General features: G+C 40.0%; 2 protein-coding genes across 2 annotated transcripts in view; both read left to right on the forward strand.

The window, feature by feature from the left end:
• Positions 1–908: 908 nt before the first annotated feature.
• On the forward strand, positions 909–32,046 carry CR2 (complement C3d receptor 2). The gene is made up of 26 exons (XM_021682517.1): positions 909–966; positions 8,183–8,362; positions 9,708–9,807; positions 10,215–10,300; positions 10,874–11,272; positions 12,226–12,402; positions 12,485–12,587; positions 13,242–13,327; positions 14,501–14,890; positions 16,225–16,413; positions 16,724–16,823; positions 17,073–17,155; positions 17,646–18,053; positions 18,802–18,978; positions 19,058–19,148; positions 19,445–19,521; positions 20,470–20,877; positions 21,503–21,679; positions 21,754–21,838; positions 22,201–22,283; positions 22,782–23,174; positions 24,229–24,414; positions 25,524–25,712; positions 26,363–26,386; positions 27,084–27,159; positions 31,953–32,046. Exons 1-26 carry the CDS (start codon positions 909–911, stop codon positions 32,044–32,046), a joined length of 4,419 nt encoding a protein of 1,472 aa, XP_021538192.1.
• Positions 32,047–39,396: 7,350 nt separating this feature from the next.
• The window catches only part of LOC110574180 (complement receptor type 1), a 42,150-nt gene continuing 9,457 nt past the window's right edge, over positions 39,397–72,089 (forward strand). Inside the window, exons 1-9 of the mRNA XM_044916089.1 lie at positions 39,397–39,514; positions 45,922–46,101; positions 46,719–46,818; positions 53,811–53,896; positions 59,512–59,910; positions 60,650–60,826; positions 60,919–61,021; positions 69,335–69,420; positions 71,581–71,799. Coding sequence (XP_044772024.1) covers positions 39,397–39,514; positions 45,922–46,101; positions 46,719–46,818; positions 53,811–53,896; positions 59,512–59,910; positions 60,650–60,826; positions 60,919–61,021; positions 69,335–69,420; positions 71,581–71,799 — 1,468 coding nt within the window. The remainder of the gene's footprint in view (positions 39,515–45,921; positions 46,102–46,718; positions 46,819–53,810; positions 53,897–59,511; positions 59,911–60,649; positions 60,827–60,918; positions 61,022–69,334; positions 69,421–71,580; positions 71,800–72,089) is intronic.

Here is a 72,089-nt window from a genome sequence, read left to right on the forward strand (position 1 = left end):
TTTATTTTATCTCAGTTCCAAAGTAACAATTATATAATTATAATTATATAATATATGTGTATATGTGTATATATCTAGATCTCTCTCTATATATGTAATTACACCTACAGCTATCTAGCTCTATCTATGTCTATGTAAAGAGAGAGAGAATGATAAAGAAAATATAGTGAAGTGTTAACATTGGGTATCTGGATGATGGATATATGGGAATTCTTTGCACCATTCTCGAAACTTTCTGTAGAAGTTGCTTCAAAATAAAAAGGGCATAAGAGGAGAGGTGGCTGCTATTTATAAATTTCCTTTCTAAGTAAACTGTTTCTTTAAACTGAGGATTTGAAACATTAATAGCTTTTGAAATGAATTTATTGTATCCAAACCAGAATTTTAGGATGGAACAGAATTAATAGAATAGAATAGAATAGAATAGAATAGAATAGAATAGAATAGAATAGAATAGAATAGAATAGAATAGAATAGAATAGAATAGAATAGAATAGGAGAGGGCATTATAGATTAGTAAGGGTGAGTACTATTTTGTGAAACTTGTTTCTCCAGGGAGACAAAAGTGGATGCACTACGTTGCGCGGTAGAAAAAGTTGGAAAGCCACAGCGCTGAGGGCTAGAGCCAGAGCCAAAGACCGGGTCACAGTTGCTCCGCCCCGCCCCTGGCCCCCTCGCCCCCTCGGGACCGGCGCCTCAGAGCCTGGGCCGATCTAACAGGCGCTGGCGTCCGGCCCGGGGCAGCCGGCAGGTGTGCGCGCAAAGCTAGCACGTGGTGCCAGACGCTATTTAAGGGCCCCCTGTGCCCTGGCTTTCAGCTGCGTCCTGCTTCAGCCCTTCCTGTCCCGGAGCTGCCGGAGGCTCGAGTGTCTCGCAACGCATCCCGCCGCTGGGGCTGCCGCCGGGGCATGGGCTCTGCGGGCCTGCTCTGCGTTTTCTTGGCTGTCATCGCGCCAGGGGTTCTCGGTGAGCTGGGAGGGGGAGCACCGAGGTAGGGACACGTCTGGGGCAGTGACGGCTTCTGTGAGGCGGTGCAAAGCAGAGAGAATAAGCGAGAAGTTTGGGTCAGTGCCGGACGCTTGACAGCCTCCCGCTGGCTTTGGGGGACCCCCACGATCTCCTGGTCCTGAATGTGCTCACTCGCTCCTCCTGGGGCTGAGACCACTCGCTCTGCGCTGTCTGGGCTCTCGGCTCCCGGGACTCAGCAGATGCTCATCCCTCTCTGCCCGAGGTCTGCCAGTGCTAACGCTAGCCAAGTAACCAAAACCTACCCGTGATGTGTGCAAAGACCTCCCACTGCCTTCCCCGAATAAGAATAATGTCTGGTCCGAGGCGTGGTTCTCATGGTTTTTGAACTTTGATGTGATGCCGGTAAAGAGATTCTAAATGGGAAACACCTGGAGCCATTGAGAAAAAAAGTTGGTATGTGAATTAAAACTACAGTCGTCTTCGCGTTACTTACCTCCTTTAATGGTAAAGGCTCCAGAAGGTCTCATTCAACGTTTATTAACACCGCCCCCCGCACCGCCCCCATTGGCTTAATTTTAGAGAAGTATAGCAGTTTGTTAAGACTAGAGTCTCTTGGCCACAACATAGATCTAACTTTATAATTATCTCCAGGGTACAGTGAATTCCTATTTAAGAAGTTTACTATCTGCAGACCTCAATAACTGGGTGACTTTTGGCAAGTCTTGTAGCTCCCTGACCCTTGGTTTCTTTGTCTGTAAAATGAAGCTAGTGGTAAGCTGCACTACCACCTTACTGAGCTGCCTTGAATATGAGATGAAATTAGGCAAATGAAAGTTGGGGTGTTACTTGTGACTACTAAATATCAGTCATAAGACTACTATATAGACCCATTTTTGTGGAGCCAGCATTTAAGTATAATGATCCCAGCTTGTTAATTTTATTTATTTTTTATTTTTTTTAAAGATTTTATTTATTTATTTGACAGAGAGAGACACAGCGAGAGAGGGAACACAAGCAGGGGGAGTGGGAGAGGGAGAAGCAGGCTTCCCGCCGAGCAGGGAGCCCAATGCGGGGCTCGATCCCAGGACCCTGAGATCATGACCTCAGCAGAAGGCAGACGCTTAATGACTGAGCCACCCAGGTGCCCCCCTGCTTGTAAATTTTAGAGATACATTGGTTCTATTCCAGCTTACTTTGTCTGCTTCCTGGCATCCCAATTTCTCCTGACCCTCAGCTGAACATTTCCCCAGACTAGTATCTTTATCTCTCTCTCCTACGTATTAACTTCCTTTGGAAAAGTGCATGTTCACAACTTTCCCGTCGGCATGGCACAGTTGGAGACCTGACTTCGCATCAGCATTCCATTCCTATTTCTAAGTTTTAGAGCTGATATTATCAATTGAAAGCGAAGTTCTTCATCAGCCCTGCCAATTCTTCATCCCCTCTCAGTACCAGCGTGCAGCCACCCTGTGGTCACTTCACTCCCGACACATGAACCGTAAGGTCTACCTGTCAATTGCTCTGTAACGTGCTTCTGTCGTTTATCTTAGCATTCTTACACCAATATTCTAATTGTAAGCATTATGATTACCTGTGTCACAACCTCCTCTCTTAAAGGTCACTCTTGATACTAGCCTTTAACTTGCCAATGGTGAAAACCAAAATTTTAAAATACACTTTTCATTACTCCACTCCTTTGCTTCCTACTGCCTGTGGGATTTAAAAAAAAAAAAAATCTAATGTCTTTGGCCTTTCAAGTTTTTGTAGTTGGATCCCATCTAAACATGCACCGTCCCTGATTCCCCACTATTTCCAATCATGAATGCACTGTTCATCTTCTTGCCTGACTATCCCCCATAGTCCTTTGCTCATGCTTTGCCCCCACACTCCTCCTGACTTTTGCTTCTACTATATACCCTCTCTAGACCATCCCTTGACTTGGCTAGTTCCTGACTTGGAGGATGCTTAACAAACTCTTGAAATACCTTTTACCAAATGTATTTAGTTTTTCCAGTTTTATTGAGAAACAATTGACATATATTGCTGTATAAGTTTAAGGTGTATACCCATGATGGTTTCATTTATATATAATGTGAAATGATTACCACAATAGGTTTAGTTAACGTGCAGCATCTCATTTAGATGCAATAAAAAGAAAAGAAAAAATTCTCCTTGTGATAAGAATACTTTGGATCTAGTCTCTTAACTTTCCTGCATATCATACGGGAGTATTTGCCATAGTCACCATGGTGAACCTTCTATCCTAGTACTTATTTATCTTATAACTAGAACTTTTTACCTTTTGATCACCTTCCTACAATTTGCCTCCCACCATCGACCTCTGGTAGTCACAAACCGATCTCTTTCTTTATGAATTTGGTGTGGTTTTCTGGGTTTGGTTTGTTTGCTTGTTGTTTGTTTTTAGATCCCGCATATAAGTGAGATCGTACAGTATTTGTCTTTCTCTGTGTAACTTATTTCACTTATCATAGTGCCTTCAAGGTCCGTACATGTTGTCACAAATGGTGGGACTTTGTCATTTGTAATGGCTGAATAATATTCTATTGTATGTATACATACCACAACTTCTCCATCCATTCATCCGTTGATGGACATTTAGGTTTCCATGTCTTGTGAATAATGCTGCAATGAACATGGGGTACAAATCTCTTTTTGAGTTAGTGTTTTCATTTCCTTTCAATATATTCCCAGAGGTGGAATTGCTGGATTATATGGTGGTTCTATTTTTAACTTTTTGAGGAATTGAGGTGCCTTTTAAAATGCAGGTTCCTGGGTTCCATCTCATTCTTCAGAGATTCACTGCCTTGGGGTGTGGCCCAGGAAGCTGAGTTTAACAAGTACTCTGGAAGATTCTGAAGCAAGTGTCCATAGGGTACACTGCTATGAGCAAAGTCATAGGAAAGCAAATTCTCAGAGTGCTTTCCCACTTTTCTCCTTTTGTTTATTTGCATAAACTGATTCTAATTTCCTACACTCTTACATTTCACTCTTGCCTAGACTGATAGCATCACTTCATCCTACACTAAGAAAACAAAATCATTAAATAGGAATTCCCTTATTTACCAGTCATCTACCTTCATCTGAGATCAGATCTTTTCTCTCCCCTGCTTAAAACCTGCCAACGGCTTCCCATCACATTGGAACAAAATCCATGCTCTTTAACCTTGACTACAGGTCTTTGTCTCTCTCTGAAATTCTCTGTTCTCCTCCCTCACTCCCTCTGCTCCAGCCACACTGGCCTTCTTTCTGTTCCTTGAACACAGTCACGTTTGTTTAGACTTGGGGTTCCATCTGTTGAAGTGCCCTTCCTACATATCGTCTCTTGCCTGTCTCCTCAACATTCAGGTCTCACCTCCTCTGGCCACCCTTCTCTGACTCATTGGAAGTAGTCTGAACCCCGGTCACACTCTATCACACAACTGTGGTCTATTTTCCACAGAGCTCCTATCATCATATGACACCTTCTTGTTTATTGTTTTACTTTGTTGTTTGTTCTCTTATTGGAATACAAGTTCACGAGAGCAAGGTCTTTATCTGTCTTATTGCCTGATGAATCCCTCACACTAGCACATAGTGAGGAGTTCAGTAAGAACTCCTGTAACAAGGAGAAAAATATCCTTTCTCCCAACAAAAGTCAACTCCTCCTTCTGAATTATGGTCTCATTCCATCCTGTCTTGCCTGGGCAAAGACTTTACTTCTGCAGATATCCCGTCTTATATCACCCATTTGTATCTCTCTGTTGGATCATCCCTACCAGCAGTTAAATATGCTCTAGAGCATCTTTTATTAGGGGTAGTCAGGGGATTTCTCATGACCCTCTTCTCTTCCTTCTCATCCCTCTTCTCAAACTTCTCATTCACTACTTGCTCACATTTCTTTATCTCCTTAACCCACCCCAGACAGGCTTCTCTCCCCCACATTCTCCTAAAGCTACTCTCAGCAAGGTTACTACTGACTTTCATGCTGGCAAATCCAATGGTCATTTTTCTCTCCTTATCTTCTCAGTCTTTCAGCAAAAGCTGACTACTACTTTTCTCTTGAAACCATTTTCATTCTCATCTTCCAAAACAGGGTTTCCTGTTTCCTGACTTCCACACTTACCTGGGTTTTTTTTTTTTTTCTGTATTTCTTTAATTACTCTTGGTCTCTTTTGCCCTATCTCTTAATATTATTAGGTCTTCGGGCTCAGCCCTGGCCCTCCTCTGGTTTTCTCTATACCTTCTTCCTAAGAGATCTCATCCAATCTCATGGTTTTAAATACTGTTTATATGTTGATGACTCATTTATTATCTGTAGTCTTGAACTCCCTCCTGAGTGGAAAGTTTGTACATCCCACCGCCCTCCTGCATCTCCATGTGGGGGCCCAATAAGTGTATTAAATATACCAACTCTAACATGGAACCAATTCTGCATATGCCCTGACACACACAAACACACACACAAACACACACACACACACACACACACACACACACTGGTGCTTTCCCATCTTTAGGACATGGTATTACCATCAATCAAGTAGCTCAAGTCACTATAAGTAGCCTAGAAGACATTACTAAATCCTGCCTTTTCCTTACCCCCACAAACAATACAACAAAAAGTTTTTGTTTTAAATTCTACTTCTGAAATATATTCCAAACTCATCCACTTCTCACTGTCTTCCTTTGGTCCAAGCTTCATTTTTTTTTTTGTCTGAACTACTATAATAGCCTCCAGACTTGTACTTCCTGCTTCTAAAAACAAAATCCAGCCCATTCTTCACTCACTTGCCAGACTATTCCCTTTAAAAGGTAAATCAGGCCATGTGACTCTCCCACTTTAACACTCTGGTGACTTCCACTAGGCTTCTTACTGTGGCCTAAGAAGTCTAATATGATCCCTCCTTGTACCTTTCTAACTTGATCTCCTACCACTAGATTGGTATGATCACTACATTCCAGCCACACTTGCCTTCTGTCTATCCCTAAAGCATAGCAAACCCACCCCTGCTGTTAGGCTTCTGCCTAAAATGCTTTTACTCAGTGTTTCACCTGACTGGCTGTTCTCCAGTCACAACTCAATTGTCTCCTCTTCATAGGCCTTCCTCAACCATCATAGCTGAAGTCGTATGCCTCTCTGTCCCTTCCTCCTCCTGGTGCATTACATTTTCACACATCATTCTGTTTATTTCCTTTACCTACCATTTATTTATTGGTATTTATCTCTCTGTCTGTCTCCCTCTATAGGAATATAAATTCCGTGAGGGTGGGAAACTTATTTTTAATGTTCACAGTATATCTCCTCTGTTTGGGACAGTACCTTGGTTAATATGCATAACTGTCATTCAAAAATTATCAAATAGCCAGGAAACCCAGTGTTAAGGCATTTGATTATAATAATTCTCATTTTCAATAATAATTTTTCCTCATATCTGCTTTCTGACCTAACTTTCAGTTTTATTTTTATTATCTTATATATTCTTCATTCATTTCAAATGGATTTCTAAGCCATTCCAGGTAAAGCCTCTTGGACCCCAAATAGAGTTAAATGTATCCCAGTTCTCCAGAAACTGCTTTGCCTCATCAGTTTTTAACGTGGTTTGAAGAATGCATATTTTAGTGTCTTACCACTGTCTTCTATTTTAGACCCAGTCATAATCTACTCTGATTTTTCCTTTTGATTGTAGAATGATGTGAAGAGGGTGCAGTGACCCTTAAGAAAAGTTTTATTTCTTAATGGCTCATGGACTAACCTACTTTTCTCTGATATGGAAGACAACACAACTGATGGAAATTCTTCTTGTGACCTGGATTTTTGGCAATTCATTACAAATAAGAACTATTGTCCTCCAAAAGAGAGAGTCTCGAGTCTTATTGGGGATCAGATTTTCCCATTATTTCTCATCCAGAAAATATGATTCTTATCTCCTTTCACCTCAGAAGATAACATTATAAAGTACCCTTCTGCTCTGGCTGCTTTTAGATCTCAGTTCCATCTTAGTCCATGTCATTGCTACTCATCATTACAAATTTAACTTGGTCTTCCTGCTTGTGGAGAATTATTTGGTATTGTCCTCATTCACATTATGCAATTATAGATTAAATCACTTGACTAGGCTGAACTGGCACAAGTAATGCCAGGATCGTGAAGTTGGTCTTCTTTGAGGTCAAACCTTTACTTTCCCTATAGTCCTGCTATTTCGTACAGGGATGCACTTGGAGATGTTTGTGGGGTTAATGAAGAAAACCAAAGGAGTTGAGGAGAGAAATAGAAGAACACCTTCAGTGACATCTGGGTCCTAACAGTGATGGCTATTCTTAGGTCCTGTCTATGACTTCTCCAACAGAAGTGTCAGGCTACAGGAAGGCTGAGTCTGGCTGCAACCTTGGGAGCTCTGTTTGCAGTTGTTCATTTAGTTCATGTTTATTCTTTGACTTTTACCTGTACCTGTCTCAGACTTGTTTGAAAAAGAAAGAGATTTATAAATTTGATATTCAAAGCTCCCTTTCCCCAGAAAAAATGACTTTTCCAGGTACATCCTCAAGTATATGGGTGTTACAGTTTTTTACTCATCTCCAAGGATAATATTTGTTTCATTAATAGTGATAATAATATTATTAATCACAAGGAACTGTCTCAAAATGACTAGTTCCTTTTATCTAGTACCCATCAGAAGTATTTACTATGCTCTCTTAGGGGGCAGATGATTCTACTAGATTAATGGAATAAAATAATGAAGAATAATGAACATATTTTCATCTTGCTCTTACCAAAAGGTTTAATGATTAACAGAGTAATGTGAATTCATTAAAATAATTTTAGAGGATCATACATGTGCTGCGCTTAGGGGTCTCTAGTGTACCTTAGTTCCCTGTGCTATCCCAGGAAGGTTTTTATTTATAGGGTTTTAGTTTTTTGTAATGAGCCTGTAAGAAGATGGAACAACTCCAGGGTCTTTATGGAATTTTATAAAAAATCACTTTCTCCAGCTCTTCCTCTAAGTCTATCCTGAAAAGTCTTTGAACTTCTGAACTTCTATCTCTGTATATGCACCCATACTGCAAGATCTGTTCTTTGTCCTGGAAAACATTGCCTCATTTTAGGTTTACTTTCTAAAGATCAAAGTTGTCAGGGTAATTGGTGACAAAACAGAAGCAGAGTAGAAGTTTTAGCCTCTCCTAGTTTTGATATTCCTGTGGTCTTTATCTCTAGGTCAGTGTAAGTTCCTGCCAAGGTATCCTTTTGCTAAGCCTAAAATTAAGAGTGATCAGTCTGAGTTTGCTGTTGGGACATCTTGGGAATATGAATGCCTTCCTGGGTACATCAAGAGGTCATTCTCTATCACCTGCCTAAAGACCTCCAAGTGGTCAGATGCTCAGCAATTCTGTAAACGTGAGTAATCTGTAAAAGAGGCATCTTTGGGTCTATCAGGGTATCTCTATGAGCTAACCTATTATTTTCAAAATAAAAGACCAGCAAATTAGTAAATCATCTTAAATTAAGGGGGCTCCTGGGTTCTCCATGTTTCTTTTGTTCCTAAGAACATTGGGTGTGGGGGTTAAGTCATCACAGCTGGCCAGCCCTGTTTATCCTGTAAGCTCCTAACTTTGTTCTATGGTCTCTACACTGTGTTAGAGTGAGATTAAAAGTTAGTATACAAAGTATACACTGGTGTCACTTCATTCTTATCCCATTCAATTCAAGAAATATTTTTCAGTAACCACTAGGTGTGAAACATTAGGCTAGATGATAGGGATGGGGATTCACATAAAAATTAGCTAGTCTCTGCCTTTAAGGAGCTCCTATACTAGCTGTGAAGACTGGATTTTAAATAAATGCTGTAATCTGCTGTAATTTCTTTTATTTATAGAGATAAAGTTCTATGAGACCATAGGGAAGTAAGTAACAAATGCTGTCTTGGAGAATTAGGGAAATCTGAGCATTATGGGCAGAGAAGAGAGCATATTCAAAAGCATAGAGGTACAAAAAAACAAGAAGTCTTAAATAATTATTTAAAAAAAATAATTCAATGTGGCTGGAGGATAAGGTACATGGTGGGGAATAGCAGTTGATTAAATGGCCTGAAGCTTAATTGTGGTGGGCCATGCATTTTTTTTTCCCAATAAACAATGGCAAGTCACTGTAAGTTTTTAAATTCAGGACGGGGCATGGCCACATTTGTGCTTCTGAAAGATAATGTGTGCGGTGGTATAGAAGATGTACTAGACCAATTGAGACCAAAGTTAGAAAGGTAAATTTTGTTATTCAATGATCCAATCAGAGATTACAGCAATGACTAAATAGTTGGTCTGGAGAGAGATTTCTGGAATCTAGTCACTAAAATTTGGTTACCAGTTGAATGAAGAGCAGTGGGTAGAAGATGAGTTACAGAAAGGAAGTGATGACTATGAGGTTTTTTTAAGCCACAGACTTGGTAAATGATGCCATCAACTGACAGAATATAAAAGGGGGAAATAGAGATTATAAATTATGATTGACCACTGATAATGTTTGCATCTATGCTCAAAAATATAGAGTGTATGCTTTAAACAAATAGTGTTCTGAAGTTGATTGATCCTTTGGAAGATAGAAGAAGTTTTGTAAATGTCAAAAATGTCTTTGAGTAAGTGTAAGTAGGCTAGTTGGCAAGTCCAGTCAGGTTGGTATTTAATATAAAATACAGAACATCCCCCAAATCCCAGTCCCAAATTCTGTTTTGTTTTGTTCTCCATTATAGGTAAATCATGTATGAGTCCTGGAGAACTCCTCCATGGCTCTGTCCTCATACCCATGGGTGTCGTGCTTGGGTCAACAATTACATATTCTTGTGATCAAGGGTGAGTTGGCAGGAGACATCTCCAGAATACATGGGTATTAGAACAGTGGTTTCAACCAGAAACCATTAGTTCTTCAAAAGATATCCAAGTAATTGCCACCTACCCTTAAAAATAGATAAGCAAAAAGAGAATTACCACCCTGATTTGATCCAGAGAAAACTCTTCAAGATTATCCACTAGAAGAGAAAGAAATTTGGGCTATTCTTCTTCTGATTTTAAATCTCCAACATTCCTGACCAGAAATTTGGTTTCAGATTGTTGAATTTTTTGTATGAGTCCTTAGCTGATCACCATTACTTGCCATACATGATATTCTATCCTTTGCCATTCTTTCAGTAGAAAAAAAACTAAGCTTTCCTAAAATGTCCATCTAGCTGGGAGATGATCACTCATCTCTTTGTCTTTAGATATCGACTAATTGGTGAATCATCTGCTACATGTATTATCTCAGACAATATTGTAACCTGGGATAAGGACATGCCTTTTTGTGAATGTGAGTAAAATGATTCCTTCATTGCACCTTATGTAATTCCTCTTGTCCCCTTCTAGAGGGAAACTGGGCATTTACACATCAAAATGAACACCCAGGAGCATTACACTTGGTTTGGGTAGTTCTGGGCACAGAGCTGTAGTTTCTCTTCTACTGTATCTCCCAATCCCACCACACTTTCCTTTGATTACTGTTCTTTGATGATAAGTTATTTCATAGTGAATAAGTGCTTAAATCTAAAATATGCTATGAGATTACACACTGCCATCTTTATTCTATGCAAAATGTTGGCCATCCTAGGTGTTTCCCATAACAGTTTATCTATACTTTGGTGTGGAGGGTGGGAGGAATGTTGACCAGATCATAGTTTCTTGACCTTTCATCAGGCCAGTTCCATGAATCGTTCTACCTTGATACTTCCTGTTTAGAATCATCCTTGAGATGAGGATACAGAATTTCAACAAACCGGGTTAATTATTGGCTGAGTTGAAGTTTGGTTTGCAAGAGTGAAGACAAAATTCCCAGAAGGTATAACCTTTAAATGCCTTCTCTTTTTTCCCACCTACCTCTCAAAAGCTATTCCTTGTGAGCCACCGCCAGCCATCTCCAATGGGGACTTTTACAGCAGCAGTAGAGAGGACTTTTTCTATGGAATGGTGGTAACTTATAAGTGCCACGTTGGATCAAATGGAAAAAAGCTGTTTGACCTCCTGGGTGAGAAGTCAATATATTGCACCAGCAAAGACAATCGAGTTGGCATCTGGAGTGGCCCTCCCCCTCAGTGTATTCCTCCAGTCAAATGCCCAATTCCAGAAGTTGAAAATGGAATTATGGAATCTGGATTTGGACATTCATTTTCTTTAAATGATACTGTGATGTTTAGGTGTAAACCTGGCTTTACCATGAAAGGCAGCAACATAGTATGGTGCCAACTAAACAGCAAATGGAATCCTCCACTGCCAAAGTGCTTTAAGGGTGAGTTGTGTTGAAACTTTGGTGATCTAGAAACAAAATGAAACTTTTAGAGAAATAGATATATGGTACTTATGAGAAGAGGAAGGGAAAGATAGCATAGGTAGTTGGGTATGCTGGTTAAAGAATTTTAAAGTAAACTTTGAAAGTAATATCTAAATTTTTAAGAAGTAGGAAATTTACTATATTCTAGGTCAATACAAGATCTGCATTAATGTAGGGCAAATTAGAAGACACTTCAAAAAAAGAAGAAAGAAAGAAAGAGCCAATGATGAGAGAATTTTCTCCAAAACATATATATGATTCAATTTTATTTAAATGAGGATAAAATAAACTCTCAATCCTATTGGCAATGCCAATGGAGGAAATTGGCTGATATCAGAATTTGATTAAAAATACTGTAGACATTATACATTCTCTTACTGAAAAATGTGGCCTTTATGGAATAAGGCTAGAATTAAGACTGGGTCACTTCCCCATTCTCCCTTTCTCCCCTACTCTTATTAAGAAATGTCTAACTTACTAAAAACCTAGCAACACTGGGAGGCCCACAAGGCTCAGGAATGTTATCAACCTGGTTTGGGGATAGCAGGAAGAAAGAGGTACATTTTGATGGTAAAAATCTATTACAATAGATAGGTTCCCTTGGCTACAATATTAGAGAATATCCAAGACTTTTTAGTTAAATGAAATGGAAAATGATGAGCGGGTGTAACGTTTCCCAGCATAGATCAAGATAGGGAAAGCACATAGTTTCATGGTTCATCATATCTAAAAAGTAATGCCTGTTAGTCCCACTCCACCTCCACCCCAGCCAAAGGAGTCTCTGCCTTACACTTAGGAGTGTTGACATACCACCTTCATCCCACCCCTGCCAACCCCAAGTTGGCTTCAGTTGCAAAAGAGAAAGTTCTTATTTCAGAAATAAAAGGCCTTTGGTCCTGTTCTTTTCTCAGGGTGTCTACCACCTCTACATATCAACCATGGTAGTTATAACATCTTGGATAAGCAATTCTTTCCAATTGGACAGGAAGTGTCCTACAGCTGTGACCCTGGCTACACCCTCATTGGAACTAACCCTATACAGTGTACATCCTTGGGAACCTGGAGTCATGCAGCCCCTGAATGTGAAGGTGCCTAAAGCTTTATTCCATCTTAAGGAAACTCAACTGTTTCCTGACTCTTCATGTGCCAGCCTTGTCTCTTTTTTCCTAGCAAAATCATGCAATGCCATTCCAAACCAACTTCTCAATGGCCGTGTGGTGGCTCCTCCTAATCTCCAGCTTGGGGCAGTGGTTTCATTTTTTTGTGATAAGGGGTGAGTGTGAGGGGAGAGGGCCTGAATTAAGACCTATGACCCATAGCTAAGCAGTGCAAAAAATGATTTCTAAATATAGAAAAAATTTTTTCTCTTTATGATTTTTTTCTCTTATTTTCTTTACCTTGTATGACTAATAATTCTAATATTAAGCAAACCCTATGATTCTTCTCCAACTCTATGTATTGTGCATGGCCAGAGAGAGCTAGGAATTGTCTTCTCATCATGTGAAAAAGCAAAATTTGGGGTCAGAAATTAAGGCTCCTATTATGAAGAACAATGGGGTTTCAGTAAGAGGGGTTCTTTGGGGTGATCTTAGGTAACAAGGTCTTTGATGTTTTCTTCAGTAGGAACTAGGGTTTTTTTCTTTCTAAATGGTCAAGAGAATTTTGACATTTGGATGCCAAAGAGGAAAGGGTGAATTCAAAAAAGAGAATATGATCATTAGGATTTTTTTTTCTCTGTCTTTTCACCTGGTCTGAAGTCATCACATAGCTGAGCTGATTCACAATCTTGGACTTTTTCCTTAAGCCAGAAATGATTTAAAAAAACAATAGAGGCCATTAATACCACATACTTGAGAGAAGTGATTAATTCCATGCAGCTGAAAATTGACTTGTTCTGGTGATGATTTGCTCCCCCTTATTATTTAAGGTACCGATTAAATGGCCAATCTTCTAGTCAGTGTGTCTCAGAAGGAATGAGAGTACTCTGGAATAATACGTTTCCTGTCTGTGAACGTGAGTAGAAAACAAAAATAATCAAATATAGATCTTCTGCCCTAATATTTGGTGTATTCCCATGCATAACATCTTATTCATATGTGTGCTTTGAATATATGTATGCCAGTCTTCTGTATGATCTAGGATGCAGACCAAAACTCAATTCATTGAATTGACTACATATTGTATCAAGTATTCTATATATATAAAAATAAATGCTCTCAACGTTCTCCCTACTGAAACTGAGTAGCACTGATGTGCTGAAATGGTTTGGCTGTGTCTTCTTACACAAGTTCCTCTATGATGAGCAACTCTTGGAGCTCAGTGGAAATCAACCAGAAGTTCTGGATGTTGGCAGTTGTCCCTTATTCTGAGACTCATTCAGGAAAGATGTGCATATATCAATACAGCTATAACAATATCCTTCATGTGTATTAGGCCAAGTAAATAAAGGCTATGAGGTCATTATTCGAAACCTCTGATCACTTCCTGTGGGCTTTTTCAAAGATGTCCAGCATCAAAGGATAACAAAGGATCTGTAGTGAGGCTGCAGTATCTTCAGTAGTAAGACAAAATGTGTTCTCACCACTTGTAGCCCCAGCTGTATGTTTGAAACAGGCATCGGATAGTTAGTATGTTCCAGGTATCCTACTTGTCATTTTCAGGTACTTTTATCTCACTGGATTCTTCTTGTAACCTTATGAAGTAGCTTGAATTATACTGTAGACAAAGAAATTGAGGCTTAGAGAGGGTAAGACTTGCCAGTCACACAGCTATTGAATAACAGCGGGGATTTGAAACCAAGTCTATGGAGCCCAAATTTCATTAGTGCGTGGTGCCTCCCCACATGCGATTAATGAATTATTAAGATTCTTCTTATGTGCTCTTTGCCTTGTGTTTCACTATGAAAATTGATGAGACTCTAAACTATTCAATAAATTCTGTTTCATTGTTACTGTTTGGTCAGGATGGTGTTTATAGACCAGTTGATTTGTTTGCTGCAGATTGAGAGAAAGGTAAGAACTTAGGAGGTTGGGGATAAGCACGGACTATGAGTAAGAATTAAATTATACAAATTTCTAAGTCTGTTTCTGAAAAAGTGACATGACTATTTTTGGACCTTTCATCTAAATTTAAATCTTTTCATTGTCAGGATTAGTATGACCCCATATTTCCTTGTTTACTTTTCAGGGATTTCTTGTGACCCTCCTCCTCCTATCAAAAATGGTTGGAATAGTTATTCTTCTGGTCCCATACCTCTTAACACTGTGGTAAGGTACACTTGTTCTGGTGCCTTCCGCCTCATTGGAGAAAGAATCCTTTTTTGTATAAGTAAAGACCAAGTGAAAGGAATCTGGGATAAAGCTGTTCCTGTATGTGAATATTATAATAGAAATTCTCTTTGCCCTGAGCCCATAGTAGCAGGAGGATACAGAGATAAAAGATCTAGACCACCATACAGACACGGTGATTCTGTGACATTTACCTGTAATACCCACTTTACCATGAGAGGAAACAAATCTGTTTGGTGCCAAGCAAATAAAACCTGGGGGCCAACACCACTACCAACCTGTGAGAGTGGTGAGTAAAAACAAACACAAAGCTAAGTGGGGAGGCTGGAAACTTGTATTTCTGTGCAGATCAAGTTTTTATTCTGAAGGAAGAACAGTGTGGATGTGTGAATGGTGGGAGTGGAGGGGAGGGAAAAGGGTGAAAATTATGGTTTCTTGTTTTTCCTTAGTCCTGGAGGGAGATAAATATTCATTCAACAGACATCAATAGAGCAAAAAATAATGGGAAAATGTAACTGAACATACCTGAATGGAATAAGTCTCACAAGGATGGGGGTCAGAGTTGTTTGGGATGTGGAAATTAGATGGTTTTAAACTATATATCTGGGTTACTGTTACATTGAGAAGAAATGTGGGATCTAATAGCAAAATACACCCAATGGATTTAAAACTCATCTTTGAATAGCCATTGGGCTATTGTGGCAGAAATGATGCCCTGTGATCTGCAGCCTCAATGAATATTTTTTGAAGTGGTCCACTATTGTCCAAGCCACCTAGGAAGCCATAGCATTTCAGATCACATGACTTTGAAGATAGGGGCCACTCTAAGTTCTTCATTTTCTTATCATTTGGTTTGGTTTATGTTACTGCTGAAACCTAAAGCTGAATCTCAATTATACAATTACAGGGATTGGCAATACTTGACAAAAATTATACCATCAAAATTAGCTGTTTTCTTAATAAAGAACAGTATTGATCAGTTCTAAATCAACTGAGTTGAAAAGGCTGTCAAATCATTAGAAAAATATGGATCTATCTATAAATACATATATAATCTTGGAGGTAAAGAAGATCTTAAGATAGTCACAAAATGGGGTGACCATGGAAAACAAACCTTTAGAAAGATTTAGATAGATCTGTATGTATTGACATGGAAAAATATAGACAGATTATTCAGCAAAGAAAAGGCATAGAATAATATGTATTAAGAACACGTACATACACGTACTATGTGTGTATATATGTATCACGTATAGGATCCCCAAAAGGTGTATTACTAATGTCTGGCAGGATGGCGCCCTAAATAATAACATGCTCCTTTTGGTGCAGAGAATAGGCTCTGGGTAGGAGGAGAGTATGGGTGAAAATGAACTTTTTTTGGTAATTGAAATTTTTCACAGTGTAAATGTAATTCATGTAGCTAAAAATAAAAATGTACCATTTGTGGTATAAAATGTATACAGTTAAGCCACACCTGTCTGATCTTTGAAAAGCTGAGTTAAAAATTAATGATGACTGGTTACCATAGATCACATGTCATATATTTGGATCTATGTAAGTCAAAATCTAGATTGTGAAGGATGTATCATCTGATGGCCTTTTTCCTACTGTGTGTGTATAAAGATTTCCCACAGGAGTGTCCATCACTTCCCACCATCCCCAATGGATCTCACACAGGGGAGAGGGTTGGCCCCTTTGCCCCAGGATTATCTGTGACTTACAGCTGTGAACCTGGTTACTTGCTTGTTGGAGAAAAGACCATTAGATGTTTGTCTTCGGGAAAGTGGAGTGCTGTTATTCCCACATGTAAAGGTACCTACATTTACAACCGATTTTAAGAATTTGGGCTATTCTGGGGCACCCAGTTGGTTCAGTCAGGTTAGACTCTTGATTTCAGCTCTGGTCGTGATCTCTCAGGGTCGTGAGATCGAGCCCTGAGTTGGGCTTCATGCTGAGTGTGGTGCCTGCTTGAGATTCTCTCTCTCTCCCCCCCCATGACGCCTCCCCCCAACTCATACTCTCTCTCTCAAATTAATTAATTAACTAATTAATTAATTAAAAAAAGAATTTGGGCTATTCTGTTATTTGCCACACTTTGCTCATCTTTGGCTTATTTCCTTAGAAGCACAGTGTGAACCTCCAGGACCGTTTCTCAATGGACAGATTAAGGGCCCTCCAAGTCTTCGGGTTGGTGCGACTGTGAACTTTGACTGTAACGAAGGGTGAGTGTCAGGAGGGCCTTGGAGATTTCATTCATTTCGTTTTATGTGTGCATGGTGTGACCAGTGACACCTGCCGAGGGTTCCTCTGTGAGAATCCAGGGAGAGCCTACAGTGAGGCTGGGAGAGAGAATGCTTATGAAAGGGGTTGGTACACGTCAAGTAAGTGAATTTGTCTTGGATTTTAAGTGGAGGCTGTTGCTCTCAACACCCACTGCTCAATAGTCCCGAACGACCCCCCTCTGTCTCTAGGTATCGGTTACAAGGCCAACCTTCCAGTCAATGTGTAATTGCTGGACAGCGGGCTTCTTGGACCAGGATGCCAGTATGCAAAGGTAGGTTAGAAAACTGTGGTTTGCAGCTACTTCCCTGGTCCTTGAACAGAACGCTCCATTCTTGGCTTAACTAAAAGCTTTTGGTTCAGTCATTACTATACAGAGATCTCACATAGACATCTGGAAGGGGTATGTTCTTCACTGAAGCATCCTTCAGCCGCCTCCTTCCTCTCTGCTTACTCAAGTGAAACAGGGTTCCTAGGCTCTTCTTTCTCTGAAAGCTCTATAAGCTTGCCATCCAGGCCGGGCACAGAAAGGGGATTGTATATTCAGCAGAAGAAATCAAAGGGTCAGCCCAGTAGATATACTCAGGAATAAAGTCCTAAATCATACTTAAAATTATATTGCTATAGCTGCCTTGATTGGTATGTTACAGATTCAAATGTCACTGTCCCTGAACCTAGGAGGGGACAGTGGTACAAGGAACATCCGAGGCATTCTTTGTTTGCAGTACAACAGCAATCTTGTCATTTCTCTCTAATTTCTCTAGAAATTGTTTGCCTGCCACCTCCTTCTATTCTCAATGGAAGACACACAGGCAGCTCTTCGGGGAACTCTCCATACGGAAGCACAGTTACTTATACCTGTGACCCAGACCCAGAGAAAGGAGTGAGATACATCCTTACTGGGGAGAAGACTATCCGTTGTATCACCAATAGTCAGAAGACTGGGATCTGGAGTCACCCTGCCCCAAGCTGTGAACTTTCTAGTTCTGCCATTCAGTGTCCACTTCCCCAGATCCTAAGAGGCCAAATATCATCTGGGCAGAAAGAGCAATATTCCTATAATGACACCGTGGTGTTTGCTTGCTCATATGGCTTCACCCTGAAGGGCAGCAAGGCAATCCGATGTAATGCCCAAGGCATGTGGGAGCCATCGGCACCAGTCTGTGAAAAGGGTGGGTGTTCCAATATGTTACTGATTCATTTTTTTGAAGTGTTAGAGGATGGGGTTATGGATTTAAGCAGGGCCTTTTCCAGTTTCTAGTCCCCTCAATTCTACTACATATAGTGAATATAAATTATATAGGTTTTCTTAACATCTCTCCCCCGCTGTTATTTCATTTTGTGGAAGTATCCTTGGGGGAAAAGCATTAGGGATCACTAAGTTGCCTCATCCATTCATCGCATAGGCAGTGGAAAAAATGTTGTTTGTTTCAATACTAATTTTTTTTAAGGGAAGTAAGCAAAGCCCCCGCCCTAGGGATATATCCCGTTAAACACATAGGAGAGCATTCCTTAAAAAAAGAAGAGACAGGGGCGCCTGGGTGGCTCAGTCGTTAAGCGTCTGCCTTCGGCTCAGGTCATGATCCCAGGGTCCTGGGATCGAGTCCCACATCGGGCTCCCTGCTCGGCAGGAAGCCAGCTTCTCCCTCTCCCACTCCCACTGCTTGTGTTCCTGTACTCGCTATCTCTCTCTCTCTGTCAAATAAATAAAAAAATAAAATCTAAAAAAAAAAGAAGAGACAGGAGAAGAGTTAGAGCCCCGAGTAGGAACTGAACAAAGTCTGCAGCAGCCGAAGTGCAGAAACAAAAAAAGATGAACCACTGATCTAAAAGTACCCAAAACTGAGCTACACATTAATGATAAGTTCTTTGCTTGTTTCTTTCTGTTGTTTATATAAGAAAACTTTTCTTTTCCTTTAGGGTGCCAAGCCCCTCCTACAATTCTCAATGGGCAAAAGGAAGATGGACACATGGTCCGCTTTGACCCAGGAACATCTATAAAGTACAGCTGTGACCCTGGCTATGTGCTCGTGGGGAAAGAATCCATACGTTGTACCTCTGAGGGGGTATGGACCCCCACTGCCCCCGAATGCAAAGGTGCCAGGCTCTGAATGTAGATGTTTTATGGTTTTGAGGTTACCTTGAGCTGATTTCTCATCCAGGTCTCTTTTCTTAGTGGCGGAGTGTGAACCTATAGAAGAGCAAGTCTTTAAGAAACCCCAGGATCAATTTGTTAGACCAGATGTTAACTCTTCTTGCGACGAAGGGTGAGTGAGGGCTGTCTCAGCCTGACCCAGGTCTGGTTTATCAGGGCACGCTACAAGCCCTGTCGTCTGTGTTTATCTCAAAGAGCCTTCCTTGTCACCTGTTCGCAGAAGGGTTGATTGCGCTATTGTTGCGTGCGTGGAAACACTGTCTATGCGATGAATGGATGGTGCCGATGCTGTCTACATATTTGTCCCTATTATTTCTTGTCCTAAAAGTGGTGAGTCTGCTTTGTGCCAACAGCTTTGCTTAGCTTAGTGGTCACAAGATGAAAAATGACATGGCTCTTTGTCCCTAGGTATCGGTTAGGGGGGAGTGTTTATCAGAAGTGCCAAGGTGCGATTCCTTGGTTTATGGAGATTCGTCTTTGTGAAGGTGAGTAGCGAAAATGATGGAGGACCTGAAACGGTGTGAGATGTACCCATTTCCTGGGAGATTTCTGTTTGAGGCCATGTTATGGGAATCCTAATATTAGATTCTGTTCGATTAACTTTGTCAATAGTTCTAGTTGCACAGTTTTGCTGTCTTTCTGCTGTCACCTCTTTCTACTTCATAGCATGCCAATCAATTTAAATGTATTCACTTTCTGATTCTCTTTTGTGATTTAGCAGTTTAAGGATAATGAGGACAGTGAGTATATGAGCAACCATCCTTAATTTGGGGAACGCTATAGTTTAGTGGAGAGAGGGGATTGGTGTGGGATCTGTTTCTATTGCTTCATTTGAGCTGGGGCAACTTTACGTAACTCCTTGGAAATTCCAGCCTCTTATCTGGAAACTTAAACTGAGACTCCAGACTTCAAAGTTATTAAAATTAAATGGTACTATCCCTACTTTGTAGATGAGAAAATCACCTGTCAAAAGTAGATGCTCTATTGACAGCGATTCTTGGCTAACCTGTCCTATCACCTCAGCACAAAGATGATACTCAAAAAAGCTTAATTCTACCCACCCCCATGCCTTTTATTCACTTATTGGTTCCTTTAAAAAACAATGATTTTAACTACCAATTTACTACTAGACTTCACTGCCTCACAATATGATACTGATGAACATGTTCACTTTTAACAAAGATTTCCATTAGAAAAATCTTTGCTAGGATATCTGTTTAAATCGAGTTTTACATACATAAGGAGCTTTGATGTTAACTCTTATCATCAAAATTCATCCATATCTTCCAGGAAACCTGATAACAACAGGTTCATAACCAGCTTCATTTCTCTTCTTTGGTGTCTTCATTTCTCTTCTTTGGTGTCGCTTCATCTTCTCTTCTTTGGTGTCTAATACTGGAGCAAAATTCTACAGTAAATTCTCATCTCTCCAGAAATCATCTGCCCACCACCTCCTGCCATCTACAACGGGAAACACACAGGGAGTTCCTCAGGAGATATTCTATATGGAACCATGGTCACTTACACATGCAACCCTGGGCCAGAGAGCGGAGTGGAATTCAACCTCATTGGGGAGAGCACCATCCGTTGTATAAGCAATGACCAAGAGAGGGGCACCTGGAGTGGGCCTGCCCCTGTCTGTAAACTTTTCCTCCCTGCTGTTCAGTGCCCACCTGCCCAGGTTGCAAATGGATACAAGATATCTGGCAAGGATGCCCCATATTTCTACAATGACAGTGTGACATTCAAGTGTAATCATGGATTTATTTTGAAGGGCAGCCATCAGATTCGTTGCAAAGCCGATAGCACCTGGGATCCTGAAATACCAGTTTGTGAAAAAGGTAAAGACCCAATGGGGGAAAATGAGGTATTTACTTATTTATTCTTGTTTATTAGCTCCAACCCAAAACTAGAGTTGTAGAAAAAGGCAAAGGTGCACAGATTACTATCCCATTTCTTCATTCTGTGATGGAATGTCCTATGTGTTTTTATGTGTTCTTCATGTAAATGCCCCCCCTGATCTGGGATATATTCAGGGTAGATAATGAGAGGAACTTTTTATTTTTTTTCAAGTTTTTATTTAAATTCCACTTAGTTAACATACAGTGTAATATTAGTTTTAGGTGTAGAATTTAGTGATTCAACATTTCCATACAACACCCAATGCTCATCACAAGTGCCCTTCTTAAACCCCATCACGGATTTCACCCATCCCCCACCCACCTCTCCTCTGGCAACCATCAGTTTGTTCTCTATAGTTAAAAGTCTGTTTCTTGGTTTTCGAGAGGACCTTTTTAAAGGTGCCTGGTTCCTGCAAAAGAGCAGAAAACATTTGGTAATTACAGCTTCATAATTTTTGGCTTAAAAGTTTCAGATTGTCTGCTGTCAAATGTTGTATACTTAATGTTCTTGAGTGTATATTTCTTTTTTTCTTGTTGGTATTTATGTGGGGAGTTTTCTCTTCAGGCTGCCAGCCACCTTTTGGGCTCCATCATGGTCAGCATACAGGTGGAAATAGGGTCCTCTTTGTCTCTGGGATGACTGTAGACTACACCTGTGACCCTGGCTACTTGCTTGTGGGAAACAAATCCATTCACTGTATGCCTTCAGGAAATTGGAGTCCTTCTCCCCCTCGGTGTGAAGGTACTTTCAGTTGCAGAGTTGTTTTTCTCTGTGATATCAGGCATGCATAAATAATTCAAACTTTGCTCTTCTAGAAGCACCATGTCAACCTGTGAGAGATTTTCAAGAGCCTCCCATTCATTCACATGTGATACCAGTCAATACATCCTGTCAAGATGGGTGAGTATGAGATGGTCCATTCTGAAAAGGGGTCTCCACCTCATTTTGTGCATTAATTCTGTCCTCAGCTTGTCTTAGTGACTCCTTCTAGAGGTCTCTCATTGTCACACTCACAGGGAATGTGAGGTTCCAAAGGTCTAACTAACATCTCTCTGACTTTTCAGTCCTTACTTGACATGGAAATGACTTCGCTGTGGAAAACTCTATGTCTGAAGTAGTTTTCTTACTTGGAGGGCCAAGAGTTTTAGCTCCTTGTCTGCCAAAGCTCTTATTTAGAAGTGCCCCTGTATCTGTGGTTTGAGGAAGCTAGGTTGCAGAGATGTGATACTGGGAAGAAGAAATGCATTACAATCTCTCTCTAGGTACCGGTTGACAGGACATACTTATCAGAAGTGTCAAGATGCTGAGAATAGGGTTTGGTTCCAAAAGATTCCACTTTGTCAAGGTAAGTTAGAAAAAAAAACTGTCATTGGGGTAGTAAGGGGTTAGAGAGGGAAGGCCACTGAAGAACTAGCTTTATAACTACCTCAATAGTCTATGTGTTCTGTCTCATTGTACATAAGACAAATCTTTCCGTGTTTGGTCAGCGCTGGCATTGGGGAAAAAAGTGGTCAAGTAGGAACTGAGTATTTGCTATATATCTGCTCAAGATTTAAGAAAAAACCATATATATGGCCTTTATTTCTAGTTTATGGGAACATAGCTATATTTACTCCTCTCATAATACTTTGTTTTCTGAATTTTTTTGGAACGAGTATGTATTACTCACATAGAGAATTTAATAATGCTGTTTTAAAGGAAGCATCACCTGGGTTCTAAAAATCTAAATTCTTGTACGGTTACGTGCAGTACGAGCAGTTGCCTAGTTTCCTTTGTGCCTGACTGAAGACTGGTCCACCTTGGTGTGCTAGCTGAAGCAGAATTTCCTAAATCTCTTCTGCAGTAATTCACTGTCAGCCTCCACCCATGATTGACCATGGAAGGCCCAGGGGCGTGATGGCAGGACCCTTCCGATATGGAAATGAAGTCTCTTATGAATGTGACCAAGGATTCTCTCTTCTGGGAGAGAAAAATATACGATGCATAAGTGATTCTGAAGGACATGGATCTTGGACTGGACCTTCCCCAAAGTGCTTAAAATCTCCGCCTGTGATTCACTGCCCTAGCCCAGAAGTCAAACATGGGTACAAGCTCAACAAAACTCGTTCCTCATATTCCCACAATGACACAGTGTATGTCGCCTGCAATCCTGGCTTCATCATGAACGGCAGTCACGTGATTAGGTGTCATACCAATAACACATGGGTGCCAGGTGTACCGACTTGTATCAAAAAGGGTAAGATATTTTAAGGAATAAGGGATGGGGTGTTGCCCAGAATGGAGAAAAAGGGCTTTGAAATTGCACTGACCATTCAAACTACAGAAAAGCATGTGAAAGTGACGGCAATCACATTGTTTTACAAGATACCTGCCTTGTCTTCTCATCTGATTTTTTTTATCCCTTCCCTTTCTAGGTGTGCTGAGCAAAAGTACATGAGAAGATAATGGTTAACTTCCAAACTGATGGAGTCTCTAAAATTTATTCTTTTTACTAATTTATAATTTAAAAAAAACACACATACTTTTTGGGAGGGCAAGTGTTTGGCAATAATATTGCTTGATAATTTGATATTTAAGGCTGTGAAACCAGCCAGAAAGAGAACTTTGGGTTTGTGGAGATGAATGTTGCCCTTCAAACCCATCAAATTGTCTTTCTTGTCATTATAGTTATCATTCAGCAGTTTTATTCCTGTCAGTAACTATCTACAACAGAGGCTGCCAGTCGGTGCCCCAAGAACTGAATTCAGCTCACCAGAATGGTTTTCTTTGGCTAGCACAGTAGTCTCATCCTAAGTGAAACCCATCTGCACAGCCCAAGATAAACAGTGAATGTGTAATACAGTGAGGACCCCCTTTGCTTTCCTGAAAGACACCTGTATCTTGAACCAGGTGATGGCTGCCATTTTTAGGACAGATGCTCTCTGATTTGTCATATCTGGTGGCTTCACTTCCTGGTTCCAGAAGGCATTGGAGTGTAAGACCCTTAAACTATAGCCCCTTCGCTATTTAAAGGGAAAAGAAAATACTATTACCTGATAGATTACAACCGTGGGCCACGACCATTGATGTTTCATTATGCTACTTTTGACATTTCTTCAGATCTCATATGATATATGTAGGCAATGCAAATTTCTGTCCAGTGCTACTTGGTTTAGGTGGAATGAGTATTTCTTGATACCAATTAGTTGGCTTGTTCCCTACCTTCTTTCAGTATTGCTGTCACCCACAGATAGTGTTGGCTATATGTTCCTTTGTGTTAAATTAAAGATCCTTTTTTATTGGTGTCTAAGCTTCTTTAGGATGTCAACTTCCACTTAAGATACCCAACGGGAATCATACCGGTGGAGATATAGTTCGATTTTCTCCCGGAATGTCAATCCTGTACAGCTGTGACCAAGGCTACCTGCTTGTGGGAGAAGCACTCCTTCTTTGCACACATGAGGGAACCTGGAGCCAATCTGCCCCTTATTGTCAAGGTGTGGTGTCTATTATTCTCCTGTTTTTTTATTCAAATGTCTCTGAAATAGATATTCAGTTAGGTATTTCAACTTAAAATAACCAAATAAATGCATTAATTGGCTCATTTAATTAAATGCATTTCATTGGATTGATTCAATTGGATGAATACATTAATTAGTCTAAATACCATAAAATTTAAAAAAAATGACTTAGGGTGTAGCTTATCTGAGGAGTGATCACTTATGTAGCCCTTTAAATATAGAAAATTGAAGTACTTATACCAATTAAACAACTAAAGTGCAGGTTGAATTAACCTGTGGTTGTAGTTATGATAAGTGTGCATTTGACAAAATACTGATAAAAAGCACAATGATCTTGTCAGTATATTTCCTCTAAGTGGTGGTGGAATTATGGGTATATTTTTTTATAAAAGCTTCAGAATTTCATTTTCATTAACATAAACAATGCATATGAAATAGGAAGAGTGAGTTAATATCTAATATTTATCAAGCACTTTTTACTAAATGCCAGAAACTGCACACAACATCTTACATGCGTTATCTCATTAATCTTCCTGAGAACCAGATGAAGTTGGTGCCATTATTATTCCTATATGACAGATGAGGTCTCGGTAGAGTGGAGAGATCTGTAACTGACCCAAAGTCACACAGCTGGGGAGTCCTAGAGTCATGATTCAAATCCCAAACCTCCTGCTATTGCCCCCTATGGTGTGAGATGAAAGGAGAAATGAGGAAGTATGTTCTGTATGGACAATTATAGAGTAACAGTGGAACAGATGAAACAGTCATTAAGAATTCTTAATATCACCCATTCAGCCTTTACCATTTCTCAAAGAGGCCATTAAAATTATCCAACACTATTAGTTTAGAAACTAAAGCTCAAAGAAGGAAAATAATCTGGCTTAAATTACCTAGAGGTAATTGAGATGGATGGTTGACACAGAAAGACTCTGCCTAAGATGTTCTTTTGTGTTCTCACAGTGAGGCTTTCCTTACTGAGAATGAACCGAGTTGGTTTCATAAACCTTTCCATTCAGGGCAGTATCTACTTCCTTGAGAAAAGGCTAAAGTATGACCCAGCCTCAATGAGCTTTCTTTCATTTCAGAGGTAAACTGTAGCTCCCCAGAGTATATGAATGGAATCCAGAAGGGGCTGGAGCCTGGGAAAATGTATCAGTATGGTGCCATCGTCACTTTGGAGTGTGAAGAGGGGTATACCCTGGAAGGCAGTCCCCAGAGCCAGTGTCAGGATGATCAGGGATGGAACCCGCCCCTGGCTGTCTGCAAATCACCAGGTAACAGCAAAAGGCTACCGTGCTCATACTTGTCTCACTGGAGAGAAGAAGAGTGAGGAGTATCCATCAATGTTAGGGACTTCTAGGTTTTAAATTGATGTGGGTCTGTGACCAGTGCTACAGTAACAGATGAATTTGAAGTTAGTGGTCTATTCTAGAAAAAGCAGAACTTTCTGAGGATGAGGGAAGTAAAGAAGAAAATAAAGGGAGAGGAGTACCAGCCTACAAGATGCAGAACTAACAACCTTACATTTTGAAAGGAGTTGTTACTGAGATTTCTCTTGCTGAATCTTGATTTATAAGTACTTAACCAATTTGACAGGGACCTCCAAAAAATATGTTGAACAACATGTTGTAACAGTTACTACTTGCATTCTAACCTGAGAAATCTGATTACGAAGTTGAGTATATTGGCTTTTTTCATTCGTGAACTACCCCAACTTACTGTGTTATTTTTTTAAACATCCAGTGAATTGTTACATAAAAAATGAAGGAAGAGTGCATACAATGCAGGGTCCCAATACATCTTTTTAAGTAGATTTTGAGAGAAAGGAGCTGAGTGTTATCTTTGGGGATATTACCACGGGACTTTGGGCTGCACTGAAGTATGCAACTAGACTAATATTTTTGTGATTTTGTACTCTCCTTAGCTTCACTTGCTCCTCTTCTTAGTGGTAAGTTTTCTTAAATATTTGAATTAAATTTCTAATGATGTTTTATAAAATATATATATATATATATCGAATTTGAGGCCCTATATCCTGCCTGTTATTTTTGTTTTTCACTTTAACTCCTAGGAAATTATCCTTTTTGGTGTCTTAAAGCTCTTTTAATACGTACTTCATATTACAAACTGACACTTTTGGATAGAGTTGAATAAATAATTTAAAAAGCCAACTATTCCCAGTTTTTCAATTGAAAGTTGAGTTTATATTAACTTTTGATCTTTTGCATGATTTGGTACTATCAAACAGGCTGACTTATTCTGCAACAGCAAAATATATTTTCCAACTGAGAATTAAATGTTGTTATGCCAAGTCGTGGGATCCTTGTGTCCTGAGCTCCTAATATCACCCCAGTAACAAGAATATTATTAATAAAATTGAAAGAAACAGAAAAGCTCAACAGAAACTTGACTGGAGCCCTGTGGTCAAATGCTTGGTGCTTTAGATTAAAGGTGGACTGGATTGAATCAGAAAAAAAATTAAGCCCAAGTATGATTATTTAGGAATGTAACATTTTATGGCTAACAAAGGATAAGTATAAAGTCCCATAACAATTTCCCCACCGCTAGGAATAGCCCCACAATTACTTCAAAACAATATAGGTCACAATTGTCTGGCATTTGATACTTGCTGTTTTGTTTTCTAGGTCTTTCTGCAGGTTCAGTACTTCTTGTATTCTTGATTGGTGTCACCTTATGCACAATATTAAAACACAGAGAACGGTAAGTTCAATGCATCCTTGACCAAAGGGTACAAAAGGTTTTGGCTTCTTGCCTGAAACTAAACTCAGAAGCACAAGTCATATGACATGAACATTGTAGTGTGGAGTAAGAGATCTTGTGCCATATAGAAGGAAGCCCTCTCTGTGAGAACTTAAAAAATATCAAGCACAGGGGCGCCTGGGTGGCTCAGTCGTTAAGCATCTGCCTTCAGCTCAGGTCATGATCCCAGGGTCCTGGGATCGAGTCCCACATCGGGCTCCCTGCTCAGCGGGAAGCCTGCTTCTCCCTCTCCCACTCCCCCTGCCTGTGTTCCTGCTCTCGCTGTCTCTCTCTCTGTCAAATGAATAAAATCTTTAAAAAAAAAAAATCAAGCACTTATTTTATTTGAATGATGTTTATTCAGATGATATATATTTAAAAATCTAGAAAATTAAAATTTTAAAAATCCCAGTGGTAACAACTGCAGATATTTTGGTATATTCTTATCTGATCTTATATTCTTTCTCTTTTTCTCTTTTTAACTGAAATTTTGACATGATAGTCCCCTGCTTTAATTTTTTTAATTTGGCTTTTGTCTCTTGTGTCTTTATATTATGTTTTCTTTTTAATTATGTAATAGTATATTGTTCTATGTATTTCTGTATTGTGGAAATTTTAGGTTGCTTCCACATTTATTTTGATAATAAATAAAGATACAAGAGACATCTTCAAATAAACCTTTTTCCACATTTACTTATTTCTGTAGCATAAATGTCTAGAATTACTAAGGGTAAGAGTACGAACATTTAAGATGCCTAATCAATATTGCCAAATGACTTTCCAGAAAGTGTGTTCTAACTTGACCATATGTCAGATAATTAATATATTTTGGTAATGTTGTGTTTCAGGACTTCTTTTCCTGCTGTATTGATTTGTCCGCCCATCACAAATTACTCTGTGTTTAATTAATATAGCTTTCTACTATTATATGGTAGGTCAAGAATTCCTTTGCTATAATTTTTTAGGATTTTCCTTTCTATTCTCTTCTGTTTGTTCTTACCAGGTGATTTTTAGATCATTTGGCATCTCCAAAAAACATATGTTGAGACTGCATTTAAGTCTATAGATTAGTCTGTGAGAAACTGACATCTTTTCTGTAATGTGTTCCCATTCAGAAACATCCAAGGCCTTTCTATTTGTTGAAGTAATCTTTTCTCTCGCTTGGTTGTTGTTTTCATGACTACTTAGGTTTCTATGTTTTGTTATGTTTTATTCAGAAATAAGATATACTTTTCTTTTTTTAACATTAATTTTTTAAATTTATTTATTTATTTATTTGACAGAGAGAGAGAGAGAGAGCATAAGCAGGGGGAAGGGCAGAGGGAGAGGGAGAAGCAAGCTCCTCGCTGAGCAGGGAGCCTGACACATGGCTCGATCCCAGGATCCCGGGATTATGACCCAAGCTGAAGGCAGACACTTAATGACTGAGCCACCCAGGAGCCCCTAACATTAATTTTCTAAGTATTTTAATCTATAGGGGTGCCTGGGTGGCTCAGTCGTTAAGCATCTGCCTTCGGCTCAGGTCATGATCCCAGGGTCCTGGGATCGAGTCCCACATTGGGCTCCCTGCCCTGCGGGAAGCCTGCTTCTCCCTCTCCCACTCCCCCTACTTGTGTTCCCTCTCTCGCTATGTCTCTCTCTGTCAAATAAATAAAATCTTTAAAAAAACCCCACAACATTTTAATCTATAAACTAATTTTGCCATAGTAGGTTATGTGATATTTGGTGCGTACACAAAGCAAGTGGTCAAGTAATGGGGAATTTTGATCAGAAAAAAAATTTCATAGTGAAGGAAATCTTTCAAGCAAGCCTCAAGAGTTTGTAGACAAGGAGAAAAAGGCATTCCAAGTGGAAGGAGCAGTTTGAGGCTCGTCTTTCCGTCAGGTATTACAGGAACTACGTAAGCAATTTGACATAACTGTGTGTGATGGTGACTGAAGGAGAGGGTAACATAGATTTAGGTGTAGGGATGGCCTAAAAGACCCCTCTGACCCATAAATCCTGTGTCAGAATATTCTGATAAGTGCAAAGGATACCATTTTAGCAAATGAGACCATCAGGAAACAGCCTGGGAATGTTTTGTGTGCACAGGTTCTTGAATCTCTGCACGTGCTCGTGTTAGAGAAGATGATCAGGTGAAGCCTTACCAAGTCTCAGGTAACTTCCAGGGGGAGATGACCAAGTCATGTCACCCTAGACAAGTCACCCATAAATGCCAGCAAAATTACTTTTTTTTTTTTCACCAGCAAAATTACTTTAACATGCCAAGTCACCTGGCTCGTGCCATCAGTGCCATCTGGTACATTGTTCATAGTTGTAAAACGCCTGGTGTAGACACTGGACACGAAGGGTTTATATTGAAACTATGTTGTGATGGCACCTGTGAACCTGAGGCATTTGTTCTAAGCCCGCCAGACCTGGGCACCTCGGTTCACAGGTGCAATCACAGTTGTGTCAAATTGCTTATGTAGTTCTTATAATACAAGAGTCTTAGAAGGGTCTACAGTTGTGATATACTTTACACTGTAGTGTGGACCAGATGATGTACCACATAACCCTCGTTGTGTGAATGACTTCAGGAAAAAAGGGTGTTCTATGACCAAATAACATTGGGAAGTACTACATGCTGTATTTTTCTCATGAAGAGTCACAGAGACCAAGAACATATTTAAAGTCCTACAATAAAGAAGCCTGTTTAATTTTATTTTTAAACCAGAGTTCCCCAAACTAATTGGACCACAGAACTCTTTTGCTCCTATAATGCTTTCACATCCCCTGGAACTAATTTTTCATTTAACAGTCACTGGGGAGTCTAGAAAGATGGGCAGGGGCTAGATCATCAAAATCTTTGCATGCCATGACAAGGAGTTGGGGTTTATCCTGTAGGATCTTGAGCAAGGTAATATGTTCAGATAGGCATTTTCATCAGGACGGGCAAGACTGGGTTTTCAACCAAAGCAGCAGTGGTGGAGATTGAGAGGTATCTTCACTATTAAGAAGAGAGGATCTTCAGGATTTAGTGACTTGTCAAATGCTGGGAGAAGGGGCGAAAAGAATGACTTCTGTGGAGGGGATCCAGTGGTTCACCAAAAGAGGAGAGGGGCAGTTTTGTGGAGAAATATAAATTCAGTCCTGCCCTATTACTTTGGGGTACCCACAATGTAGGACTCAAGAGAGAGGCCTGGACTCAGGCAACATTTAACTCACATTTGAAGCCTTGGGACCAAGAAGAACAAAAACGGTAAGAACAGGGGTGAGAACAGGTCTCAGAAGGACAGTAACGCTTAAAAGGGAGGAGAGGAAGAAATAATCGGAAGTAGGAGGAGAACTAGGAAAGAGGAGTTTCGGAGAATTCAAGGGAGAAGAGGGTCTTAAGGAAAAGAAAATAGGGATATCATTTACATGGCTTTCCTCACAGGAAGTCAGAAGATAATTTTAGCTGAGTTACTAGAAATTTAGAAAATGTGGTCTCTATCTCTTTCCTTCATGCTACTGAGTTTGTTCTCAGAGGATTACACATGTAGGAAAATTGGCAAACTTTAGGAATGCCTATGAACTCAAATAATTTGATGTTCCTGGCAGATTATTAAGTTTATGAATATGATTATATCAAATACTATATTTAAGCCTCCATTGATATAAACCAAACATGTATGTTAAGCTACATTCTAAGCTTTACTCACTTATTTTATTTCCAACTTGTAACTGACTTCAATTTATTTTCTGATGGTTGATATAGACATTTGAGCTGCCTTAAATATTTCTGTAAATGGATGAGTAATCAATCACTTAGAAATTTTGTCTAAGTAACAAAATATTTTTAAAAGCCACCCAAACATTTGAGAGACACCACTCTTAATGTACACCACTTACAACATACCTATAAGCTGACCTCTTAAATATGGTATGAGTGACATGCTCTAAGTACCTTTAGCAGAAATCTTTCTTATTCAGTAATTTTGTAATATCTTATTTCAGAGTTCTACGTGACAGTGTAATCTCCTTTTATTGTTTTTTGCTAATTTTGGCTAAGTGGTTTTAGAAGCACAGTATAACATATGGGCTTTCTTTTTTTAAAAAATGATTGTATTTATTTGACAGAGAGAGACACAGTGAGAGAGGGAATACAAGCAGGGAGAGTGGGAGAGGGAGAAGCATGCTTCCCGCTGAGCAGAGAGCCCGATGTGGGGCTCCATCCCAGGACCCTGGAATCATGACCTGAGCCAAAGGCAGATACTCAATGACTGAGCCACCCAGGCACCCCAAGCATATGGGCTTTCAAGGAATAAAAGTAAAATTGTCCTCTTAAAAATTATTTCAAGCTTTTAGTGCTATAAGACTATGTAAGGATTCTGAATTTAACATCAAATATAAAAACTTCCCTTTATGTTAGATCGGAAGACTGTCCCAAAAAAAGGCAAATTTATGGTCATATCCTAAAATAAAAGCTTCTTTTTATTTTTCAAACTGAGGTTCATGGTTATAAGTCATTGAAGGTCTCAGATCTGAGGTAAAGCTACCTACTATCAACTTCTGACTTGGACACTTGGCATCCTAGTAAATTATTTTTATGGGCCTTTCCAAATAATAGGGGTTATAGTGATTATCTCATGTGATACTTAGGACAACAAAATGAATCCTTCATGAAAAGTATTTATCATGTAATGGGAATTATGGAAAACAAACTACTGTGACATGTTTGTAGTAGTCATGGGCAATGAGTAAAGAGTTTACTTTTTTCTTCTTCCATTTAGCAATTATTATACAAATCAAATCCCTAAAGAAGGAGATCTTCATTTAGAAACACAGGAAGTATATTCTATTGATCCATACAACCCAGCAAGCTAATCAGAAGACAAACTGGTATCTAATGAAATTGAAATATTTTTATTCATTTCTATGTCAAAATGTCTTCAATTTATATTTATCAATTTCATAGTGCTAAATATGTATGGTTCTATTGCACACATCTTTAGTAATCATGTACAGAAATTGCTAACTTATCTACTTCATATTGCCAATTAATGCCCCTGGTTTTTTTTAATTCATTCATCCATTCAACAAATACTAAATACAAATCATAATAATTAAGAATAAAATAAAAAAGAAGATGAGAAAAATATTTTGGAGAGAAATAAAGTAGAAAAAGGAGCTAGAGCATGGTAGTTGGAAGAGAAGTTCTCACTAAGAAAATGGCATTTGAGCAAAGACTAGAATGAAGGAAGGAGCTAGCCTTATTGGTGGTGGAAGAACATTCCAGAAAGAAAAGCAGGTGCAGAGATCATAAGGTGGTGTGTGCCTGCTGTGTTGGAGACACAGCAAGGAGACCAGTGTGGCTTAGTATGGACTGACCAAGGGAGAAAGAGGTAGGGATGAAGTCAGAGAGGTAAGGGGAGGGCAGGGGGAGGTTCATCATATAGAGTATGCTAGGTCATTGTAATGAGCTTGGTGTGTATTCTGAGATGGAAACCAAATGGAGGGTTTTAGGCAGAGAAGAGAATGATCACCTTAACTGCTGTGTGAAGAATTGAGTGTATGAAGCCAAAGGTGGAAACTAGGGAGCCAATGAGGACTTTATCACAATAATCTAGGTAAGAAGTTGTGAGTGGCTACCAGCAGGCTGGTGAGAAGAGGTCAGCTTCTGCGTGTATTTTTAAGATAGTGACAGGAGGGTTTGCTGACAGTTTGTAAGGCAGAAAGCAGTGATGATGGCAGGGTTTTTTGGCCTGCTGACCAGAAGGATGGAATTGTCATTAATTAGGATGACTGACAATGTGAAAAGGCAGGATTAGGGAGAAAAACCAGGAGTTTCACTTTGGAGATGTTAGAAATGAGATATCTAATAGGCATCCAAAGAGAAATATCAAGAAGGCAGCTGGGTGTACAAGTCTATGTCAGAGAATAGGTCCAGGCTCAAGACATAGATATGGGCCGTGTCAGCATATGGATGTATGTAATAATGAGATCAAATAAGATGAGCAAGGGGATGAGAAGGGCTAGGGAAAAGTCCATATGCCAGGCCTTGGGTCCTTCCACATCAGGAGTCATGGAGTATGAGAGGGAACCAACCAAGGGTTGAAGAAGCAACCTCTGATACAGGGGGAAAACCCGAGAGCATGGTGTGGTAGAAATCCTGTGAAGGAAGAAGTTTAAGGAGGAGGGAGTGATCAACTCTGTCAAATGCTGCTGATGGCTCAAGAGCAGTAGTGAATACTGACCACTGTGTTTAGCAGCACAGAATTTGTTGGTGAACTTGACAAGAACCATTTTGGTGAAGAGGAAGGAGGCAAACTCCTGACTGAAGTCAGCTTAAGAGAGAATGAAAGGAGATAAATTGGAGATCTCAACTATAGACACCTCTTTTAAGGAGGTTTTCTACAAAGAGGCACAGATAGAGGGAACAGATGACAAGACTAAGAAGTAAGGTCAAAAGAACTATTCATTAAGAATGGAGACAGCCCCAAGGCTGACATTTCCATATGCTGATGAGAATGATCTAGCAGGAAGGGGGAAATGATGACAGGAATGAAAAGGAAGAATTGCTGGAGCAACATGTGGGTAAGCAAGAAGGGAGCGGATCAAATGCTCCAGTTGTGGGGGCAGAGCTTAGATTGGAATGTGGCCTCCTTAGCAAGAGAGAAGGCAGAAGGTGCAGGTGTGGACAAAGGCAGGTGGGGAACCGTGATGGCAAATGCATGTGTGGAAGGTCCCTTCTGACAGTTCTGTTTTCTCAGTGGCTAGAAAGCAAAACAATCACCTGAGAGGAAGATTGGGAGATGAGATGGTAGGGATTTAAGGAGAAAGGAGAAGGCACTAAAGTCACCATGGGGGTTGAAGACTGAATGATGAGGAGTATAGAAAACCTGACAGGCACCATGAAGGGTCCCCTGAGGTCCCCAGAAGGAGTGGGGGTGAGCATTTGGAGGTCTGCCATGCCCAGCGTTCTGCTGAACGTCTCTCCTGTCTTATCTCAATTAGCCTTCACTACCGCAGTGAGAGGTATTAGCCTGAGGTGAGCACATAACATCCAAGATGAGAAAAGCAAAGCTAACATATCGGCCATAGTCTCAGGATCAGTAATAGGCAAAGGTTTGAATTCAAGCTCAAATCTGCCTTCAAACTGCTTTCTCCTACATAGTCTATAAAGATACCACCTCTGCCCTCCTGGAAATCATTTTAGTACAAAAAAAAAAAATAGACATATACATGTCATAGTGTAAGAATAAGTACCACAAACAAGACCCGTCTGCCCTCCTGGAAATCATTTTAGTACAAAAAAAAAAATAGACCTATACATGTCATAGTGTAAGAATAAGTACCACAAACAAGATACAGAAAAACTGCTGTGGTCGCTGAGGAAGAAAAGATCACCTGGTGCTGGGGAGTCATGGAAAAGTGAAAGCGAACAGGGGAGACCCGGCCAGAGTGATGTCTAAACCCAAACCACTGGGGGGTCCAAAGTAACGCTAGTACATAAATATTTGTTGAATGAATGCATGAATAAGAATGCGACTCTTGCTTCAATTTCTCCCTCATTTATTATTCTTCGTATTTATCAATATAAACTTTATTATTTGCTTCAGATCGTGTTATCTGAAGAAAGGGGCCTCTTAACAGAATGATAGCTTCTAAGAGGCTCTATTCTCTATTGGTTACAGCATTTAGAGTTGGTACATAGAGAACATGAACACTCTCATTATTTAGACTTGGAGTTGCGCCCCTGCTCTTCATGCTGCCTCCTGAACAGAAATTCTCTTTTTCAGCATGCCTTCTTGTTTGGATCCAACTGAACATTGGTTGGGAAGAAATCATTTTAATCTCAGCAAGTCTATGTGTATGGTCTCAGCATCAGTGAAATGACTTCATAAGCTATAACTTCCCATATGCACTTATTCTCAAGCAGAACAAAGAAAGTTTGCTTGATAATAAAGATGGGAGCCCAGTTTCACCGCCACATGTTCTTCAAGGACTTTTTGAAGCCCCGCCTGCAATGGGCCTGGCACCAGGCCATAGCTATAAACACATAACTCCAGAAGTATCACCATTTTAAGGAAAGCACTAGAAAGAGCTATCCTCTTCATCTCGACTCTTCTTTTGCAATCCAGCATACTTACTGTTATCATATACCTCTGGTCATAGTGTGATTTTAATTATTTAAGCCAAGTAGAGAGCATTTCATGTGGTTATGATGGGCATACTTTTGTTGAGAAATCTAATTTTATTTTAATCGTAGCATCTTGCTCTCATATGTTAAACATTTCACTTTTATTTCCACTTGGTTTGAGGGGGTTTCTCTGCACAATTTTTTTCTCATTATGGGAGTTGAGTTTTAATTGTACGGTTTTGGTGTACAAATTCAGGCTTTGGCTATTTCCTTGGCAGTTCTGGCAGAGCTTTGTTTGGTTCCTTTAAAAATGTGTATAGTAGTCACTCAAATAAATTTTATCTTTTAACAAAAACACTTGCCTTATATGATTTTTTTTCTCCTAGAGTCAATGAACTCTTGTCTTAGGATTTTTACTTTTATGTTTTTATTTTAATTCCATTTAATTCCTGATTTAACATTTATGCATTCTGGATCTCACCACTTTGTTGTTTTATCCAATTCTCAACCCACAAACTCAGTTCCCTCATCCTCAAGCTTTTCTCTAGCCAACACCTTTCCCCAGCCCTCTCCCACCACCCTCGAAATCCAGCTGCCAATTTTCCTTGTTCTACCATTTGTACTTATTGAGAAAATAAAATCTTGCTCACTGGCTACCACAAATTTCTCTCACCATCTTCTCCTAGACTATGCTGTTTGGCATCTTTGGGTTTTTAAAATATATATAGAACATAAAATCTACCATCTTAACCATTTTTAAGTGTACAGTTCAGAAGTGTTAGGTATATTCACGTTGTTGTCCAAGAGATTTCCAGAACTTTCTCATCTTACAAAGTCGAAATGTTATATCCATTAAACAGTAACTCTACATTCCCCTCTCCCTGCAGCCCCCAGCCAGCAACCACCATTCTACTTTCTGTTTCTATGAACTTGACTACTTTAGATACCTCATATATGTGGGATCATACAGTGTTTGTCCTTCCATGACTGGTTTATATCACTTAGTATAATGTCGGCAAGGTTCCTCCATGTTGTAGCATGTGGAAGAATTTGCTTCCTTTGTCAGGCTGAATACTACCTCACTGCATGTATAGACCACATTTAGTTTATTCATCTGTCAATGGACATGTGGGTTGTTTGCACTTCATGGCTATCATGCATAATGCTGCTATGAATAATGTTGTGCAAATAGCTCTTCATGACACTGCTTTCAATCCTTTCGGAGACATACCCAGAAGTAGGATGCTGTTCAGTATCTTCTATTCATTCATAATCAGTACTGTTTTCATTCCTCTAAATTAATCTGTTTGTTCACCTCAAGCTATCTACTCCATCCTACTTTCATCTCTATTCTCCTTCCTTCTCTTATCAGATGATGAAAACATCACAGGATAACTCACACAACATCCTCTCCCTCCCCCACTGTCGCTTCACCCAAATACACCTGTCTCCACCCGTCTCCACCCGGTATAGTTTCCTTAGCTTCTGTGAGCCTGGGGACTGTGACAGGGCTAATAGCAGAGAAGGTTGTTGCGAGCCAGGAACTAGACTTCCAAGGAATGATGGGAGAAAGCAAATGTCAGGAGATCGGTGCAAAAGAAGTAGTAATGAGTGTGTGTTCTGATAGCATGTGATGTGAGGCTGGGGAGTTGGACTTTCTATTCCCTTTTCCTCAGCCTACTATGCTCTGGCTTCTCCTTCCATTGCTCTCTGGAGAATAACTTAAAAGGACAATATCAGATCCTTGAGAGATTGGTATTGGATAAATTAAAGAGATGTGATAAGTGATATGATCAAAGTAAATATTTCTTGCAATAGAGTCTTGTGAGATAGCCTCGTGGAAACTGCTGGAAAATGAGAAACATACCTGGCCTTTGGAGCACTGCCCTTTCTTTACTAGTGAGGATAAGAGCTGAGACTTGAGTATGAGGGACAAATGAAGTAAAACTGTATTCTAGAATGTTTGTGTGAGCTGAGGCTATACACGCTGAGTGGTAGAGGTTTGCTGGATTGTGGTCTCCATTAGTGAAGCTGCACTGAGGAGAGGGAGAGTAGTTCTCCACCTTGAGCATCTTTTGCCCACCATGAATCATAGCTATGCACGGAGGAGAAAAGGGCTCACACGTTTACTAAAATATCTGTTATGATACCTTCCCGCCCCTTCCCTTCCTCTCCTCTCTACAGCATGTGACATTTGCAATTACTCCACTCTCCACACAGCTCATTACAACTCTTGCTTTACACACAACTGACTCTGGTTTTATCTAATTTTTAAATCTGGGGTCCTTATCTTAGGGACCACAGACCTCCAAAGGTTCATGGCTAGAACTAGATTTCAGTATAACCCGTTTCCTTTGTAATCCTAGGTACTCTATTTTATGCATTAACAAATTTCTGAGAAGGGGTCCATAGGCTTGACCAAAGAAGCAAAGGGGTCCACCATACACAAAAATATTAAAAACCATGAACCACATCCAAATGTTTCCATCCTGATCTTCCTATCATTTACTCTACATGTTCTCACTTAACAGTTCCTGAGATTTTGACTCTCTTCCACCCATTTCCTTTTCAAAGGGCCTATTGTTTGACTTTTCTGGAAGTCCAGTTTCATAATCAACAAACTATATTCCCAATCTTTTCCTAGAACATTCCCATGCCTCCCTAGCTCTCACTAAAACTCCATCTGTCTCATGCCCAAGTCTTTCTCAGTTAAAAAAAAAAAAAGTCCTTTGACACTCTCCCTTGCTCAAGTGACCCTCTCTCTCTCTCATATGTTTCTTATTGTAACAAGTTACCTTGTAGCCAAAAACGACTCAGATTTATTCTTTTACAAGCCTGGAGGTCACAAGTCCAAAATGAATCTTACAGGGCTAAAACCGAGGTATTGGCAGGATTGGTTCATTCTGAAAGCTCCAGGGGAGAATCTGTCCCTTGCCTCTTCCAGCTTGTAGAGGTGGCTGTCATTCCTTGGCTCGTGGCAGCAAGTCCCCAATCTCACCTTCAGTTACTACCTTCTCCCGCTCTGATCTAGTGCCTCCCTCTGTAAGGCCCTCTCTGATTACACTGCCCACCCAGATAATCCAGGATCATCTCCCATCTCAAAATCCTTAATTTAATCACATCTGCAAAACCCCTGTTGTCACGGAAGATAACATAGTCACTGGCCTGGGAATTAGGATGTGGACATCTTCCGGGGGCCATTATTCAGCCTACCACACCCCCCCCCCATTTCTCTCATCCTTGAATGCTTAACCCCCTGCTCCAAATTTTTTTATTTCAATAAATAGCACCATCATTCATTTTGAATCCCGAGGCTCACTACTGCTTCCTTTCTTTTCCTCACCACTAACTTTAAGAAAGGAAGTAACCAAAATCCAATGCATGAATAAGTTTTGTTCATTCTGTCTCCGATTTCTTAATTGTCCACTTAATCTCCAGTCAAACCCACCGTCAAATCTCACCTGGATGATGGCAAAATCTCCTTGCTGGTCAGTCCCATTCACTGTTGTCTTATTCCAATCCAGTCTCCCCGTAGTATAGACAAGTCTATTTTTAAAATGCAAATCTGATTAAGTCACTCCGTTTTAAATTTTTTTTTTTCCAATGGCTTGGTATATCTCAATTCAATATAAAGGAATTGGTTCTTCATATTTCCTATACACTGCACATATTGCCCAGAATTGTGGCTTTAACGCAGAAAGCAGGCATTTCGTTCGCTGACTTACCCACGCAGATGCCTGCAAAGGGGGAAAAGTCACGCAGGGGCGTTTGAAAGCTGAGCTGGAAGAATCCACCGCCTTTATCCCGAGCCGCCCATCCTCCGCGTGGACTACATCAAGGAGCCGAAGCATCGCCAAGTTTTGCTCCTGTAGACGGGTCCCTAAGGTGGGAGCCAGTTTCGCTGGAAACGATGCAAATTAGGAGTAAACAAGACCTCGCCCATTAAGGGGAAGCTGCGGTCAAACGCTTCCGTCCTGGCCTCCCCGCCACGCTCTCCAAACTCTGGTGCCGAGTGCTTTGTCTCTCACCTCTTCACCTCGTTCCCTGCGCTTTCCTTCGAGGTCGTACCTGCTTACTCGAGGTGCCTGGGGAGGATGGGAGCGTCTTCTCGGAGGAGCCCGCAACCTCTTGGGCCGCCGGCGCCCCTCCTTTCCCGCTCCGGAGGAACCCTTCTGGCGGTTCTGGTGCTGCTCGCGCTGCGGGAAGCCTGGGGTGAGACGCGGGGCTGGCCTCTCGGGTCCCCAGGGTGGCGCGAGAAGGCAGGTGGGCTCCGGGATCCGCGCTTGTGCCGGGACCCTGGTGGCCTCTGGGTGAGCGTGGAGTTGCCCTCTGCCAGGGGCTTGTGTGGTGCCCGCGCCGGGAGCAGACAGGTGCTGGGCAGGTGCCGCTGCAAATGCCAGCTTTTGTGTGTTAACAAAGACCCGCAGAGCAGAGCGTTGTGCTGATCCCAGCGAAAGAAAGGGTGGTGGGAAATGCGATTAACTTGGGTTCTTTTTTTTTTTTAATTTTTTATTGTTGCTAATCACCATACGTTATTACATCATTAGTTTTTGATGTAGTGTTCCATGATTCATTGTGGTTCTAATCTTAGCAAGTTCTTAAGTGCGAGGAAAGTTACTACACCTGTCCTGTCCCAGTCTGTTTCCTCTTCTGTGCGGTGGAAACACGGATTTCTACATCGTGGTGGTGGTACTTGAATGGCATAAAGCGTGTCGGGGTCTAACACAGAGCCTGTCACTTAATCTTAAGTTCTATCCACCCCGCCATTACTTCTGCACTTTGTTCACCACGGTGTTTGGACAAGCTGTCCTGGGGGTGCAGTTCTCACCTTAAATTGCCCTGCATCAGACTGAATTCACCCCACTCACACCCCAAACCACCACAGCCACTTACTGAAAGCCGTCATTAACACAAATCCCATGGCAGCACTTGGGGTCAGAAGGGTGAGGGAAGCTCCGGAGCCTTCCGGAGCCCTCGCTGTAACTAGCTGCAGACAGAAGGGAAATGTACAGGTGTTGACACAGTGTGACATTTTAGTCATGTGGAGTACAAAATAACGCCCGTTATAACCATTTGGAAAGTTTGTGGTGACATCTTCCCTTTTAAATAGGTAAACATCTTCATTTAGAATCCTTCTCTTACTTTTGGCCTTCCAAGAAGTCTTCTTAGTTGCTTGGACTCATTGGTAACATCTTAGTAGAAATGATAGTCTTAACTGTTTTTGTCCGGCCTCTTCTTGACAACTGATTTTGTTCTCCACTGTCACTAGACATTACGCATTCATTATTTGATTGTGCCTTCTGTTCTAAGAGAGGAAGGAACAAGGAAAAACCAAGTTTCCACAAGAGTTGTTATTAAGCGTCTGCCTTCTGCTCAGGTCATGATCCCAGAGTCCTGGGATCGAGTCCTGCATCCGGCTCCATGCCCCTGCTTCTCCCTCTGCCTGCCATGCCCCCTGCTTGCTCAGTCTCTCTCTCTCTTTTTCTCTCTCTGACAAGTAAATAAATAAAATCTTTTTAAATAAGTAATTAATATTTTATCTCCTTAGACATTGTAACCTGTCAGGTGAAGAAACGTGATAAAACCTAAAGTTTTATTTTCAGAAGAGAGGCATGCCAAGTAAATTAAGGAATCTATTGTCAATGCTTAGAAATGTTTGTGGACCTCTTGAGTATCTGGTCCTCTCCTTACTGGAATGTTAATTGCAAAAATATGTATATATTTACTAAGGTTATCATAATAAGTTCAAAATGTAAAACAGCTAAACTATCTAGTAATTTACTTGCCAAAGGAATGCAGACACAGAAAGTGCTGACGGAGCGCTGACCAACTTTGGACTTGATGAGAGAGCCGTGTCTTCAAGGTGCATGCATACGGAAGTTGGGTGATGGGGTTTTGTGAAATCTCCTTAATTGGGAGGCCAGCGTTCTGGTTTTTTTCAGCCTCTGCTACTTAGTAGCTATGGGCCTCCGGCCGAGCAAGTCAATAAATTCCCTGAGTTTCAGTGTCCGTGTATATAAAATGAACATAATTGACATCCGGCCATCTGAGAGGATTATTGTGAAAAGCAAATGAGGTAGTGTATGTGACAGTGTTTCGAAACCTGAAAATGCCCACGAAGATCTATGAAACCATGAGTAGGAGGTTCCCTCAAGAGAGTACAAAGGCCACCGCATGACTGAAAAGGGGGACATCTCAGCTTCAGTGATCAGAGAAGGCTGAGTGGGAAGGAGCATGGATTTAGCAACGCTTAAGGAGTGAATCCAGAAATGCTGGGAAGGCTGATTCACAGCGGTAGTTATTTTACACAAATTGGCCTCTAGAGCCAACTAGGACCGTTGTAGAATATAGGGCAGCCTCTGGCGCCCTCACCTGGTCCTTGGGTGAGATCCACTCTGTTACCCAGCTGTATAAAGACGCAAGATAGAAAGGAGGGAAAGGCCAGTGGCTTTATGTGATTGGCCACCTATTTCGGTTCACATATGCTCAGATGAGCAGATATATGGTTTATATTACCTGGTTTTATCTAACATAACCTTTATGATTGGACAAGTAACTTCAAAGTTTTTCTGCATAGAAACAGAATGAAGATAATTCTAATAGGGCCAACTTAAGCAAACAAGAAAAAGGCATAGCTGACAACACCTGCCACCCACACACATCCAAGCTCTTCTTTGTCAGAGACATGAGGAGGCGGAAACATTGTCAGTCTAATCACAAGTGACCAAAGACAAAAACAAAAAAATTCAGAAAGTACCAAGACTAGTTGAAATGATAGCTTTACATCCACTATCATGAACAGGGAAACTCATTGTGACTATTTTGTCCTTGTAGATGTTAATAAATGAACATATTAAATCATCATGATTAGCAAAGCATTTGAAATGTTTATTTCATCTCTATCATATTTTTAAAATTTCTATTTATATATAATACATGATATTACATGTGTTTATAAATACAAAATTATTAAATATAGATATTTAAATATATTTAATATTTTACTATACATAATATACATATATATTTAATATTTTACTATACATAATATTTTATTATACATAATATGTTATATGTATACATTACATTATATTTATTTAGATGAAAGGACATATTACAATTTGTTATACAATTAACATATAATTGCATTATATATTATATATAATAGCTTTATAAGCTATATAATATGCATATAATTTAATATATAGTATTAAGTTGGTATAGTTTATGTGTTTTATAATTTATAATATATATTAATCTGTAAAATACATTATATAATATATATTGTAATATAACAAATTAATATGTTATATATAACATACCAAATTATATATTAGAATACATATTATAGATTAAATTAGATTATATACTATACCAAATATAATATATAGTATACTAATATCATGAATATATAAAGATTTTTAAACATTAAATATAAATATATAAAATTTTTGAAAGCGTATGCTCTTTTTTTCTTTAACTGATAGAGGTATTTAAATAAAACACTTGTAGATCTTTTCATAAAAGAGTAGAATAGGCAGAATGGAGAGCAGAGTGTACTCCAGGTTGATGGTTTATGTTTGAACAGGACGTGGAAATAATAATGAGTAAATTGTGCTTCTAGCACAGAATAAATCCATCTGCTTTGAATGGAAAGTTTGAATCGGGAGTATTTCCAAGTGGACTGTGTCACCCAAGACAAAGACCACAATGAGATGACAATATACACACATTAGAAGAGCTAAAATGTTAAAAATTGTCCATGCCAAGTGTTGGCAATAAGAGGAAGTAACTGGGATCACTGCCTTGGAACCACTTTGGACAGCAGTTTGGCAGTTTCTTAAAGTGCTAAACACAAATGTATCATATGACTGAGCATTTTACTCCTAGGTATTGACTCAAGAGAAATGAAAGCATCTGACCACACAGAGACACGGGCATGGATTTTCATAGTGGCTTTATTTGTATTAGCCAACAACTGGAAACAATCCAAATGACATTCAACAGCCAAATAGGCAAACTAAATTAAGGGATATTTGTACAACTGAGTATCACCCAGCAAAAAAAGAAATAATTTTTTATATATGCAACAACCTGGATGAATCTCAAAATAATTATTCTGTGTAAAAGCTAGACCAGTAAAAGGGGAAAAAAGTACAAATCAAGTGAATTGGATTATATGAAATTCTAGAAGGTCAAATCAATCTGTAGTAAGAGGAAGAAGGTCAGAGATCCCCTAGAGAAAAGGGTAGAGAGAGAGGGGTACTATAAAGCAAAATGAGGAAACTGTTGGAGGCGTGATGGAAATGTTTGTTATCTTGATTGTGGTAATGGTTTCATGGTGCACACATACGTCAAGTTCATCAAACTGTATACTTTAAATATTTTTCAACTATTGTATTTAATATAAAGCTATGCAGAAGTGTTTCTTTAAGTAAACTACGGTAGGCGTTGAGTTCATGGAGTTCACATTAACATATTTCTTATAATTTGAGGGATTGAGAATGAAGGAGGAAAAGAAAACCAGATCAAGCTTTCTGTAGTGAAGGCTCATATGTTCCTTTCTATTTAGGCTATTGTCCCAATTTATGTTTTTTACTTTTACCTCACAGTTAGTAGGTAGAAGACAGTAGGTTCAAGTCCCAGTCTCTATGAATCCAGTTTCTAACACTATACACAGTTACCTTTTGTACTAGTTTCTTATTGCTGCGGTAACAAATTACCACACACTTAATGGCTTACAACAACAGAAATTTATTCTGTTACAGTTCTGGAGGTCAAATTCTCAGATAGGTCTGTAGGGCTGTGTCTCTTCTGGAGGCTCCAAGGGAGATTAGGTTTCCCTGCTCTTTCCTCTTCCAGAGGCTGCCTGCATCTTTTGGCTCATGGCCGCCTTTCTCTACCTTCAAAGCCAGCACTGGAGCATCTTCAAATCTCCTTCTTCTGTCATTGATCCTTTGTGTCCCTCTTTTAAGAACCATTGTGATTACATTTAGGGCCCATCCGGATAATCCAGGATAATCACCCCATCCCAAGATTCTTAATTTAATCACATCTGCAGAGCCCTGGTGCCATATTAGGTAACATTCACAGGCTCTGGGGATTAGGGCATGGATGTCTTTGGGAGCTCCTTGTTTAGGCAACCACACATTTCTACAGATTTTCAAAATCTTAGCTGAGCCTGCTGAGGGAATCTATTACCATTAGGGTCCAGCTTAGTAGCAAATGTCTGTAGCCCAGCAAGCAGCTGACTGTGTGTACATTGAATGTGACTAACAGGAGCATAAAATATATGTAGAATTTAAAGACAGAATCATGATAGAACAAAAGACAGGAAGGAAGTAAACGGAGTTAGCATTTTCTATGGTTCTTGCATTGCTGGGGAATGATAATTGTTCATTGCACATTAACATGGTAAGGATGCATGTTATCTTTAAAGGAGTTGTAAAAGAACATGTAGCAAATAATCTAATAAGAGGAAATAACAATAGGGACTCCTGGGTGGCTCATTCGTTTGAGCATCTGACTCTTGATTTAGGCACAGGTCATGATCTCAGGGTTATGGGATGGTGCCCCAAGTCATGCTCAGCACAGAGTCTGCTTGAGATTCTCTTTCACCTTCTCCCTCTGCCCCTCCCCCTGCTCAGGCTTTCTCTCTCTAAATAAATAAATAAAATCTTTTTTAAAAAAGGAAATAACAACAAAATACTAAATACAATTCATAATCAAATTGAAGGCAAAATAGAAGAGAATAAAGAACATAGGAAATGAAGAACAAATAAAAATCAAATAGTATGATGATAGATCTAATCCTAAATACATCAACAATTATAATAAACATAAATAGACAATTCCACTTTAAAGACAAAGATTAGCAGAGTGCTGCATTTCCCAAACTGTGGGCTGGTGTGCCCTGGGAGCCTCCAGGATCTCATAGGAAACCTATGGGCTATTTTAAATTTTTGGTGGGAACAGCCATACTTGGTATCTCTCAGATACTGTGCTCCCCGTAGCTCCTGGCTACATTCGATTGCAAGAGATGCCTTTTATTTTATTTTTTTCGGTAGGTTCCTCTTGATGACAACAAATCTTTGCAAAACTGGGTTTTTAGCAGAGTGACTGTGATAAAGTCTCAAATGAAAATTACTGTAGAATAAGAAATGAGGTGGTGGTTTACAATTCAATTCTAAGGTTTAAGAAATTGAGCAGTGCTCCACATCCCATTATTAAGAATTGTAGACAGGGTCACCTGGGTGGCTCAGTTGGTTAAGTGGCTGACTTCGGCTCGGGTCATGCTTTCAGGGCCCTGGGATCAAGCCCTGCATTGGGCTCTGCACTCAGAGGGGAGTCTGCTTGAGATTCTCTCTCTCTTTCCCTCTGCCCCTCCTCCCACTCATGCAGGCTCTCTCCCTCGTTCCCTCCCTCAAAATAAAGGAATAAAGCTTAACAATAAAATCAAAAGCTCATTTCTAAGATCATTACTAAGAGAAGCAATTATTTTAACATTGTTAAGGTGTTCTTTTTCTTTGATCACATCTGTGAAGCATACTGGAGAAAAAGAGGAAGGAGAGTAGAAGTTTCTCCATTAACTTGGATGTCACTGTGGTCTTGGCCTCCAGGTCAGTGCAAAGCCCCGGAACAGCTTCCATTTGCCAAGCTTACTCGTCTGAGTGACGAGTATGAGTTTCCCATTGGGACATCTTTGAAGTATGAGTGCCGCCCTGGTTACCACAGGAGAGTATTCTCTATCACCTGCCTACCCAACTCAGTCTGGTCAAGCGCTGACAACATCTGTCAACGTAAGTAACTCTGGACAGAGAACTCCTCTGTGTCAATCAAACATCCATAAGAGCTGATTCAATTGTTCAGATCTTGGAACTAAGACACCTATGACTTGTTAAGTTTGCCTCAAGTAGAGCACATGTGAGAGTGATTCTTTCTGTCACATCTTCCTACCCCTCTGTCTTGCTGGCACCTTCATTACAAGTCCATTTCATGAGAAATGACCATCACAAGGCACGATGCAGGGAAAATCTCCATTCAGTAGGAGTTTCCCATTGTCACCGCTGAAACTAGGTCATATGACTCAGAAAAGGGAAGAAAAGTGTAGGTGGGAAGAGAATCCCAGACTTTGAGATCTTTGACTTACACTGGTTGAATGACAAAAGAATCACTTTGCTAATAAGTGAAGTCTACATTTATCTGGGAGACACAATACCAGGATCAGATAGATTTGGAGGGGCGGTCTTTTTTGAAAGGCGAGCTTAGTTAAGTGGCTGACCCTGAGGCAGTCTTGTAAGTTTCTTTCTTCAAATGCTTTTCAGTAAGCTCCAGCCAGGTTGGGGCCTTATGTACTTACTGAGAGAAGTTCGGAGTGTTCTATACCCAGTCCCCAAATTCTGCTTCTCTCCTATAGGTAAATCATGTGGAACTCCTACAGAACCCTTAAATGGCAAAATGACCGTAAACAGAGACACCCGGTTTGGATCAACCGTTGATTATGCCTGTAATGAAGGGTGAGTTGGCAGCAGCATCACTTGGGATGACAGTTCCAGAATTGTAGCACCAATCTCTAAACAAGAGTCTTAGAAAATCTACCTGTCCATTCAATAAGACTTCTAAGTAGAGGCGATGGTTTGAATTCAGGTATTTAACTACATTTGAAATGACTACACAAATATTTGAAAAATAGGAAAAACCTGTATCTGTGCTAGAAACTTGGGGGTGGGGAGGAATGATACCTATTGCGCACCAAATTAATGCACCTAAAACCTAAAATAGGAAGGACCGGCTCTCTAAAGAAGCAAATGGAGCAGACATTAGTGGATCTGTGCATATATTCTTACCCCAAGGCAACAAGAGCTGGAGATGGTAGACTCAGAAGTGGGAAAGAGTGACTTGTTTAGGATGATGGAGCCAAGGTGGTGGAGAGGCAAATCTTGATTGCTATAGCCCCTCTCCAGAAATGCACACAGTGCAGAAATTTGCTGTGGGCATATTGTTGGCTTATCCTTAAGGGAGATAACCAATTCAGGAAAGAAGTAGGGAGACTGCTTTATCTTATACCTTAATTTTGCTTTGTTTTTATTCTTTATGGCTTACTTAAAAGACATATAAAATAAATAAGTGATCATTAAAAACAGGAATAACAATAAAGTGAACTTCAGTGTATACGCTATCCACCTTAGGAAACACTGCTAGTACCTTAGAAGCCTATGTGCCTTTCCCAGTGCCCATTCCTCCATCTCCAGGATCTCTCTGGAAATCACCATCCTGAAGTCTGTGTCGTTCACTCCCTTGCATTTGTTTTCCATTTTCTCCCATACATAGTCCTACTCAGTTTAGATTTAGCTTTACATATTTTGAGCTTTATATAAATGGCATGATATTATATGCACTTCTCGGCAACTCGCTTTTCTATGGAACATTTTGTTTCTGACAATTATCCATGTGGCTATGGTTAATTCATTGTTGCTTGGGATAGCATTTCCTTGAATGGATATACAACAATTTACTTTTTCTTGGTTGTTATATTTGGATTGTTTCTCATTTCTTTTCCTTTGTTTTGTTTTGGCTATCATAAGCATTCTCAATATAAATACACATGTCTCCTTGTGCCCATGTGGAAAAGTTTCTCTAGGACAGTGGTTTTCACACTATTTTTGCTATGATCCACAGCTAAGAAATATGTTTTACAATATATATACACACTCACACACATACACATCACACACACATTTATATAAATTAAAGTATCAAAAACTTCTCACCATTTCTAATCAACATTGTACTGCAGTTTCAAACCAGGACAATTCATCATGAAAAGGAAACAAAAGGCATCCAGATTGGAAGGAAGAAGTAAAACAATCTCTGTTTGCAAATGATGTGTTTTGTATAGAAAATCCTAAGGAATGCACACACACACACACACACACCCAGAAAACCCATTACAGCTAATAGATAGTTCAGCAAGATTCAGGATATCAGATCAATATTCAAGATTAAATTGCATTTCTATACACTAACAATGAATACTCTGAGAATGAAATTAAGAAAACAATTACCCTTACAATAACATCAAAAAGAATACAATAACTTCAAAATAAACTGAACCAAAGAAATGTAAGATTATACACTGAATATTATGAAACATTGTTGAAAACAAAATCAAAGAGGATCTAAATAAATGGAAACACATCCCATATTCCGAGATTGGATGACTTAATATTGTTGACATTGCAACAATATTGAATATTATAGAATTATAGAATATTGATCTCACCAAACTGATGTGCAGATTTAATACAATGCCTATAAAATTCCAGCATCCTTTGGCAGAAATCAACAAGCTGATCCTAAAATTCTTATAACAATGCAAGGCACCCATACAGTCAAAACAATCTTGAAAAAGAAGAATTCTCACTTTCAAACCTTACTCTAAACCTACAGCCATGAAGAATGTGTGTTACCGGCATAAGGACAGATGTATAGATCAGTAGAATAGAATTGAGAATCCAGAAGTAAAGCCACACACTTACGATCAACTCTTTTTCAGCATAGGGTGCCAGGACAATCCAATGGTGAAAGAACAGTCTTTTCAACAGTCTTTTGTGTGTACACTTAGAGTCCTATTATATATTTAATATAACTGCATTGCTTTTTTATTATTTACCCACTCTGTTTATAAACAATCTTTTTACTTTTTACTTTGCTGTATCAGTATGTGTTAGGTGAGTCTCTGATAAACAACTTACAGTTGGATTTTCTTCATCCACTTTGATAATCTCTGCCTTAGAACTAAAGAGTTTAATCCATTTGCTTTTAATGTAACTAACTAATATTTAAAATTAATGTCTACCGTCTTATTTTGTGTTTTCTTTTTTGTTGTTGTTGTTTTTTTTTAAAGATTTTATTTATTTTTTTGACAGAGAGAGACATAGCGAGAGCAGGAACACAAGCAGGGGGAGTGGGAGAGGGAGAAGCAGGCTTCCCGCAGAGCAGGGAGACCAATGCGGGACTCGATCCCGGGACTCCAGGATCATGACCTGAGCCGAAGGCAGACGCTTAACGACTGAGCCACCCAGGCGCCCTTATTTTGTGTTTTCTATTTATACTATATTTATGTTTTCACACTTCCTTCACTTTGGTGTTGATTAGGTTTTATATTCTTTTTCCATTATTTCCTTCAATAGTTTAGAAATGAGGGTCTCTATTTCTATTAGTTTAGAAGTTACCCTGGAAATTGTAACTTGTATCCTTTAAAAATTCTAAAGTTAATCACTACGTTTATCTCCCTCCATGCAATACACGATGTAAGAAAATTTTAACAAATTTGAATTTCCAAATATATTCAATAGTACATTGAATTTCTGTAATCACATTTATTTATGAATTTGTGTAATAAATATAGAAAGCTAGAAGTTAAGGGAAAAAATTAAAGGGCTAGCATTGTAGTCAAATGACTCAATCTTGACCTAAAAAATGAAGAAGACAAGTTCATATGTATCTTAATGGATTTAACCCAGTAGGATATTAATTTTTAAATATAATTTCCAACTGAACAGACAAGTATAGAAAAATTAATCTATTTAGGAGAAGGGCAGCTGATGTCCTTGTTATATGTAATATCTCTTTATACAAAAGACTGTAAGATTGACTCTAAGCCCCAGTTACCCAAAGTATGGCTCACAGACCAGCAAGGTCAGCATCTCCTGGGCACTTGTTAGAACTGCAGAATCTTCACACCTACGGAATCAGAACTGCATTTTCACGTGATCCCCAGGTGATTTCGATGCACATAAAACTTTTGAGTAGGCCTTCCCTAAACTAGAACTATGCTAATTTCTATAAGGTAGAGTTTGGGTAATTTTGTTTTTCATTACTGGGAGTTTCTGTACCTCTCACTTTTGACTACAGTGTATACGTATTAACTTTTGTAATCACAGTTCAAAGAGGTATTACTAGAACTTCCAGTTCCAGGACAAGATGGGCAGACTCACTTTTCCCTGAGTCTCTCTCTACATGTAACTAAATACCCTAGAAACTATTCAACACGCAAGCATAAAAGGACTTGGAAAGGTGGAAAGAGGATGGACTGGGGGTCCACAGAACTTAAAGAATGACACAGTAGTGAGGTCCCTGGATTTTCTTTTTATCTCTCAGACTGGGTGCTGGAAAGGAATGTAACCCCAAATAGTCAACAAGCAGCAGAGACAGAGGAAGAGGGAAGCCTGTTCTCTCGTCATAGGACTGGGAATAGGGAAGCGCAATGAGGATGTAGTGGGAAGACACATTGATGGCTCTAGTGATCCAATCTGCCCACATGAACAGCATAAGCAGAAATCAGCGGCGGGGACTGGGAGTCTATCCTTCTCATGTCCACAGCCCTGGGAAGCAGCAGGTCCCAGTCCACCAGCAGTTGTATCAATGGGAGGACCTGGCCTTTAGTCTCAATGACAATTTTACTTCCTGCCCCATACCAGCCAGCAGCAGGGGGCCCTATTCTGCCTGCGGTGACAGTGTCAACAGAGCTCAGGTGGTGACACCTAGGCTTCAAGCCTGCAGTAAGAGGGCCCTTCCACTCACACCACGGATGCCAGAAGACCCAGTGTCCCAGCCCTCCACACAGCAGAAGAACACATTGTAGGCCCAACGTCTCTTGACCCTACACCCATGGCAGGGAGCCACCAACCCAGCAGCAGAAGGGAAACCATGTTCAGAGTTTCTGGATCCTCCATCCAGTAGGAAAAAGCCTCCTACACCCATGTCTCCTGGTTCTACGCCCAGCAGCAAAATGCAGCCCAGATAGATGCTTCCCACGCCTGGTGGCAAAAACACAAATGAAGGGGGAACTCCACCCTCCCCAGATAGCCAGAGAAGGCCAGACAGGTTACTCTCCATTGTAAGTCCCAACATCTCCCATTCCTCACTAGTGACACCAGGCAGTTCAAAGAAGCACCTCCACTGTCTACAGGCAGCATTATCAGGGATGCATTGGGAATTTAAGTGGAGCCATGAGAATGAAGCACCAGAATAGCACTGCAAGAGTGGAAAATTAAATGGTCATTGGAACCAAAGACCACAAAAGTAGGCCAGAATCTACACACTACCCTAAAGACGGTGGTTAACGCTAAAATAGATTTAAATAAGATCAAGAGTGACTTAACATCATATCCAATAGATACAATAGAAAATCACGTCACATCAAGAACCAGGGAAATCACAACTCAACTGAGAAAAGATAATCCACTGATGCCAGTACCAAGAGGAAGGGGATGTTGGAACTCTCTAACGAAGATTTTAAAGCAGCCATCATAAAGTCACTTCAGTAAGTAATTACAATTTCCCTTGAAAAAAATCTTAGAGGCAACCAGAAAGAAAGGACATGCTGCTTATAGGGGAACACAATTTGAATGGCGGTGGATTTATTATCTGAAAATATGGAGACCAGAAGGAAGTGGCCCACCTAGTTCAAGTACTGAAAGAAAAGAACTTACTAACTGTGAATTTTGTCTCTGTAAAAATAGTAATTGCATACCTGGAATAAATCCCAGTTGGTCATTGTATATGATCCTTTTTATATACTGCTGGACTTGATTTGCTATGGTTTATTGAAGATTTTTTTAGCATCTCTAAAATATTAGCAAATCAAACCCAACAATGCATTAAAAGAACTGCATCCAATGACCACAGTGGAACTTACTCCAGGTATGCAGGATGGATTCAACATTCAAAAATCAATCAATGTGATCAACTCTATAAATAGGCTAAAGAAGACAATGTATATTCTCCTATCAATTGACTCAGAAAATGCAGTTGGCAAAATCCAATACCAACCAGTTCATGACACAAACTCACAGCAAGTTAGGAATAGAATTGAACAAGTCTGAAATCAAGGTGTCAGCAGGTTGGTTCCACTGGGAGCTCTGAGGAAGAATCCATTTCATGCTTTTCTCCTCGCTTCTGGTGGTTGCCAGCTGTCCTTGGCATTCCTTGGCTATAAACACATCGCTCCTGTCTCTGCCTCTGTTCTCACATGGCTTTACCTCTGTATGTGTTAACATTGTCTTCCCTCTGTCTGTCTCCTTGTCCAAATTTCCTTCTTCTTCTGAGGACACCAGTCATTGGATTAGGACCCAGGCTGATCTGGCAGGACCTCACCTTAACCCTGTTATATCTGCCAAGACCTTATTTCCAAAAGAAGTCAGATTCTAAGGTTTCAGGACAGAAATTTGGAGGCACAGTATTGAACCCGGTATGGACATGAACAGACATTTCACTGAAGAGAATATATCGATGGAAAGTAAGTACATGAAAAGATATTCAGCTTCATTAGCCATTAGGAAAATGCAAATTAAAACAACAATAGAACAATACCACACATATATCTGAGTTGCTAAAGTACAACCTAGTGAAAACATCAAATGCTAGCATGGATGTAGAGGAACTGGATCACTCATTCATTGCTGATAGGAACATAAAATAGTAAACCCACTCTGGAAAACAGAAATGAGCTATCAAGCCATGGAAAGACATGGAGGAAACATAAAAACATTTTACTAAGTGAAAAAATCCAATCTGAAAAGGCTAAATACTGTATGATTCCAGGAAGTTGGCATTCTGGAAAAGAAAATACGGATTAAAAAGATTGGTAGTTGCCGGAGGTTGGGAGGAGGGAGAGAGGAATAGGCAGAGCTCAGAAGATGTTGAGGGCAGTGAAACTACTCCGTGTGATAGATACCGTAAGGGTGGATACATGTCATTATATATTTGTCCAAACCCATAGAGTGTACAACACCAAGAGTGAACCCTAATGTAAACTATGGACTACAGGTGATAATGATGTGTCAGTGTAGGTTCATCAGTTGCAACCAACTCTACCACTCTGGTGGGGGCTGTCGATAATGTGGGAAGGTATGCATGTGTAGGGAAAGGGAGTAATATGGTAAATCCCTGTTATCTTCTGGTCAATATTACTGTGAACCTAAAACTGCTCTTAAAAATAGCCTGTATAAAAAATTGAATAGATGTAAGTACACTTACCTACACACACAATTTAGTACAAACAAAACTGAGGAAGTTTGAATAAAATTGGTGAATCATACCTATGTTGATATCCTGGTTTTAATATTCTACAGTAGTGTTACGAGACATTATGAATGGGGAATGAAGTGAGAATTTCTGCCTTTAACATTTTAAATATGAAATCTGTGTTCAACTTTTTTCATTCTGCTTGGATTTCCTTTGGTTCTAGTTTGATGAATTGTAAACACTTTAGGTTTAAACAAAAACGTAGCTTAAAGTAATAAAGAGGAGAGAGCCCATTCAGCTTAGAAGCCATGAAGAAAAAATTGAAGCCCAAATAAAGACATACAATTTGGGAAAGAGATAGTATGATGACAAAAGGAAATCGTCCTTCTGAATTCTCCAAGACTGCAATCTCTTGTAAGTAGCAATTTAAGTAGGAAAATGAACAGGGAAAATAACATTCATTCTTCTTTCCCTCTAGATACCGACTTATTGGTAAGACCTCGATTGCATGCATCATCTCAGACAATACTGTCGTCTGGGATAATGATCCACCTATTTGTGAGAGTGAGTTGAAATATCCTTTCCTATTACCTTTACCAATAGAGTCTAAGTTTCCCCCTAAAGTTCTACAAACCTTAATTGAATTCCTTTTGTGCATTCTATCCCTCAATACCTGCGGGGTTTCTGGCAACTCTTTCCTTAGGTTTTTCCTTATCTTGTGCCTTTTCTGAATTTGGGGACTTAAATGCATAAAAGCCTTCAAACTTTAGTTTTCCTTCAATTAATTCAGAATTATGTTGATTGTGCCCTCAGTATAACAATCATTCTGCTTGGCAAATTAGTCAAGATTTTTTTAAGGTGATACTCTCAAAGGTTGGTGAAGCTGTTGATGAATCGACATGTTCACATACTTAGAGTTCCACAAAACCTCTTGAAAGGCACCATGTACCATAAGCCTGAAAATGGGCATATATATGTTGACCCACTTCTTGCTATTTATACTTGGGAAATAAACACAGATTTTTCCTAGGAGTTCACTAGAAACTTTTCATTGCTTCATTCTTTATAAGAGCAAAAATGTTAAAGTAACCTAAATGTTTCCAACTATGGTTTGGAAAATACCAGAAGGAAAGAGTCATGTTAAAAATGACTATAGAGAGGGCGCCTGGGTGGCTCAGTTGGTTAAGCGACTGCCTTCGGCTCAGGTCATGATCCTGGAGTCCCTGGATCGAGTCCCGCGTTGGGCTCCCTGCTCAGCAAGGAACCTGCTTCTCCCTCTGACCCTCCCCCCTCTCATGTGCTCTCTCTCTCTCGTTCTCTCTGTCTCAAATTAAAAAAAAAAAAATCTTAAAAAAAAAAATGACTATAGAGAATTCCCTAAGAAACAAAAATAGAGCCATGCAGAATTAGAAGAAATACATCCAGGGGCACCTGGGTGGCTCAGTCTGTTAAGTGTCTGACTCTTGATCTCAGCTCAGATCTTGATCTCAAGGTTGTGAGTTTGAGCGCCATGTTGGGCTCCACATGGGGTGAGGAGCCTACTTAAAAAAGAAGATGAGGAGGAGGAGGGGAAGGAGGAGGAGGAAGAAGAAGAAGGAGGAGGAGGGGGAGGAGGAGGAGGAGAAGGAGAGGAAGAAGAAGAAGGACAAGGAGAAGAAGCAGAGGAAGAAGAGGAGGAAGGAGAAGGAGAGGAAATGCATCCATACAGTGGAATGTTATTCAGCTAAAAAAGACAAAAACAAAAAAACAAACAACATGATGTCATGGAGATGCAATTAATGACATATACAGATGTTAATTATATACTTTTATGTGAAAAAAATAGATGACAAAACAGTACTCTGGCTGGATCTCTTTATTTAAAGATAATACACCTATACCTATTCCTATATTTTCATCTTTATTTCTAATTTTGTAACGCTTCCTCTATCTAATCTTCGGTGAATGGCTTCAAGCCTCTTTGGTGAAGGTGGGAGGAAACTTTCGCTATACGTTTTGGCTGTGTAGCAGCCCGCTTTCTCAAGAAGATCCCATCTCCTATTTATTTGAGCTGCACTGGATCTATCCATGGGCCCTCAAGTCTGGGAATTGGTTAACGAATAATCATAACTTTGCTGCTATAATATCATTTATTTAAAAAACCATTTAAGAAAAACCTTGTATATTTCTTGTATATCACAGTGTAATAGTATAATACTCATAAATCAGGTGACAGTATATGTGGGTCTCATTTCAAGGCGTTGTGTTCCACTGGTGATTTATCACACTGTTTTCATTACCATAGCATTTTATTAAGAGTTGATATCTGGTGATATAGGCTTTGACCGTGCACTTCTTCCAAGATTTACTTGGTGATTCTTGGCCCTTTGCATTTCCAGATAAAATTTAGAATCAGCCTGTCAGTTCTCACACAAACAGTCCTACTCAAATTTGGATTGGCTTTCTATTGACTCCATAGGTCAATGTATGGGCCATTAACATATTTCCATTTTTGAGTTTTAAATTCATGAACACGATATATTTCCCCATTTTTGAAATCTTCTTTAATTTCTCTCAATACTATTTGCCAATTTACATTATAGAAAATAATGTAAACATGGAAATGTAATATTGGAGAATGTAACATTTCCTAATTGTTTCTTAAATATGCAATCCTTTCACCTTGGATCCAGCAATCTTGCAAAACTTCCTTATAAAAGCAATAGTTTATCCGTATATTCTTTTGGATATGCTGCATAATCATGTCATTGATAAATAATTATCCTATGTTTTAATCCTTTTATTTCTTGTATCTTTTATTTATTTCTCTTACTTGACTGCATTGGCTAGAACCTCCAGTATAATGTTGAGTGGAAGAGATGATAATGAGGTTTTTTTTGAGTTTTTATTTCTTTATTTGAGAGAGAACACAAGCAGGGGGAGTGGCAGAGGAAGAGGGAGAAGTAGGCTCTCTCCTGAGCAGGGAACCTGATGTGGGGCTCAGTCCCAGGACCCTGGGATCATGACCTGAGCTGAATGAAGGCAGACGCTTAACCGGCTGAGCCTCCCAGGCACCCTTGATAATGAGTTTTTGATAGTCAATATAAAGTGTGCTGTTTACTGAAGGTTTTTGGGAGATATTCTTTATCTGATTAAGGAAATTCTCTTTTATAGTTAACTTGCTAAAAGATTTATCATGAATGTGTATTCTAATTTATCACTGTGGATCTATTGAGATGACCATATCCTGTTTCTCCTTCACTGTGTTAATTTTTGTAGTTTTATATGTATCTCAAAAGACATTATTGTTGTTTTTATAAAAATAGTATTTATTTATACTTATCCGCATGTTAACTATTTCCGTTATACGTCCTCCATAATTGCAGTTCTATCAGTTCTTTATAACACCATTTTCCTTCAATCTAAAAAAAATGATCTTTTAGCATTTTTGTATTGTAGGTCCTCTGGCGTTAGATTCTTTAAACATTTTTTTAAGTATGGCTTCTTTAAAAGTTATCATCTCTTTTTCTGGCTGCTTTTCCCAAATTGCTCTTGATTTTTTACAATAATACTATGATGTGCCTGGGTAAAGGTTTTTGTTGTTGTTGTTTTTTTGTATTTGTATTGCTCGAGTTTGTATGGTTTCTTGAATCTGTGGTTCAATGATGATTTTCATCGGTTTTGGAAAATTTTCAGTCATTACTTCAAATGTTCATGCTCTGATATCTCTCTCTGCTCATTGTGGGAATTCACTTACACATGTGGTAGGCCTTGTCCTTCTAGCCTATAAGTCTATTACTCTTTTTGCTGTATTTCTGATTCTTTTGTCTCTCTGTGTTTTATTCTGGGTATTTCCTTCTGTCTTAGCTTCCAATTCATTGATTTTTATTAAACTGTGTCTGACCTGCTGTTAATTCTATCAGGTTCTTAATTTCAGTAAGTGTACTTTACAATGATAAGAACTTGTATTTGGTTCCTTTCAAAATTTGCCCTGTTGTTTTTGTTTCTAGTTCTCACCAAAAATTTAGTTTTTGTATATTTTGTCCTTGAAGAGAGAAACATAACTCCCTCTCCCACTCCCCCTGCTTGTGTTCCTCTCTCGCTGTGTCTCTGTCAAATAAATAAATGAAATCTTAAAAAAAAAATCTATTTTAAATCCATGAGCAAAAACTCCAATATCTGGGGCCCTAATGGTTCAGTTTCTATTGTCAGTGATTCTGCTGACTCTTCTTCATGTGATTTTATCTCTTTTGAGTACCGTGTGATCCTTCACTGTATGTGTGGAATTTTATTGGAAACCTTTCTGCAGAAATGAATTCAAGGTCTTAGATGACGAACCTTCTTCAGAAAGGATTCTTGTTATTTCTTCAGAAACGTGGGGGCACGCGCAATGTTGGACCACTTTCACTAAGTTTCAGACACTGTTATTTTTCCGGGCCACCTACATACTTGCAGAACAACTGCAGTAATCTTGAGTCCCAGGGCCCATGGCTTTGAGGTCCCAGGACACATCCGAAGGTGTTAGCATGGCTTCCACATTGCAAGACCTGGACTCCACTTTTTGTTCCTTGATTCCATGAGATGATCAAAAGTCTATTCGCCACTCAGATGTGCCCTCCTGGTTCAGCTCACCTTCCAGCAGAAAAGCAGCCTACATGCCTGACTCTCACCTGGATTTTTATCTCCTGTCAGATCATGGCCCAGTAATGCGTCCCTAGTTTATTAGCTTTCTAATGCACTCACAGATACATTTTATAATTTATCTAGCATCTATAGTCTTTCTTGGGGGAGGATATGGAGGTAGAGTGATGTCTGATTTAAATTAATAAGATTACCCTTACCGGAAGGAGAAGCCTCCTTAAGAATTTTTATTTTCATTTATTGTTTTAAAGATTGATTGATTTTTTCTTTTTTTATTATTTTTTTAAAGATTTGATTTATTTATTTGACAGAGAGAGACAGCGAGAGAGGGAACACAAGCAGGGGGAGTGGGAGAGGGAGAAGCAGGCTTCCCGCGGAGCAGGGAGCCCGACGCGGGGATGGATCCCAGGACCCGGGGATCACGACCCCAGCCAAAGGCAGACGTTTAATGACTACCACCCAGGTGCCCCTGATTGATTTACTTTTTAAGGAGAGAGCGAGCGGGGGTGGAGAGAATGGGCGGAGGGAGAGAGAATCCTCAAGCAGACTCCCCTCTGAGCACGTCACACAACATGGGGTTCAGTCCCAGGACTGTGAGATCATGACCCAAGTGGAAACCCAGAGTTGGATGCTTAGCTGGCTGAGTCACCCAGGAGCCCCAAGAAATCTTATTTTTAATTTCAAGTGTTTTGGAGTTTTAGATAAAGTTACTTGGTTCTAGTTATATAGCATTATAGTAATATAGTGTGCTATGTCCTCCTTCTACATTTTCAAAAGTATTGAGGGTGTTTTGTGGACTAATATATGATCACTTCTACGTGGGTACCATGTTGTGATATCAAACATCGGCTTGATAAAATGAGTTGGTAAGTTTTCTATCTTTTATATCTCGTGAAACATTTGAAATTTCATTCGGAAGTGTGTATTACCTGGAAGTGACTTGAACAATTTTATGTAAAAGATTTTTTCTATTCTGACAAGTTTCTTCATCCATTCTAGCTTTCTATATTTTCTTGAATGAATATTGGTAATTTCTATTTCCATTCATATCATTTAGATTTTCAAAATGTTTAACATTACGTATATAGTCTACAGTTTCATATAATTTTCTTATACATATGCAAATATGTTTGAATTCTATTTCCTACTCTAGTGTATCTGTGTTGTTTCTCTCCCCTTCCATTTTCCTTTTAGCAAGGGTCTTTTTAATTTTTGAAAGCTGTCCTGAGCTAATAACAAAATGGAAATTAAGAAGGCAAATGGAAAAGAGTAGGAGAAAACTGTGTACACTATGGTGTGATAATATGATCAAAGAGCTATCTAAGATGAAAGGAATGGGGATTGTTTTAAAAAATGCTTATGCTCATAGGAAATAATATAAGTAGGAAAGGCAGAAGGCATGCTATTATGCCCACCAAAATCACAACTTTGTAAAAATGTGTCTGCATGTTAACAAAGATTAAAAACCAATAACAAATGTAAAAATAGTGATACTCATTTGATTTCTCTGACTAGTTATTTTGACTCACTATTATTTAAGTTGCCATCTCTTTTCCCAGCTATTCCTTGTGGGCCACCCCCAGCCATCGCCAATGGAAATTTCTTTAGCACCAACACAGAGTCTTTTCCATATGGAACCGTGGTGAACTATCGCTGCCATCTTGGACAGAGAGGGAAAAAGCTGTTTGAGCTTGTGGGCAACTCATCAATACATTGCACCAGCAAAGACAATCGCGTTGGCGTATGGAGCAGCGACCCCCCTCAGTGCATCATACCTAATAAATGCACACCTCCAGACATTGAAAATGCAATAAGGGTATCTGAGAGCAAAACCTTATTTTCCTTACATGAATTTGTGAGGTTTATCTGTAAGCCCGGCTTTGTCATTAAAGGACCCTCCAGTGTGCAATGCCAAGCCCAAAACAAATGGGGGCCAGAGTTGCCAAGCTGCTCTAGGGGTGAGTCTGACTGAGGCTTTGAAGGGACCAACAAAGGGCATGGGTTGCAAGAGGATCAGGAGATCAGTGTTTGTTCTGGGAGTAGAATCCATGGTGATCCGTGCAGTCAATGTGGGGGGATGAAGCATGAAATTAAGAAAGTGTGTGTGTATGTGTGTGTGTGTGTGTGTGCGCGTGCACGCACATGCGTGCACATATGCAAGTGTGCACTTAAGTATATGTGCCTTCATTTTGAAAGCAGGAGCTTAATCAGTCGAGGAAGGAGACGTTTGGGACTCTCATACTGAGCAATCCTCAGGGCAAAATACCAGCTTCAGTATCTCTCAGATACCCTGAAAACTGAGGTGCACTCTTTAGTCAGCTGGGCAATAAGCACTCTAAATGACTTATCTCATTTACTCTTCACGGCAATGCTTTACAATAGGGCTAATAATTCCATGTTGACTAGCCAGCACTAAAGAAAGCACCCCTGGGGGCCTGGCCATACATTTGACCTAGCGCCAGGAAGAACTCAGTTTGAATTATCAGCCTCTTTCTAGTTGTGAGGCCTTTAGCTACCTCCCTTCCATATTCTGAACTTCCATAGCAGTAAAAGGAGGGGAGGGAGTATCATTTGGTTTCCTTTGTTACACCTGCACTCCCCTTGAATGATGAGTCTGTAACTCCTCGGAAGGGTTAGAATGTAGCAAAAGACACTTCCCCATAACCGACTGGTGCTTGGCACCTGTTCTTTCCGCAGTGTGTCAGTCGCCTCCAGAAATTCTGCATGGTAAGCGCGCCGCCGGCAAAGAGACAAATTTCTTCCCCGGGCACGAAGTGTTCTACAGCTGCCAGCCCGGCTATGATCTCCGAGGGGCTGCTTCTCTGCGCTGCACGCCCCAGGGAGACTGGAGCCCAGCAGCCCCAAGATGTGCAGGTGCCCCCACTTTCATCTATTTGCAGATCCATCTTTTTGGTCCTCACATGGCCATCTTACTTCTGTTTTCCTTGTTGTGGTGGTTTTCCTAGTGAAATCATGTGTGGACTTCCTGGACCAACTCCCTAATGGCCGTGTGCTCTTTCCACTGAATTTCCAGCTTGGGGCAAAAGTGTCCTTCGTTTGTGATGAGGGGTGAGTGTGACCTGGCAGAGAGACGGGGGACTCAGTACTCCATGCTGATATGCCGACACGGTGGGCAGTGGGGATCTATCCAAAAAGCAAGCTGCCTAACAGAAAAGAAGTACCAAAAAGACTAATATCTGAAACAGTGATTGGGAAGTATGGTAGGAACCGGATAGAACCATGAACAGGTGCTTGAAAAGGAAAAACGCTGAATACACTGTTGAACAGCAGAAGTATAACAACAGATCGTGAATATTTAGGTGAAACATTACATGTATGAATGAAAAGTAATTTGCAGGCATGAAGGGATGAATATTGCAGAGTGGTTGTTAAAAAAAAGGTTGGTATGTCAAAGAAAGTTAAATAAGTCATATGCACGAGTGTTTCAAAAAACAATTTTAAACCAATCAATAGTGGAATTTGGAATAGGAACGAAAGTGTAAATAGGAGTATTTTTCAATCCAATTTTATGTCATCTAATTAGAATTAGTCTGTGTTGAAGGAACATGAAGACTGATGCTCATGTTTCCAATAACGTCATGAACTTTTTTTTTATCATGTTCAATTGGCCAACATATAATACATTATTAGTTTTTGATGTAGTGTTCAACGATTCATTAGTTGCGTATAACACCCAGTGCTCATCACCACACCTGCCCTCCTTAATATCCATCACCCAGTTACCCTATCCCCCTACCTCACTCCCTTCTGTAGCCCTCAGTTTGGTTCCCGGAGTCCAGAGTCTCTCATGGTTTGTCTCGCTCTCTGATTTCTTCCCATTCAGTTTTCCCTCCCTTCCCCTGTGGGCCTCCACGCTATTCCTTATGTTCCACATATGAGTGAAACCATATGATAATTGTCTTTCCCTGCTTGACTGATTTCATCTAGCATAATCCCCTCCAGTTCCCTCCATGTCGATGCAAATGGTAGGTATCCATCCTTCCTAATGGCTGAGTAATATTCCATTGTAAATATGGACCACATCTTCTTTATCCATTCATCTGTTGAAGGGCATCTCGGCTCCTTCCACAGTTTGGCTATTGTGGACATTGGTGCTCTGAACATTGGGGTGCATGTGACCCTTTTTTTCACTACATCTGTATCTTTGGGGTAAATACCCAGTAGTGCAATTTGGGTAATAGGGTAGCTCTATTTTTAACGTCCTGAGGAACCGCCATACTGTTTTCCAGAGTGGCTGCACCAGTTTGCATTCCCACCAACAATGTAAGAGGGTTCCCCTTTCTCCACATCCTGCCAATACTTGTTTTTTCCTGTCTTGTTAATTTTTGCCATTCTGACTGGTGTAAGGTGGTATCTCAATGTGGTTTTGATTTGTATTTCCCTGATGGCTACTAATGTTGAACATTTATTCTTGTGTCTGTTAGACATTTGTATGTCCTCTTTGGAGAAGTGTCTGTTCATGTCTTCTGCCCCTTTATTGACTGGATTATTTGTTTTTTGGGTGTTGAGTTTGGTAAGTTCTTTATAAATCTTGAGTACAAGCCCTTTATCCGTAATGTCATTTGCAAATATCTTCTCCCATTCTGTCAGTTGCCTCTTAGTTTTGTTGATTGTTTCCTTTGCTGTGCAAAAGCTTTTTTTTTTTTTAAGATTTTATTTATTTATTTATTTGAGAGAGACACAGGGAGAGAGGGAACACAAGCAGGGGGAGTGGGAGAGGGAGAGGCAGGCTTCCCGCTGAGCAGGGAGCCCGATGTGGGGCTCGATCCAAGGACCCTGGGATCATGACCTGAGCCGACAGCAGGCGCTTAACGACTGAGCCACCCAGGCACCCCTGTGCAAAAGCTTTTTATCTTGATGAAGTCCCAAAAGTTCATTTTTGCTTTTCTTTCCCTTGCCTTTAGCGATATGTCTTGAAAGAAGTCACCGTGGCCAATGTCGAAGAGGTTACTGCTTTCGTTCTCCTCTAGGATTTTGATGGATTCCTGTCTCACATTTAGGTCTTTCATCCATTTTGAGTTTATCTTTGTGTATGGTGTAAGAAAACGGTCCAGTTTCATTCTTCTGCATGTGGCTGCCCAATTTTCCCAGCACCATTTATTGAAGAGACTGTCTTTTTTCCATTGGATATTCCATCCTGATTTGTCAAAGATTAGTTGACCATAGAGTTGAGGGTCCATTTCTGGGGTCTCTATTCTGTTCCATTGATCTATGCGTCTGTTTTTATGCCAATACCATGCTATCTTGATGATCACAGCTTTGTAATATAGCTTGAAATCAGGCATTGTGATGCCCCCAGCTTTGGTGTTCTTTTTCAACAATCCCCTGGTGATTCGGGGTCTTTTCTGGTTCCATACAAATTCTAGGATTGTTTGTTTCAGTTCTGTGAAAAATGTCGATGGTGATTTGATAGGGATTGCAGGAAAGTGTAGATTGCTCTGGGCAACACGGACATTTTCACAATGTTTATTCTTCCAATCCATGAGCTTGGAATGTTTTTCCATCTCTTTGTGTCTTCCTCAATTTCTTTCATATGTGTCCTGTAGTTTCTAGAGTATAGATCCTTTACCTCTTTGGTTAGGTTTATTCCTAGGTATCTCATGGTTTTTGGTGTTATTTTAAGTGGAATCGATTCCATAATTTCTCTTTCTTCAGTCACATTGTTAGTGTCTAGAAATGCAACTGATTTCTGTGCATTGATTTTGTATCCTGCCATGTTGCTGAATTGCTGTATGAGTTCTAGTAATTTGGCGGTGGAGTCTATCAGGTTTTTCCACATAAAGTATCATGTCATCTGTGAAGAGAGATAGTTTGACTTCTTTGCCAATTTCAATGCCTTTCATTTCTTTTTGTTGTCTGATTGCTGTTGCTCGGACTTCTAGTACTATGTTGAACAAAAGTGGTGAGCGTGGGCATCCCTGTCATGTTCCTGACGTTAAGGGAAAAGCTCTCAGTTTTTCCCCATTGATAATGATATTTGCTGTGGGCTTTTTATAGATAGCTTTTATGATATTGAGGTATGTTCCCTCCATCCCTATATTTTGAAGAGTTTTAATCAGGAAAGTTTGCTGTATTTTGTTGAATGTCTTTTTCTGCATCAATTGAGAGGATCATATGGTTCTTGTCTCTTCTTTTGTTAATGTGATCAATCACATTGATTGATTTGCGAATGTTGAACCACCCTTGCATCCCAGGAATAAACCCCACCTGGTCATGGTGAATAATCCTTTTAATGTACTATTGGATCCTAATGGCTAGGATCTTGTTGAGTATTTGGGCATCCATGCTCATCAGGGATATTGGTCTGTAATTCTCCTTTTTGATGGGATCTTTGTCTGGTTTTGGGATCGTGGTAACGCTGGCCTCATAAAATGAGTTTGGAAGTTTTACTTCCATTTCTATTTTTTGGAACAGCTTCAGTAGAATAGGCATGATTTCTTCTTTAAATGTTTGGTGGAATTCCCCTGGGAAGCCATCTGGCCCTGGACTCTCGTTTTTTAGGAGGTTTTTGATTACTGTTTCAATTTCCTTGCTGGTTATTGGTCTGTTCAGATCATCTATTTCTTCCTGTTTCAGTCTTCGTAGTTTATAAGTGTCCAGGAATGCATCCATTTCTTCCAGATTGCCTAGTTTGTTGGCATATAGCTGATGGTAATAAGTTCTAATAATTGTCTCTATTTCCTTGGTGTTGGTTGTGATTTCTCCCCTTTCATTCATGATTTTATTAATTTGGGTCCATTCTCTTTTCTTTTGAATAAGTCTGGCCAGACTTTTATTTATGTTTTTAATTCTTTTGAAGAACCAGCTTCTAATTTCGTTGATCTGTTCTGCTGTTCTTCTAGTTTCTATTTCATTGATTTCTGCTCTAATCTTTATTATTTCTATTCTCCTGCTTGGTTTAGGCTTTATTTGCTGTTCTCTCTCCATATCCTTTAGGTATGAGCTTAGCTTTTGCATTTGGGATTTTTCTGATTTTTTGAGAGACGCTTGGATGCCTATGTACTTCCCTCTGAGGACTGCCTTTGCAGTATCCCATAGGTTCTGAACCAATGTGTTTTCATTTTCATTGGTTTGCATGAATTGTTTAAGTTCCTCTTTAATTTCCTGGTTGACCCATTCATTCTTTAGCAGGATGCTTTTTAACCTCCAAGTGTTTGCATTCCTTCCAAATTTTCCCTTGTGGTTGAGTTCCAGTTTCAATGCATTGTGGTCTGAAAATATGCAGGGAATGATCTCAATCTTTTGGTATCAGTTCAGACCTCATTTGTGACCCAGTATGTGATCTGTTCTAGAGAAAGTTCCATGTGCACTCGAGAAGAATGAGTATTCTTTTGTTTTAGGATGGAATGTTCTGTATATATCTACAAAGTCCATTTGGTCCAATGTGTCCTTCAAAGCTCTTGTTTCTTTGTTGATCTTCTGCTTAGATGATCTTTCTAATGCTGTGAGTGGAGTGTTGAAGTCTCCTACTACTAAGGTATTATTATCATTATGATTCTTTATTTTGGTTAAAAGTTGGTTTATGTAGTTGGCTGCTCCTGTGTTGGGGGCATAGATAATTACAATTATTATATTTCTTTGTTGGCTAGACCCTTTAAGTATGATACAGTGTCCTTCTACATCTCTTACTACAGTGTTTGGCTTAAAATCTAATTTGTCTGATATGAGAATCGCTACCCCAGCTCTCTTTTGAGGTCCACTAGCATAATAAATGGTTCTCCATGCCCTTGCTTTCAATCTGGAGGTGTCTTTAGGTCCAAAATGAGTCTTTTGTAGACAGCATGTGGATGGGTCCTGCTTTTTTATCCAATCTGAAACCCTGTGCCTTTTGATGGGAGCATTCAGCCCATTCACGTTGAGAGTAACTATTGAAAGATATGAATTTAGTGTCATTGTACTGCCTGTAAAGTCCCCGTTTCTATAGATTATCTCTGTTAATTTCTGGTCTACATTACTCTTGAGGTCTTTCTTCTTTTATACAATCCCCGTTAATATTTCTTGCAGGGCTGGCTTGGTGGTCACAGATTCTTTCAGTTTCTGCCAGTCCTGGATGCTCTTTATCTCTCCGTCCGTTCTGAATGACAGCCTTGCTGGATAAAGTATTCTTGGCTGCATGTTCTTCTCATTTACTACCCTGAATATGTCTTGCCAGCCCTTTCTGGGTTGCCAGGTCTCTGTGGATAGGTCTGATGTTATTCTGATGTTCCTCCCTCCATATGTTAAGAAATCTCTTTCCCCTAGCTGTTCTCAGGATAGCTTTCTTGGCTCTAAGATTTGCAAGCTTCACTATTATATGTTGAGGCATTGATCTATTTTTATTGATTTTGGGAGGGGTCCTCTCTGCCTCTTGGACACGAATGCTTGTTCCCTTCCCCAGATTAGGGAAGTTCTCAGCTATGATTTGCTCAAATATACCTTCTAGTCCTCTCTCTCTCTCCCTCCACCCCCTCAGGGATCCCAATAATTCTGACATTGGAACATTTCATGGCATCATTGTCTCTCTAAGTCTGTTCCAATGGGCAACTAGCTGCCTATCTCTATCTTCCTCAGCTTCCTTCCTTTCCTAGATCTAATTTGTTCTTCTGCTTCATTTATCTTGACTGTTGGAGTATCCAGGTTAGACTGCATCTCATCCATAGCATTTTTAAGTTCAGCCTGATTAGATCTCATTTCTGCTCTTACAGATTCTATATTGTCACTAATGCTTTTCTCAAGCCCAGCTATTGACTTCCTGATTTCTACCCTGAAGTCTATCTCTGACTTCTTGCCTATATCCATATCCATTAGATCTGTGGCAGAGAACATTGTCTCTGGTTCTTTTCTTTGTTGGGAGTTCCTCCTTGTCATTCTGTTGAGGGATGTTTGAGGGAATGTACAGAGTCCAAAATATCAATCACGACCCAAGCAAAATGCACCTTAGAAAAAATACGAAGTGGTCAAAAGCTACCACAGATACACCACCAAAGCCAAGATAATCCAAAACAATAAAAAAGAAAGAGAAAAGAAAGAGGGGGAAAAAAGAGCGGGGGTAGGGAGAGAGATTATAATCTCTCAGGGTGGACACAGCAGGGTGATCTGCTCATTCCTGCTTGATTTTTGGTCTGTGTGTTAGAAGACACTATATCCCCAAATTGCAAAGAAATCAGAACTTACATATATCTCAAGATAATATTGAATAGAGTGAAAAACGGGCTAGTATGGGGCATAAATCTATAAAACATATATGTGAAAAAAAAGAAGTTAAGAAACAACTTAAAAGCATAGGTTGGGAAATAAGAATCTATTTGAAACAGGAGCAGGGTTAATTAAAAAAAAAAAAAGAATAAGAAAAGAAACTAAAAAAGAAATGTAAAATTTTAGCCTGAAGTATAAGCGAGTTGTGAGGGAACACCTGGAGCTCCCTATATTATTTTCCCCTGGCCCTGGGGTTTTACAGTCTTGTGCAAAATAAGCTTATCATTTACCTGTTCTTCCAGTCTGTCTTCTGGGGGAGGGGCCTGCTGCTCAGCTCCCCAGGCTTCTTTGCCGGGGTGGAGTTGCCCCAACCCTTGTCAGGGGGATGGGCTCAATGTGAGCTGTTTGGCTGCATGGCTTTGGTTCCCTGGCTTCTTTCTGCTTCTCTGCTTCTCTTTAGAGGGTCAGAGCATACGTGGCCGTGGGGTAATTTCTGGCCCAGCCCCGCAATGTCATGGTCCACCTCCCCCCCCCCCCCCCCCCAACAAATACTCCAGATCAATCCGTCTCCACCTGGGCATGTCCCAACTCCACAGACTCACGCAATTCATGCCCGCAGCACCTCTCCCAGGGGAGTCACAGGGAACCTCGAGCGCCTCGGTGCCTTGTGACTCTTCAACTGCCAGTGACCCTGGGCTCGCGCGTGCACCCTCGTAGGGTGCATAGCTCCTAGGTCACGCTGCATGCCGCCCCACCATCTCCTCGTGGGCCACACTGCCCTGAGAGCTGTCCCTGTCATGGGCACAAGCCATTCTATATCTCCTCTAGGATATTAGACAGCCAGGACCTTCTAGTCCTTTACAGGGTGCTTAGGCAGAGGGCTGTCTTCCTACTGGCTCAACTCACAGATTATGGTGCCTGGAGCAAAAAGTCCCCTCTGGGCTCCCTGACCATAACCAGTGTCTTCGCTCCACTGCTTGGACACTCTATTGGTTCAGGCTCCCCCATTCTTTCTGAGTCTCCTGGAATCCTGAGACCACAGTGATCCACCTAGAATTCTGCCCTATTCGCCCCCTGTGCCCTTTTCGGAAGGGGATGCCTTTCACTAGAGTACATTTCCAAGGGTCCCGATTTTTTTGCTCTGGTGTTATATCACTTTCCAGCAACTGGCTTATGGAAGCTTCCTCCCCCTCTGCTTATCTTCAGATGTTTCCCCCAAGGATTCAAGGTTCTGCACCTACTACCTTGTAAAAAGTAGTCATTTTTCTGCTTGTGGAGATCCAGATAAATCTTCTTACATCTCAGTTGAATTCGTGTGTGTTTGGAATGGTTTGATAGCTATCCAGCTAAATTCAAGGGACCAGATGAAATGAGGTCCATTACTCTGCCACCATCTTGCCCCGCTCTGTCATGAACTGTTTCTGGGAATCTTAATGACCTTGGTATTATGTTCCAACACACATCCAAAGTGAAGATCAACAAAGGAGCAAAGATTAGGTAATTTTACAGGCAAAATTAAAAATCATGGATGACAGGTAAAAATCATGGATGACAGAGCAGGTGTCCTCAATATATTCTGAGGGTCCCTTGGCAGGCAGCAAATATCTGTCACCCAACAAAGCCCTGGAGGCAATCCAGGCAGCCGCTGCTCTGACAATAAGCCAGATGTTTTAGGAGGATGGGCCTCCAGAGAATCATCTCTTCTCACCTTTTCTTATTTGTCCTAGATAATTTGGCTTGACTCATCACTAATGTGGATATGCCACAGGCATCATTCCGGAGCATTCCAAAAGTTTTGGCCAAAAACAGCAGTCTCTGCTGTCTTTCCTCACTTTCTCTGATTGACCAGCTTGAATTGGGAGTCGTTTTCCTCCTGAGCCACTAGAGAGGAAAGTGCTATGGTGTGCCCTAGAGAACAGAGCTCCACACAGAGACAGACAGGGAGCTGTCCGAGGGCAGGCGGGACAGATGACCTCCTGAGGGTCGACAACCAGACACCATTGTTATTGCTGTATCCTCACTGGAAACCACAATCCTGCCAAATGTTTTGATTTCGGAGCCTCTATCAGCTGGGAAAGCCAACAAGCTGGGCTTTTCCCCTGGGATTTAACTCAGGCATTAAACTGTATTTCAGCAGAATGGGAGAAATGGTGCGCTCACCCATTCACTGTGACTTTTGTTCCTCAGGTTCCATTTAAAGGGCAGTTCTGCTAGTTACTGCGTCTTGGTTGGAACAGAAAGCCTTTGGAATCACAGTATTCCTGTGTGTGAACGTGAGTACAAAGAATGCCTGTTCAGGTCGGCCCCCCCCCTCCGTGTTTTGTTTGCTTGTTTGTTCGTTTAATGTGTTTTGCCTATAAAATTACCTAATATTTGCCCCTTTATTGATCCTCACTTTGGATCAACATCTCTCTTTGTTGCAAGGATTGTTTCATCATGTGTTTATAATGTTTATAAGCATAATGTGTGCTACAAATGGAGAGAAATACTTCATAGATAGAGGGAAATTTAGAGCCTGAAGCATTTTTCCTGTCAAAAAATGATAGCTTTTCTATCTTTGTCTCGATCAGCTATTCATTCCTAGCCTCATTCTTTTACCAAATAGTTTTGAGCACCTGCTATGTGCCAACCAGTCTTCTAGACACTGGGAATACAGCTGTAAACAAAACAGACTAGGACCCTGCTTTCATGTTGTTTATATTCTTGTGTAGGGGGAAAGACAAAAAAATAACAAACAGGGGCCCCTGGGTGGCAAGGTCAGTTAAGCGTCAGACTCTTGGTTTTGGCTCTGGTCTGTTTCAGGGTCATGGGATCAAGCCCCACATCAAGCTCAGAGCTGAGCTCAGAGTCTGCTTGAGAGTCTCTTTCCTTCTCCCTCTGCCTTTCCTGTTTGTGCTCTCTCTCTCTCTCTCCCTTGAAATAACTAAATCTTTAAAAATAATGGCAAGCAAACACATAGACTATTTCAGATAATACCAAGTGTTTTTACCAAAAAAATAGGGTAATGCCATAAAATAATTCGATATTGGGAATACACCTGTAAAGAAGACAGACTAGGACCTTGCTTTCCTGTTGTTTATAATTGTTTTTAAGAGGACAGAAATATAATGTGTTAAATACAGAAACACTACTAATATATTCAATCTGCCAATTTATTTCTTCATGAAATCAAACAGGATGTTGCTTCATCTTCTGATCATAGCTATTGAAACATACATGTTTATAATAAATGCTTTCACATGAATATTTTGCTCTGAAGTCGTTTGGAAATTTTGTATTGATTTATATAATGAAACTCAATAATTACATCCTTCATATCTGGAAGTCAGCTATTTGAAAACCTTAACTTTCCTGGAATATAGTTAAGAAGTATGAAGGACAGAAATAAAAATACTCCCATGAACCCACATCACTCACTAGACTGTAAACATTGGTTAAGCTATTCCACCTTTTGATTGTTCATAATTCTTTCAAGCTGCGGTATCCTCTCCCAAATACAGATCAAATCAGAAAGGGAAAGGAATATCTCCAGACAGTTAGCTCAAAAGAAGAAATGTGTATTTCCACAATGAGAAAAAAACCTGTAAAAACTAATAAATATCTCAAAAGTCATAACATTTCTGCATCTTCTGGATCGTGCATAGGACCAGTGGGATGTTTCACTCATTGTGATGGCATTACTATAACCATCCATTTTGTTTTTGAGCATAACAGCCTCGAGTCATCAAGAAAAGATTAAATCAGTGATAGACAAATAGTAAATATATAATATATTTTGAAAGATCTCTCTGGGGTGAAGATCCTTGATGTCAAAAAAGATTTCCTCTATCTTGTGCTTAAAATAGTACTTGATAAAGAGTAGGTCCTCAAAAAATTCCTGTTGAATTGATGGATAATTTTCTTATTAAATGGTTGATTTTCTTCTCATTGGGATTAAGAAGACTGTTGTCTATTTTAAAAGAATGAGCTCTCAATTATCCAGAAATCTTAACTCTCCGAAGAGTTCAGGATGATTAAGTCCCTTCTGGGCTTTGATTTCAGTGTCATTTCATTCAGAAGCATCTCAACAGAGACCTAATATATTTATTTTGTGGTTTATACTCTTTTGAGAGTTAATTATTTAATTGGCAACACAGTCACAGCACATCCCATAATTGTGGAATCAACTCAGATTAAAATATAAACATTTTTTTTTATTTTAAAGATTTTATTTATTTATTTGTCAGAGAGAGAGAAAGATCACAAGCAGGAGGAGTGGCAGGCAGAGGGAGAAGCAGGCTCCCTGCTTAGCAGGGAGCCCGATGCGGGACTTGATCCCAGGACCCTGGGATCATGACCTGAGCTGAAGGCAGCTGCTTAACCAACTGAGCCACCCAGGCGTCCCTAAAATATAAACATTTTAATGTAACTTAGAACACTTGTGTTTTTTCTAGAAATCTTTTGTCCACATCCTCCCTCTATCCTTAATGGGCACCACACCGGAACTTCTCAGGGAAACATTCCCCATGGAAAGGAAATTACTTACACGTGTGACCACCACCCAGCCAGAGGGATGACCTTCAACCTCATCGGGGAGAGCACCATCCACTGTACAAGTGACGGTCAAGGGAGGGGCATTTGGAGCGGCCCTGCCCCTCGCTGTGAACCTGCTGGTCCTGCTGGTTAGTACCCATGTACCCCGAATGGATTCAGAACATCTGGCCAAGATCCTTCATATTTCCATAAGATTATGGTGTTTGTTTGTGAGTTTAACATCGTCATAAGTGAAAGTATCGGAGTTGCATGCCATAGCTAAAACAGATGAGTCCAGCAGTGCCAAGCTGTGTTTGAATAGTAAGATGTGAATAACTCTTCTTGCTGGCGCAGTGGCGAACAGAGTGGGGTAAGAGGAGAGAGGGAAGGGTGAGGGGAAAGTAGTAAGCATTGTGTATAAATCAAGAAG

The sequence above is a fragment of the Neomonachus schauinslandi genome, chromosome 6, assembly GCF_002201575.2.
Source record: "Neomonachus schauinslandi chromosome 6, ASM220157v2, whole genome shotgun sequence".
Classification (NCBI taxonomy): Eukaryota; Metazoa; Chordata; class Mammalia; order Carnivora; family Phocidae; genus Neomonachus; species Neomonachus schauinslandi.

What these genes read in the sequence shown, in the direction of transcription:
- CR2 (XM_021682517.1), top strand. Translation starts at nt 909, where the DNA reads ATGGGCTCTGCGGGCCTGCTCTGCGTTTTCTTGGCTGTCATCGCGCCA. An exon ending in TTCTCCCCCTCGGTGTGAAG is followed by an intron (nt 21,680 to 21,753) that starts GTACTTTCAGTT and finishes TTGCTCTTCTAG; the next exon opens with AAGCACCATGTCAACCTGTG. An exon ending in AATACATCCTGTCAAGATGG is followed by an intron (nt 21,839 to 22,200) that starts GTGAGTATGAGA and finishes ATCTCTCTCTAG; the next exon opens with GTACCGGTTGACAGGACATA.